Here is a 60,948-nt window from a genome sequence, read left to right as displayed (position 1 = left end):
CTTATGCAGCTTGCACATATTGGATGAACAGCAAGCAGAACATTGCACTATCAACCCCCGTATTCAGTCATATAGTGAAAAATCTTCTGCACCACAGAATAAACAGCACGCTATCGCCTGCACAGTAGTGTGGCTCGGTAGCAGGCAATTTCTCTTGTATTTGCACATCGCAATAATTCTCTCACGATTACATGTATGATACACTGGACTGATTCGGAGGCAAAAAGGGGAAACATGTGCTGTAGATCAAATCTGTGTCGGTCGGGTCAGCTGAACATATACTTTTTTCTCACTCCTTTAAACGGGATAAAAATTAACTCGATCTCAATAGTGTTTTATTTTTTGTTTACGGTATTCTAGATATAATATCGATGCAAAGTGCAGTGAAATGTTAAATATAGTAATTGGAAAATCTTGTAATGTGATTTAATATGCCTGTGATATCACAGACTTTGTTCAAGTCGGTGAATTTTTAAAAAAATATAATCATTTAAAACATTTTCTCTAGTGTCTCTTCCCTTTCATACAAACCTATTTGAGATTTGGCAGCCAAGGTCAGGTTCTGCTGCACAACACTGGGAAACCTGTCATATTACAACAAAACACCTTTCTAGTTACATATTTAAAACAACTCCTTCGAGAGAATAACCAGTGTAAATCCGAGCTCTCTTTCCGAGAAGAAAAAGGGCAACAGGACGGTGCACGTCAAACCAAATAGGACTATTCCGTTAGCTCAGTTGGTAGAGCATCCGAACTGAATTCGGGGGACGTGGGTTCAAGTCCTACACGAGTCGTTTTTCAAGCCCCAAAAATTTGCAGTATAGAGACACTCATATTTATATATATATATATATATATATATATATATATATATATATATATATATATATATATATATATTTATATATAAAAATCTATCCTCCGTAAAGACTTTTTAGTTAAAACCTCACCAAAAGGGGCCGACATATTGCATGGCACCCAACAGGTTCTATGAAAATACTTCATATTAAAACCAGACTTGAACAATAAACCTAAATGAAGATAATAACACTCATTAAAAACAATTTATCAATATTTTCCGTTGAAAAAATGTTCTAGTTGAATTCTACAATCTCTAACTTTGGGGGCGTCATTCATGTTGAAGACTTTCCGGTGGTGAATTGCAAACCCTGGAAGCACGTATCATTAACAATCTCGGACAAGATTCCGCATGAAACTGATAGACTTGGCCGTTGCCATTTTCTCTAAACAATCGATCCGGAGGTCAGCAGTGAAGTAAAAAAAGACATACAGGGCATACAACAGTCACTGATAAATAGTTAAATGGCTAGGGCCAATGTGAGCCATAAAAATATGACATTCGTGAAGGTTACGTCGTAAGGAAGCCGTCATTATTTATGGCCTGGGGGGGGGGTCGGAGGAAGCTGAGGGGGGTCACTCAAAAATCGAAAGCTACAAGGGGGGTTGTTCAAAAATGGAGAACAAGAGAGGGGGGGCCTACTCAATTTTTTAGATATGTACTGAGGCATTTAGTGGAGTTACAACAATAATAGTAAAGATATGTATATTCATACCCGGTATTTGTGTACACACACACACACACACACACATACACACATAATGTGTGTATATATATATATATATATATATATATATATATATATATATATATATATATATATATATATATATATATATATATATATAATATATAATATAGGTTGTATATATATATATATATATATATATATATATATATATATATATATATATATATATATATATATATATATCATAATACGGGTGGTTTCAAGTAGAAACTAAAATCTCATTACACTATGTGTTTCACGTTATTGTGATCTTCAGACGAGAATGATCAGCTGTTCGACGTGGCAAGCCTTATGTTAGAGGCTAGTACTGAGTACATTTTTCAGTATTTCCTGATTAAAGATTGATATACTTGCCTGATCATTAATGAGAAACGTCTGCTTTCTATATTCTACATTGTATAGGTTGCCGATAGGGAATAAAGCAAGCTAATTCTGATTCTATAAAGTTTAAAACAGTGGAATGCCTTGACAACAAACCATCTTTTATTGCAGGAAAATAATAATAAATAATAAATGTGAATAAATGTATGTCTGTCGCTATTTTTTTCGTTTTCAAAAAATGTAATTGAAATCAGTGAACTGGTTTTGGAATGCTGTCTCAGATTTCTGTTCCTTTGAGTTTTTATACGAAAAAAATCTGAAAAAAATACCCCAAGTGCCACCAAACATCTCCATTTTAATCTCTATTTTTCAAAAGATCCAATAGCAGGAGAGGGACACCCCCTCCTGACCTCCCCCCGCGACCGCTTACGCTTACGATATGCAATCGCTTGTGGTGCTTTCGCACAACATCTTCCCCACTCTTGTAAAAAAATCCTACGAAGAACACTGCATGTCATCAGAGCACTGGATACAGACCTGTACATCAGCCCCTGTCACAGCAATGGAACCTCTTTCCGACGCAGACCTGTACCACAGGGTTTAATTACCCTGTACCACAGGGTTTAATTACCCTGTACCACAGGGTTTAATTTCACAGGGTCTGTGAAATCGAGAAAAAGGGGTACTTGTCCAAAAACCTGGCCAAAGAGAGGTTTGAAATATCCCGAGAAATATCTATCAGACACTCAAACTTTCACCGAAAGTTTCATCGTGCGTTTCCTATGCCTTTATCTGGTCTAAAACTGTGATTCGAAATCCCGTTCGGGACTCACCCTTCGATTACGATCGCTGGTCCCCCTAAGTAGGTTGGTTTGTTCTGGCTATTTAATCTGTTGTGTATGTTTAAAATTTTATAAGTCTGACACTCCTGTTCCTAAGTTAATAGTTTTTTTCAGACTCTGATGTGTTAATATATGTGAAAACAATATCATAATTCAGCATTGACCTGACTCTAATATTACGTCTCCCTCTCCTGGATTTTGTAAGTAAGGGGGTATTTTTGGTGGTATTTTCTCACATATTTCTCAAAATAAGGGGGTCTTTTTTGTTGAACAATCCCAGATTAGGGGTATCTTGAAATTTTGTGGAACGAGCATGGATGCCCATGCTCTCTGAGAGTGTCACCACCGGGGCCCCCAGTCGCTTGGTTTGTCTCGCCAGAGCACTTACTTCCCGGCCAATTGGGAGCAGTTTCATGCATTTACCTTATATGGTGAGAGAAAGTAGGTCTCCATTTGTTAAATATGACCAAAAAAGTACGGTGACGTTTGGCTGAACTCATGATATTTGTGACTTCTTGTTCGCCATCATTATATGACACTCGGAATGGGCGGCACTATATCTCTCAAGTCCCGTTTTCAGTGCAACGGTATTTTCAAATCCCCCAATGTCCCCTCACGGTTTGAGCCCCTCTCCCGCTTAAAATCCCCCTCCAGAGGCGTGTGAACACAGCCTATAAAGATCTTACTTCTGTTACTTGTAAAGGTTCTCGCTCCTGTGAAGTCTATCGTTCTTGTCCGAAGCCCCTGCTCGTGTATGAGCCCCTCCACTGATTTCAGAGGATTTTTGAACATACAGTAATCCGTACCTACCCTAGTTTAACTCAAACACCAAAGGTTACATATAGGAGAATATCAGTGATGGGTCGTGACAGAAATGGTAGACAGAATATTAATTAATTGTGTTTCCATGCCAATGGGAGCAGTTCACCAATCATCGGCGAGTTAACTTGTCCCTTAGACTGTCCGAGACCCATCCCAGAAATGCTACAGCGGGCATGAACTGACCCACTCCGCCACACCATACGTGAGGATATGGAGGAGCTAGAAACGAAGGGCGGTTTTCTCGCTCCGGTGGCCGTCACATTGCTGTAAGCTCACAAACCAACCCCCGCCACCCCAACCGAACAGAGGAGTCGCAATTAATACAGAATACGTTTCACCATGTGAATTTTTAGGCAATTATGGTCAACACCAACGTAATGATCTGCATACCCGAAAAATTCATGAGTCAGCATTATAATGCCATGTCATCGATGTTTGTAATAGGCGGGAATAGTCTATACACCATGCATTGAAGTTGTTCAGTTGCTACACAACTTCCGCGCAGTATCTAGGAAGCGCCTACCGTGTTTGGGAGGGCGCAAAGCATTCGTTGGTATTAATTTAAATTTAAAAAAAAAGTGTTTCCCCCAAGAATTTAGGTCTGATACCGTAAACACTATAGTTTTACAGCCAGATGGGTTTAAATTATTGAAATCGCGGGGTTCAACTCCTTCACACAAGCTTTATTTCATGCTCTCTCCCTCTGTTTGTTCAAACCTAACACCCCCACTGTCGAAATGGAACAGTAAAACCGATATATATATATAACAGACCGGGATTCAAAGGGTCATCCATGTCTACAGCAAGGAGTAAGAGGAGGTTCGGCGTTTGGCAAAGCAAGCGGTAATTTATCTAACCAACTTGCAGGAATCAGCTTGACACCCCCCATATGTCAGGTAAGGTCGAGAGACAATTTTGCTGACTTGTCTAAAAAAAAACTACTTCCTGTCTAGATTTTTCGCAATGAGTTTGTGCACTACTACACCTGTGTTGTACTAAAGAATGATAACATAGGGACAAGGGCAGTGTCATTGTGAACATATATTAACCTTAATGTACACCTTGCTAAACTGGCAGCAGTTACTGGCTGCCCTAGCAACGCGTTCACCCCAAGATGGAGGCCTACGCGACAGTCTGCTCCGGTGCTCCATTTACTCTGTATATACCCACGGTGGTTGGAGCAAGGCTTACACCTCGCACGCACGTCTGCTACACAATTAACGGCTACGCCTCTCACCACCGCGTAGCCGCTGGCAACATTTCAACGCACACACCTGCACCGTGGAGGTAGATGGGGGTACGTCTGCACGTATAGCTATGACCCTGGCTGGTCATGAGCTCGAGATCTACAGCTCCTAATTCTCTGTTTATTACCCCGACGGTCCGGCCGGACAATGTGGTTCTACACACACAGACAAGGAATATCTTTGGTTTCCGGTACTGAGGTATAACGACGATAGTGATAAAGAGTGTACCATAGCCCGGATAAAGATCAAATAATAGGTGGTCACCGGTGTAACATTCTGCATATTTGCACTGATTCGTTTGATCTTAGCTACAACATTACACTGTAATCACCACGGTGACAGATTTGACAGATATCAGTTTATTTATGAAAGGAGCAACAAAACGACCATCCCACAGAACCTGAATCTCAGATGTTGATGGACTCTTCACAGTTCTGCGCCGATAGAATGCTAAATTTTTAACGTCTGTTTTTTGGTTGGTTGTTGGGGGGGCGCCTGGCTAATCACCTGCCATTACTGTTTCAAAGCTGAGGACGACTCGAGACCGGCTATTCTTCATAAACCACGATCACTCCACTAGTTGCATAGGAAAATAGAACTAGAGAAATAACATTCTTAAAAATTGCTTGCGGAAAACGTCACATTTTTTTCGAGCTGTCATTGTTTTTGTGGGTTTTTTGGGTTTTTTGTTGTTTGGGTTTTTTTTGCTCGGGTCACAGTCTCTCCAGCCAGTCTGATCTGTACACTGGCAAACTGCGGTACTAATTAGCAGCAGAAGAAAGGGCTTGTGGTGAGCTATATAAAGTTGCCTGTGGCATTGAGGGGTCTCTTGATGACGTCAGACTTTTATTATTGATATGCAAAGGTAAATATTTGTCTGCAAATTTCGACGAGACTTTAGGAAAATAAACCTCACAGGGTTGCATGAATATGGAATTTTGATAACAGTGATGATCTGAATGAAACTATAAAAACTATATGCCAAATGATGCGATGACAAGCAGCGGCGATAAAGACATTTTAACCAAGAGAAAAAGCCAAGGTCCGGATGTCCGTCGACAACAGCAAATGTCGAGCGAGCGTTGCTACATGGCAAACCATTCGCAATCAGCGCTGTTGCCACAGAATTTTAAAACTGCATGTCCCTATACCCCTGGTATAGATACACCTCGTTGACATTCGAAAGGTTTACGCAATTATTTTATTTGTATGGTGTAAAACTTCTCCTTTTTTCACATCATCTCTATTTTTGTTTCGTTTTCGGTTTGTACAGGCTTCCCTCTCCTGTACAAGAAGCTCCGTCTGAAAGCGTGGACAACCCAGCGAAGGTTTCTCGGAAAAGTTGGCTCAACAGCTGAAATTTCCTTCAACCAGAAATCTGGTCATACTCTGTTCTCATTTACCCCAGAGAAGTACTACAGTAACTGGTAAGCATTTCACGATGTTGCACGCCTCGATGTGTGCAATGATTGAATAGAAACATCCGGGGAGTTAGTGAGCCGTGTGAACGATGTACTGACCGGTTTCCACTGTCACCCGGTCCGGTGAAGCCATTCGACGTTTACGACCTCAAAGTATATTTAAAATATCCATGCAATGCGCACACTGCTATTTTTACTTTCGGTAAAATTTGTTTAATGCTTGTCGCATACTTAAATGCTAAAATGCTAATTACCATATAGTGTGAACTTCTGAGAGGCATGTAATAAAAATATTATTGCCTGAATATATGGATTTATGTGCCCCTGCAGCAGGAGACAATTTGCCCTCCTCTCGTCAGGCAAATTGTCACCTGCTCTCTTGCACATAAACCCATGCATTCAGGCAATAATACATAGTGGCATCTAGTGCAATGAAACCTGTGACCATGGCAACAGTGAACATAACTGGTAGAGCAATTCTTTATTGCCAGTGACCACAATGCCCAGGTTCCATCTTTCCAACCAGCTACCGTGAATCAATTGTCAAATGTTTAATTATCCAATGCTTATCAAAATGCTTACATCTACATGAAACAATGTTTTGTTATCTCTCCAAGGTGAGGTGTAAACTGACTCCACATGATTACTGTATATAAAGGGCAGAGTGCATGTCTGTCTTGGTATTATACAATATTCCTTGTAGAACAATGTGTCAGATATCTGGCTACGGTGATGCATTGCCAGATATCTTCCTGAGGACACAAATTTCTAGACTTCATTTTTGTGTGTGTGTTACATGCAGTGAAGGTCTGGCTGCTACTAACATCATGCTGTACATTTATGTTCATTTGCACCTACTCTTGAGAGGACAAATGAATACAGACGGCAAAACAATTGGTTAAATAGAGATCACTTCCCTCAGGGAATACATACCCATGATAGCATGTTATTAAAAGAATTTTACAATTATCTTAATTGAACAATAATATTATTATTATGTTATTATAATTACTATTGTTATTATGCAGAACTATTGAAACCAAGGGTCTTATCCAATCAGCGGTCTTGCTGCCTAAGATAATCATACCTGGCATTGTGGTGCTATTTTTATCTCCAGTATGGACCAATCCAAATGTGGGGGCAGTGTCAGGGTTCGTGATCACCACAAAGCGTACAAGCAATGGCAGTATAAGGCAACTTAAAGAAAATTCTTGTTTGCCGTCCTTGGATTTTTGAAAATCCTACCAGCCAGCCAGGGAAAAAAACAACAGACAAAAAATACAAGTGTATCAACATAAGTCTAATTTTAATTTGGTTTCTTTTAGAAAAACAATATTTTATTTGGAATAGTGTTCACATTGTGTTTGTTTTCTTACCGTAATTTTCTCTGAAAACCTATGAGCACGCAGACGGCAAGCAAAGAATTTTATTTGAAAACCTAGTTGTCAAAAATTGAACATTCAAAAACACAAAGGTCGCCATTGCTGCATGGTGGAGTTCATTGTAGTCATTGTAATCAGCTGCCCAGCTTGCTTCTTTGTACTTAAGATATATAATATATATAATATATATATATATATATATATATATATATATATACTGTAGTCATTCTGTCACACACACACACACACACACATATATAATATATATATATATATAATATATATATATATATATATATATATATATATATATATATATATATATTCAGAGGCGGCTCTGAAGCCTATACGAAACAAATTTGTAGTGGAAATGTAATTTTTAGATTAATCATTATCTTGATCAATTCAGTTGTATTATATATATATATATATATTATATATATATATATATATATATATATATATATATATATATATATATATATATATATATATATATAATATATCTGCCTACTAGTTTCTAATGTGACAAAATGACTACGGTATCACGTTACAGTATCCAATGACAGCAGTGAACAACCCAGAGACTATGCAAGACCCCCCAGACTTCTGTTGTTTTTTTCATTGAACATTAATATTTTAGCAGAAGTTGAATGAAATGCCGTTTTTGGCACATCAATGAAGTTATATTCATTCATTAATTCATTCATGCATTGAACTAGTAGTCCTTTGTAGAATGTTGACTGTGTATGTTGTTGAATGAATGAATGTTCATGGGGAGACCGGTCCTGGTAAAGAAGTTTACTCCCAAGTCTATTTGGGGGATATACAGTACTGTTACTCAGGTCATGGCAATCATATTAATACAGTTTTGCTTTGATCAAAAGTGTTTTTTCAAAGCTTTCATTCAACAGGTTGTGTATGTCTTTCCTTACTGAAGACATTTCAGCCATAGTCTTCATCAAGAGTGATGATAAACGTATTATCTTTTGTTCGAGTTCCATTTTTAGATTTTAATTTCCACATATTTTGATACGGCTTTGACGCAAAGTAATAAGCCCTCTATGGGCAGTGGCCTGTGACAGTAAATTCATCAGTTCATAATGAGATTAATCTAGAGTGGGCAGATAATTAATGGTCTCAAGAAAGAGATGAATTTTTTGTGAGACTCACGGTGACGGAGAATATGTTATTTACACGACTTTCTAGCGTGTTCATTTCTACCCGCAGGCCAAATTGACTGGCTGTCAGTTAAATTTCAGGGAAATTACTTTTAAATTACTTAGCTGTAATATTCTGTCTTAGAATGTAGCTGGCATTTTCAGGTTCTGCAAACCTCATCACTTACAGTCAGACTGAATATAGGCAATACAAAAAGGTATACAGGGCCTATGGACTGAAGTGCTTCACCCTTTGAGTGCCAAAGTCAATTTTTTGTCACCTTTAGAAAATATGCTCCAGTCAATTTTTTTCAGATTTTTGTCAAAATTTTGATAACAAACTGTAGCCAATGAAATGTGATGTCTGTTTGGTCCAAAATTATCAAAAAATCACAGAAAAATTCATAAAAATTGGTAAAAATGTTGCACTAAAATTTTGTTCGGAACATTTACAGCACTCAAAGGGTTAAACATGCCATATTTTATGTCAAGTGTTCTGTATTTTATATTCCTGCGGCCCTTTATGAAAATCTGCTATTTAGTTTATTGTCATGTCCTGTGACGTGTTCCCTCTCCTACCTGCCACTCCAATACCGCTGTTTTTGTCATCATATGCAAACAAAGCTTCAAGTCTTCAATATATGTTTAAGGTAATTAATTATGCTCAAAAATGTGGTAAATTTTGAAAAATTTTCCCTCTCACGGAGGGGATAATCACTCCCTGTGACTCTCACAAGCTGGCAAACCAAACTCATTTTGTCTCTTTTTTGCTGCCACGTTATCGTAGAAAACCCTGCATTTCAATTATACCACTCATTAGGCAAAAAAAATTGTTTCTGGTCCTTGATATTAAGCGAAAGTGATACGGGTATGCAGATTTTTTCTTTTGGCACTATTGATGCAACAGTTATTGTCTTTTATCACTGGCTGCATAATACTTCCATTTTCTTTTTAGCATTTTTGGATATGCAAACAGGGATATCAAGGATGGCTGTACTGATGAGTATGTAACCGAAAAAAAAAGACATGACGCGCAGGTTAAATCTGAAATGACATGTGCGATGACCAGAAACAATCTTTTTTCTGGCCTTATGTACAGTTCTTTTGGTGAGCAGAGCTCACATAAGTCTACGTTATTTCTAGTGGTCGTGTACTTCTGCTTTTTTACAAGAAAAGGTGATGAGCAAGTTGCTAGCCGGGCTGCCCCATCTTCAGATAGAAGATATAATCTATATCTAGGATGAGGGACTTCTAAGTTTAATGATTGATCAAGGTTGTTGGGTTGGGGGGTGAAGAAATCAGAGTGAATTTCCCAGATATCGAGCTCGGCCCTTCCCTCCCTTAACAGAGGGACAGCTTTGGTGGCCCCAATGACCTAGTACATGTGTTTTGTATGGTAAAGACAAATCAAAAAAACATTACCAGAAGGTCAAGGGTCAAACCTTTAGCATACTTTTTTCTGGGGAATAATGATAAGTTATCAGTTATGGGTATGTTATATATTATTGTAAATATTGTATCCATGGTCCTTAGCCTGGCCCCTCCCCCCCCCCCCCCTTTCATTTCATGGTCACCCTTCAGGTGTGCAAGAGAATGGGATGAAGGTGTTTGCAGAAATTGGGCTGCTTTGGCAATAAGCTCTTGCTAACTAATCCATGAAACAAAAGCATTTCAACTGTTAAAAAAAAAAAAATAAATATTGACTGCTGTATTTGCTGCTAAGCACTTCGTAAGAGGATTTATGAAGTCCAAGTCCAGACTTGTTTGATCAAAGAGGTCAACTATCAATTGATTATTGGATTTGAATCCAGGGTAAAGCATGACACAGCTCTTCTTTGCCAGGGTAATTGCCAAAGGTCAATCGCTCTTCTACAGTGCTCTTTAACTGTATGAATGCTTTGATTTTTCCCACCAAAATTTTAGTGCAACACTTCACTCAATTTTTCTGAATTTTTCTGTAATTTTTTGATGATTTTGGACCAAATGGACATAATTTTCCATTGGCTACAGTTTTTGATCAAAATTTTGGGAAAAAATCTGAACAAAAATTGTCTGGATCTGAAGGATTGTCTCGGTTATATTTTGTATAGGCAGCAAAAATTGGCACTCTAAGGGAGAAGTATTTGTATATTGGTAATGCACAATTAAATGGTTCGCCTTGTAGCAAGTAGTTATCACTTTCAATGGAAATTCTACGGTTCATGAGTTGGATCGACTCGACTGATAAAAAATGATGCGGGCCAATCAATTATATTAAAAGTTCCATTCGATGTAACAATTATTTAGTTTCCATTACTTTCGTTCTGTGTGTGAAATACACTCTGCAGCTCTCAAGATAACACCAAAACGCTCAGTGTTCAACTCATCAATTTCTCAAAACAACTTCCACATATGGAGTTCACCAATGTTATTGTTGGAAACTAAGCTTTTAATCCAGACTAGAATTGATTAGTCAACAACAATTGTATATTCTATATGGCGTAAATTGTGTTTGTAATATCGACACTTTTTATCAAAACATACATCGGGAAAAAGAATAATAGTATGTATTTTGTTTTAAGGCATAAAAAAATGAAAATAGTTTCAAAAGTATAGCTATTGACCCCATCATGTGAGGAAACATCTTAAATGTTCTATAGGAATGACATAAGAGGACTGGAAGTGAGACATTTTCTATTATCGAAGTTCTGTTCAAGTCATCAAATTTGCACTTTCACTTCCCACATTCTGTTTCTCAGCATTTACTTCCGAAATTCTGTCATCATAGCACGTCATCTCATATCGTGAATAAGTTGCAGTTTTTAATTTGAAAATGATATGTTATAAGCATTGTGGGTGGAAACAGATCAGCTGGAGTAATTTGAAATTTTGAATAATTAATTATTCTTCAGTAATCATCATTTAATTTCCCTTATTGTTTTTTTTTTCCCCCACACTTGATTGATCCCATTCAAGGAAAGATCACAATTGCTGAAATACATACCTGTACCTGGACTCATGAATATGCAAATGAGGGCAAAGGTCATGGAAAAATTGATAATATGGAAGGAGTGGAAGCTGTGTAGGAGTTATAAATAGCACAGAAATTTTATTAAGAAATGAATTATATGAACAAGACTGACTTACACGTATACAATTGTTTAGGTTTCTAGTCTAGTGTGTAATTTTACACATATCTATTCAATTTTTATTTTCTGTTTCAAGACAAAATGGAAGAACTCCTGTTGACTGGCAATTACTGCTTGAAGTCTATGAAGCCACCAGATTTGTCCAAAACCAGCAAGACGTTAGTATCATTTTTTCTTTGTCTGTCTATATGTGTCTGCATGTGTTTATTCTGATTATACGGTAGACCTTCGAGAAAAATGAGGGTCTATGTTCTGATCAAGTCACTAAAAATGAAACCACAAACATTTTTGAGCTTTGTATTCTTTCCAGCTGCAGCATCCAGTTCAGGTGTAAAATAAAATGTTGTGTGTTTAATTTAACATGCCGTCAGGAAATAGGGTATGTCGGTCAGGAATTTTTTCTTATTTTGTATTTTTTTTAATTTGGGTATATATCCCGTCATGCAACAGCAAAATTTGGCAAAATTATGCATATTTTCAAAATCAAGGAAAAAAGAAGTTTAAGTGTCAGAGGATATTATATAGGGTAGATCAGGTTACTGGAAACACATATTTTTTTTTATTTGGCCTAACATTAAAAGCACAAATGAGAAAAGACAATTTAGAATTTATTTAATATTGTATTTAAGTGACACATTTTTACCTATAAAACTATAGGTACATAGTGGTAAACTGTTTACAATGTACAAAAATTAACTAGTGTGAAATCCCAGCAAAGTAACTGGCCTTGATGTTAGTCACTAATGTACTGAAATGTAACTTCCGGTGTGCTCTTGAACATGAAAATGAGAAAGCAGAATTAAGAAGGGGCTATACATGCAAGTGAGGGGGAAAAAATGGACTACAGCTAAACACAAAATACAACAGTCTGCTCCTGCACAAAATAGCTCGGCCACTTGCAGCATAAATTTTGTCTGTCTGCAGTTATCCATCATGCAACGTCTTGAGACACTGTGAGAACGCAAAATACGCGCTCTGCATCTTATCTTTATATCGGAGACTTTTTAGTCAAGGACCTAAATCCTTGGTTATGGTGTATGCTATATGCTTCCTCCCAGTTTCGAAGGAAGCATAGTGTACACTTTTACCGAGGTAAGGTCCTAGACAAGAGATACTTTTATGTAAGTAGGCAAAATTTAATGGTACATTTATTGAAGTTCCTTTGTCAGATACATGCATAATACAGACCTGCATGACGACCTACATGTACCTCTTTCAGGGAGCTCAGAGCGTACTTTGAAAACTCCTTTGAAATCAACGAGAGTTTATTTACCGGACTGAAAGGTGAGTGTGACATATTTGACCGTCACTGCACTCGAATGACCTTCACATGACCCTACATGTATGTCTACCTGGTGGCAGCACACCAATATTAGGTGAACCATAGCGGCAACAATTTTGAGTGTTTCTACGATTCAAGTATGCTAAGTCAGAAATATGGGACAATATGGCCTTTTCGCCAGGGTAAAATACATGTAACATCGATGCATAAAGCTAGACCTGGTCTACATTATGGCACTTTCTGGCCGAAATCATTGAAAAAGGACAACCCAGACCAATGGCCATTGAAAATGGTTGTTATGTTGGACCAGGCCTCAGCTGTCCTGGCTTGCCAGTATAGCTGTCACTTCTAAAACGTATATCTAGGGAATTGTCATCTCTGCATGATAAACAACGCTGTCAAGTAAACAAGGAATGTTTTAATAAGCATTCTGGCAAAGTAAATCTCCAAATGGTGACACAAACACAAGTTTTGCCGTGTGAATTTTCAACCAACCTACAGCAAAAAAAAAAATTGCGTGATTGATACAAGGCATATTCATAGAATTACTGAAAATAAATTCCATGTGATTTCTTTTGCATCCGGAAACCCAGTCATCCTGAGTACTTCATGACATGTTCTCATGTATTACTGCAATGCAATTCTTCATTGATGATAAAAATAACAACAACGATGATAATAATAAGAAAAGCAATTATTAAACCAGTATTAGTAGTATTTATTTCTTTAACAAAAACACTTTCCACAGAAAAGGCATTTTGAGGTCTTAGCAACACAATTAAAATCATAAGTTAATGAAAAATACCAATGAAAAGTCACAATACTTATTAGAACAACCCAGTGTTTGACACTGAGAAATAAGATTACATTTTGTTCAGTAATGAGCAAAATCAGATTGCTTGAAAAGAAAGATGTTGGAAAACGAAAGAGTTATTTGGTTTGCAAGAAACTAAACTGAAATGAAATTGTAATCCAGATTGATATTGTAAAGGTGAAAATGAAAGTGGGATTCTGTAAAATATTGTCAAAATTGAAGTCCTCGGTAATGTCTTACGTGCAAAGTCACAATATTTATGAGAATTATAATAACATATTTTTGACAGAAATAAAGAACATTTTGTTCAGTAATCCAGATTGATATTGTAAAGGTGAAAGTGAAAGTGAGATTTTGTAAAATATATTGTCAAAATTGAAGTCGTCAGTAATATCTTACATGCAAAGTCATAATATTTATTAGAACTATAGAACACATTTTTGACAGAAATAAGATAACATTTGTTCAGTAATGAGCAAAATAAGATCGCTTGAAAAGAAAGATGTTGGAAAACGAAAGAGAAACTTGGTTTGCAAGAAACTAAACCGAAATGAAATTGTAATCTAGATTGATATTGTAAAGATGAAAATGAAAGTGAAATTCTGAAAAAATTGTCAAAAGTGAAATCGTTGGTAACATCTTACATGCAAGTCAATCACACACAAATTGTATCATACAAGTCGATATTGTTTGCCAATTTAAGGTAGAATGCGCCTCGGGGTCAGATATTCAGACTGTTAAACTTCACAATATTCTATTAGGCTACCACATGTTGGGGCTCATTTGGAGCTTATGGAGTAAATAAAGTTTTCACTGGCTTTAAGTTTTGTGAAAATAGGGAATTTTATTTTCCCCATAGAGATAACACAGGGGCAGCCATTTTGAATTTAAAATATCGTTAAATTATTGGGTACTTTCTTTCCCTACTGTCAAAAATTGCATGGTGACTCCTGATTTTTATTGATGATTTTGAAAGAGAAAAGTTGAAAGTTTAGTTGAGGAAAGTTTGAGCTGAAGTTTAAATCTTTCATTTTCGAGGGGTCAGATAGTTGGACTCTCAAATTTCTACAATTCTTTTCTGATCATACCACTTGCTTGGACTCATTTCAAAGGCCTTGGAGAATGAAATACTTTCACCGGCTTAGTTTTTCAAAAATCCAAAATATAATTTTTCCCCCATAGAGTTACAACGGAAATGGCAGCCACTTTGAATATCAAATATCGCAAAATGTTGAGTAACTTGTTTCTCTAGTTCAAATTTTGCACGGTGACCCCCTATTTTTATTGATGATTGATAAGAGAATGGTTGAAAGTTTCATTTAGGAAAGTTTGAGCAAAAGTTTTAAGTCTTTCACTTTTGAGACACATACTTGAAATTGGTGTTGTTTATTGATTTCTCAGTAATAAAGAAATCCAGCGACTGTTGTCTCCATGTATGCAAATATCTGTGATATAAATTATGTTGTACTTGTTTTATTAACAATTCCAAGAATGCAGCTATATGAGCTATCGCCTTTTTAACCTTCAACTTTCTCCACCAGATGAGTCAGTGTTCAACAAATGTCCGGACAGACTGCGTCTGCCGTTGATCTTCTACTATGCTCATACAGCCACTGTTTACGTCAACAAGCTGCTATTGGCTGAGCTTATTAAGGTAAAGATCAGTATTCATGATAAATTAGAAACAAAAGAGGGAAACAAAGTTCAAATGCACATGCGTAATTTATGTACATTAACTGTAGCAATGTGTCCCATTGATACTATACACTATACAGGCACACACATCACACACACACACATATATATACACACACACAAGTATTATGAACAGACATCCTTGTGGGAGTTCACAGGGGTCTTAATTGCCAGAAGAGAAACAATTACAGATAATAACATAAATTACTTCAAGTAACAAGAAATAATGTCTATTGCTCATATATATATATTATATATATATTATATATATATATATAGTATCCTTCGTTATTCCTTCGTTATATGGATACAATTGTTGATTTTTACAGTATTTTCCTACTTGTTTCTATAGGAACGGGTGAACTTTGAATTTGAAACCCTCTTTGAGACTGGTGTTGATGAGATGTCCTGGGATGATACAGTGAGTAAACTGATAATGAACTCAAGTAGTTTAGACAACTTATATTCATAGGCACACCAACCACCTGACATAAACATAATAAGGCCTTCAAAGTAACGTTAAGCAATAGATTGCCTCAAAGAAAGGGTATACTACAATATTTTGAATGGCGTATGTGGACTGAACTTGTCAAAATCAAGTGGTATACTTGTCCCAAAAGGTGATTTGGCGATAAGTTGATATGGTAACCCATAATCATGTTCGATCAGAATGCACAGTGTCTTTGTCACATGGTATCAATCAGATGTCTGGTTGAGTAGAAAAGGCAATCCATACAGCAAATAAACACTGCTCTGCGAGCGTTTACAGTTATCATAATATGTGCTGCATTTTCTTTGATTTTCTCAAAGGTTTCTGTTAAATTAAGTGAATGATCTCATGAAGGGTAACTGTAAAGTTGCTAGCATCTATCCCAATGATTTTGCTGAGTTTGTGCCAGCGCAAGAACCTGCTATATACTTTCCTAAAAATTCCACTACCTGGCAGATGTGGTGGAAAACTTAATTTTGTCATAAATGCAGCTGGCAAATCAATATGAACAGATTGGATTTGTCAGCATTGCGCTACAGTGACCTTTGGTGGTTCATGTTCATATGTGATAATTTTCATCTTTTTAACATAAAACATTGAATTGCTCAAAGTTTGTTCCAACAAAGAATATCTTGAACATATTTTCATTCTACTGTTAGATGAAGATCTTTATCTTAATTTATTCTTCCCATAATCTGCCGTGATGTTTCAACTATTCATCCATTTTTCACAAAGGAAAATTATCGTATGGGTGGTAGTTTCAAGTGGCCATCTGTCAAGGAGGTGACTGATTATCGTCAAAAAGTGAGAAATCTTATCCTGAAAGTGATCGAAGACACTCCACTGGAGCTGCCAATCAACCAAGATAGTCCCTGGGTAGGTAGACTGTAAATGATGCATGATGGGAAGGTAAACCATGACTGATGTATGATGGGTTGGTAGACTATGACTGATGCATGATGGGAATGTAAATCATGACTGATGAATGATGGGTAGGTAGACTAAATGATGCATGATTGGAAGGTAAATCATGACTGATGCGTTACGGGAAGGTAAACCATGACTGATGCATGATTGGTTGGTAGACTATCAATGATGCATGATGGGAAGGTAAACCATAATTGTACACAATAATGATTGCCTGCATGCTGCAAACACCAAATTTAAAGATATTCATTTATGCAAAGATAAATATTTTCTTCTTAAGTTTCCAATGCTTTTTTGCACAGTTAAAGTACTTTAAAGAAACCCTGAGTTTACCTTTTTTGAATCTATCTCCAAACAGTCCTTTGATTTTTCGATTGAAGTGACAACTATGATAAGAATGTATTCTAACAGTTTGAAGTCTCACAACTTGTATTTTTGTTCAACTGTAGTGGGCTTTACTGATGGGAATTGAGCACGAGAGAATCCACATAGAGACTTCTTCAGTGCTAATTCGTCAACTGCCACTGGAGCTTGTCCAGCTTCCCAGAGACTGGAAATACGGACCAATGTCCTCAGGTAAAAGCCACTTCAATAAGTTTTCTTCATATGCTTTCAGCCCCATGATGATAGTTACATGTGCCCAGCTCCAAAGTCACTGTTGTAATTAACCGAGTTGGGCCATATCCATGATGGTGAAAGCCTCACATGACAATTAACAGAATGACATACAAATTAACACTCTACTTGACCAAACGTTACATACCTTTGAGGGGTCAATCCACATGAACCCAGTATTTTCTGAAATTTTGACATTGTAAAAATTATAGACAGTCAAGAAACAGACTTTGCAAAATCCTAATTAGCTGACTGTTCAAGTCCAGCTAAGATAAGCTAAGAAGTTACATGGTTGTTACTATTTATTATTAACCCTTTGAGCGTCAAAGTCAATTTTTGTCGCCTATATCAAAATATAAACCAGTCAACTTTTTTCTAAATTTTGCTAAAATTTTGATAAAAATCTGAAGCCAATAAAAAGTGATGTTCATTTGATCCAAAATTGTCAAAAAAATTACAGAAAAATTCACAAAATTGGTAAAATGTTGCGCACGATAATTTTGGTGGGAAAAATTGCAGCACTGAAAGGGTTAAATGTATCCTGAAGTGACAAATTTTACATTATCTGCTCTAAAACAGTTAGATTATGGTTTAAGGCAAAATGTACCACAGGGACAGATATTCAGATTCTCAAACTTTTACAATATTCTGTTGGCCTACCACTTATTGGGGCTCAATCCGAGTAAAGCAAGTTTTCACTCACTTAGTTTTGTGAAAATTTGGAATTTCACTTTCCCCATAGAGATAACACAGGGATATGGTGGTCTGAATTTTGAATTTCAAATATTCATAAATATTTGGTAATTTGTTTCTCAATTTACCAACATTTGCACAGTAACCCCCTTCCCCTTTTTTATTCTTAATTTTGAAAGAGAAAGGTTGCAAAAGCCTACTTGAGGAAAGTTTATGAGCAAAAGCAAAAGTTTAAGCCTTTCATTTTGGAGGCATGAACTTAGAAATGAAAAGTCTGACACAGTTTGCTCCAAGTTTGATTGATATTTTGATATTCATCTGTAGGGTACACACAACTAACAGTGTAGTACAAGTATGCTGTTTGAATGGTATAATATTGCCAGGATGGTGATAACGGCTGACATTTATTAACCCCAATTGGTAGATCATTACTTGTACAATTTAACAGTTGTATGTTGACAATATGATAACACCATCTCATTAAAGTAGTTGAAGTTTAGAATTCATTCAAGCACAGTGGAGGAACCATGAATCAAGTAGCCGTGAGTTCTATACACATGTATACAGCGATGATTGTAAAAATGATATTCAGTGTTTGTGATCAAATTTGTATTTCATTTTACGGTATATCTGCCACCTCATATGGGTGTACTCTGGAATAAAAAGGACACGTGGCGGACTCCTACAGACCGAGTACGCGCCAAAGAGATCATGTGATGTTCCAGTAAAAACAAGCCCAAGTGTACAAACATGTCTTGAAATACATGTATTTCTGTGTACATGGGCTTTCTTTTACCTTACATCAATTCAAATTCTATGCTTCACCCCATTGGACATCTCTTGTAGAGCAAGTTTGTAGAGCAATCCTGAATTATAAAAATCACGAAGAAGGTTTTTTGGAAATGCCCTGTATCATATCCAATCCATCAGCCATCATGAGGACTACATTGACAACAAAGCCAACTGAAGATGAAAATAGTATTTGTGCCTTGTTCAGCAAAAGTCTTTCTTAATGAAAATTTTAATAATGAAGATGATTTACTACTTTCATTTATCTTCATCAACAGTGCCTGGGCATACAGACACTAACACTAGTAACAGACAAATTGAATCATAAATTGAGATGGTAAACAAAATATGTAGTCATTGGAAAGACATCAAGAATGTTGTTAAAACCTTGACAAAAGAAGCTGATATAAATGTGTGGTTACAGAAGAGAAGACAACTCCTAAATGTTTTTCGTTTCACTTTGAATGTTCAGGTCATGCCAAACTTTTAACTGTGATATTATCTGATGGACTTTGAACAGAGTTTTATTTGGTTGTCTGATTAGACCAGTATCCCATTTGTCGTATCTGTCAGCTTGCTGAAGGGGTCAGTTTGTGTTCATGGTGTCCCAAAGAAGTCAATGTTTACCCATTCCACCAGTGCCACTTGACCTAAACCAATATGTATTTATCTACATTGACAGCATAAGAACATATTGTGTAAGTATAGGAAATACCAACGAGTTGGAGTGGGTTTACAATGGAAACCGTACAGTTTCGGTCAGAAGCGTGTAAACGTCACGAGGCCGTAGGCCGAGTGACGTTTACAGGCTTCTGACCGAAACTGTACGGTTTCCATTGAAACCCACAACAACGAGTGGTATTTCCGACTTATACCACGAAATATAACGAATTTTGAAATAAAATTGATCCTTATCATGCGAGTACTGAACGGCCATGAAGTAAACGATGATCGATACCTATTTACATATGAATCAGCGGTGGTTTGATGAGAAACCATGTGCGTTCTAGGCAATGATGTGCTCTGATTGGCCCATTTTGAAACATTCACACCTGGTTGAATTAATTATTTGTACACGTGGAAGTTCATTGTGTCAAGCCCTCGTGGAGGATGGACGTGACGGACAGCTTCTCTGACATTTCAGAAGGCGAATATGATAGCGACATCGAGCGGTACGTTTCCCAATTTGACCTTTTCAAGTTTGATACCGCCACTGCCTCTGTTGAACAAGACTTGCAGGAAGATTTCAAACTTACGAAAGCGCAAGAGCTGTCACGTTTTGCCGAGCCTGTGGGTGCAGAGGAATTAGCTGAAATACAGCGTTCACGTGTACCAAGAAATACAAACCAAGTCTACTAATTGGGGCGTCAACGTATGGGATTCCTGGGGTCGAAACGGAAACCAACGCATTACAAATTCAGGAGTGAAAAGCTGTGAAATGTATACACTCGTGCCTGCTCTTACCAGAGATATTGAGGCAAGTGAGTTATGTTTTTGGTTGTGCCGTTTTGTTGTTGAAGTTCGCCAACAATGCGGCTCACAATATCCTTCCCAAAGCCTGAGAGTGTTGTGCAGTGGTATACAACGGTATTTGCGAGATGAATGTCGCCGTCCAGATCTGGCTTTCATGGATACCAATCGTGGAGAGTTCCAAGACTTCCACCATACAATAGACGGCGTCATGAAAAAGACAGACAGGAGTGGCATAGGTGTGGAAAAAAGACAGGCCCAACCGTTTACTAGGGAGGATGAAGGACAATTATGGGACAAGGTTTTCTCCATCGACAACGCCCAGAACTTGAGTTATGCTGTGTATTTTTACGTCTCAAAGGTTTTCGCTTTGAGAGCATCGGACGAGCACAACAATTTACAGGCAGAACAGTTTGTGTTTGGAACGGATAAAGAAGGAGAATTTGTCGAATTCCATGGACGACCATGCAAAAATAATCAAGGTGGTTTTTACAATTCCCGCAAAGTACCATACAAGAATATCCGCCAATATAGTGATCCATCGAATCCACGCTGTGTAGTGAAGCTGCTAAAGAATTACTTGGGATTAATTCCAAGTAAAGGTGCATTCTACCGTCGGCCACTACCAAAGAAGACAACTACCAATGCCATAAAGTTCTCTTCCCAGAAGATTGGGATTAACACAATCCGACAGTATACAAAGAAAATGTGTGAGATTGCTGGCATAGATGGATACCACACTGGGCATTCTGGCAAGGTAAATTTCTGCATTTTTATTGCAAGTGTTTCTGCAAATTTTTAAATGTTTCATTCAACAATTCTCAACATATGATAGTCATAAATTGATTTCTCTATTTAAGGTTTGCCTATATATGCTTATACACTGAGACATCCCTTTCATTATATTCTTCAGGTTACAGCAGCAACTTCTCTATACAAGCAGGGGTTTGATGAACAACTGATAAAAGAAAGAACTGGTCATAGATCAGACGACGGTCTCCGCGCTTACAAACGCACTTGCAGCTCCCTACAGAAGAATGTATCTGATGCATTACAACCACCAAAGCCCCCCGACCCCAACGCCGATGACGAAGATGCTGCCTTCGCCTTCGCCGCCGCCTCCGCCACAAATGTGGCCGTAATATCTCGCCAACCTACAGACACAGCCTCAGTAGAAGCTCAAGTATCGGGAGACGGTGACAAATGTGCATCCGATGATATTTGTATATCAATACAGAAAGGTTCAAAAACAGTGACCATAACTATGTGATAGTTGAATGTTACATTATATAAAATTGCAATTTGCACAATATATTTTGGTGTATTGTCAGAGTTATTTGGGCGAGGGATGTAATGTATGCAAATTAGTAAACCGCCACACTTTTTATTCATATGTAAATTAGTAAACCCAACACTTCTATTCAGAAAAGTGTTGGGTTTACTAATTTACATATGAATTAAAGTGTGGCGGTTTACTATTTGCATGAGAACAAAAGGGCTGCAGTTGGTTTTCACAATTATATGCACGTCCAGGACAAAGGGTCACATGGCCATTCGTGGTATAAATACGCGTATGAAATTTGCTGTCCTACCCTCCTCTGTGTGCTGGCACTCCTCCCCCAATCACACATGCAACACCCGCATGATCTTTTGGGGGAAAATGACACAACATGCATGGTTTTGATACTTGAAAGCATTTCATTTCTCTGCGTAAATTACAGTGCGTTTCACCAAGGTACTGCAACTCAGCGTATGAGACGCACACATTTTACGTACAGCACAAACGATAAGCTTGGGTATCACGACACATTTGAAAGTCACCGACTCACTCATTAATTACAGTAAACCAGCATGGGGCAGCCGCTCTGTCTAGACAGAGAGATACACTTGATCTACAATGTGTGGCTTTTTAGTTAGTTTCTGTTGAGAATACCTTCACCTCTTGAACTCTTAGGTGAAATTGTAAAAGACACAGTTACATTGTAGATCAAGTCTAGTCAAACTGTGGGCACACAGTCCATGTAGCCGACATGATATGCGGTTAAGGTCTCCTCAACTAACTTTCAGCTGGTTGCTCACTTTCTACTATTTTTATAGTATTTTATACAAAGGCACAGACTTATTCTACCTTCAACTGATAGTGAAACTGTATTGTAGCTCATTCTTTACTATTTTTCATAGTTTTTGGTAGCCAGTAACAGACACTTCGTGTTCGTGTCGGCTACATGGACGATCTGCCCAACTGTGTATCTCTCAGTCTAGACAGCGGCTGCCCCATGCTGGTTTACTGTAATTAATCGATGAATCGGTGGCTTTGAAATGTGTTGTGATACCCAAGCTAATCGTGTGTTTTGTACGTGGCTTGTGTCCGTCTCATACGCTGAGTTGCGGTACCTAGGTGAAACACACTGTAGAAAAAAAGCGCAAAGATATGATGGATGTAAAATCTATGATTATGTATCAAACTCTCTGGTCTGATGCCAAATTCAAAGACTCTTCCATACCCTACAAACCCGTAATATTGCAACTTTACTTTTATCGTACATTGTTCTTCTGATGCATTTTGATGAACAATGCACAACGTGAAACTATAACAAAAAGTAGTTCCATGGTCAAAGTGTTTTACACGGTACCAGAGAGAAAAACGGAACCGCTCCTGAGAAATATTTTTCCTATGATAGATGTGACAAGCTAAAGGATTATTTTTTCATGCATCGTTTACAAACCCATAAATATCCTCAGTATTTTTTGACATGCAATGACTAAGCACATTGCACATGGCATGTCCCAGAATATATCAGGTGATAGATAAGCTTTAAAGATTGGTGTCCAACATTCTGTACAAAAATATTTCCTGCTAAATTTTGAGGTCAGAGTGGTGCTTTTAAAAGGGAATATTTCAAAATAGGCAGGTGATGATTGAGAAGCCTCGGAATGTCCATTTTATTTTACCCAGTGGTGATTCCAAGAAATAGTTCCTTAATAGTTAATTTTACCTGGCCCTGTGATCTGTTTATAAAGCAGACAGGCTACATATCTTGATCCCGAGTTGTGAACCCCAAGTATGAAATCATTCACTAACCATTACCCCTTTGAGTGATGTAATTTTTCCCTTCAAAATTTTCGTGCAACATTTTAACACTTTTTATGAATTTTTCTGTAATTTTTTTATTATTTCAGACCAAACGGACATCACATTTCATTAGCTACAGGTTTTCATCAAAATTTTGGCAAAAATCTGAAAAAATTTGACTGGGGTACATTTTGTAAAGGTGACAAAAGTCATTAAGGTGCGGAATTGTGTTTTTATCGTTTTTAGAAAGTTTAGCTGGAAGTTAAGAAGGCTAAATTAGAATTGTCTAAATCTAAATCTAAACTTAGAAAGTTTAGCCAGAAGCGATAATTATCGCTTTCTAAATAGCGTTCTAAATTTAGAAATTAGCTGTAGTTTAGAAAGTCGGGCCTTGAGTGAAAAAATTTGTTCGAGGATATATCGGATAAAAACGATAATTATCACTTTCTAAATAGCGTTCTAAGTTTAGAAATTAGCTGTAGTTTAGAAATCGGGCCTTGGGTGAAAAAATTTGTTCTAGGATATATCGGATAAAAACGATAATTATCACTTTCTAAATAGCGTTCTAAATTTAGAAATTAGCTGAAGTTTAGAAAGTCGGGCCTTGGCTGAAAAAATTGTTCTAGGATATATCGGATAGAAACGATAATTATCACTTTCTAAATAGCGTTCTAAGTTTAGAAATTAGCTGAAGTTTAGAAAATCGGCCTTGGGTGAAAAAATTTGTTCGAGGATATGTCGGATAGAATCAGGAAAATACTGTATCAGTTTTGCCAAGCGGCAAATCCAAAGCTCAAATGTGATTTTTCCATAAACCCGCGAGAAAAGCACCCCTTATTGAATTGACCATTTCAACGGGCAAGAATTGAATGTCATGAAGTAGAGAAATGTGGCTCTGAGTGAGCGATGACGAAAAATTGTGAATGTTTATTCTTTGACCGTCAAAACAAAGACTGTCAAATAGCCACCGCTAGTGTTAATGACAAATAAAACCAGATGTGTGACGTGAAGACGAATGTAAATAATCAAGCATGACCAAGGTGTGTTCAGACACAGACAAGAAGAGGGTCAGATAGTTCCCGACAATCGTGTCCATTGTGGTGCAAATTAATGCTAATAGCCTTATCATGCCTCATTAACATTAACTTGAAGCACAAATTGACGCGCGCGATCGTAATTGAACACACCTTGGTCATTAGAACTGTGGTAGTATTGTTCCATTTTTGGTATAAATTTGAGCTTTGGATTTTAAAACTTACTTCTGGGGGAAACTGATAGTATTTTCCTGGTTTTACAAGAAAACTCCTACATACTCACACTTTTTACTTTAATAAAAACACTTGGGAATATACAGATTACAACAGAAACGTTGTATCAGCCTTTTTTCCGACATATTCTTGGAAAAGTTTGCGGGACTTCATCTCACGCACTCCACATTTCACTGTGAGCACGCAGCCTGGAGATGGCAGCCTGGCCGGCAACACTTTTGATAGGGCCAATGCATTAATTTGGAGGTACTATCTCGTCGGTCTATTGAACAAGTCACATTTCAGCTTTGGCTTTTAGAACTTGCTTCTGGGGAAAACTGATAGTATTTTCCAGGTTCTACAAGACTGCTCCTACAAGCTCACACTTTTCCCCTTGAAACACTAGGGAATATACAGATGACAACAGAAATGGTGTACCAACGTTTTTATCCTTGGAAAATTTTTTCCACTGACTCCGACTTTCTAAACTACAGCTAATTTCTAAACTTAGAACGCTATTTAGAAAGCGATAATTATCGTTTTTATCCGATATATCCTTGCAAAACTTTTTCCACTCCAACCCCGACTCTCTAAACTACAGCTATTTTCTAAACTTAGAACGCTATTTAGAAAGCGATAATTATCGTTTTTATCCGATATATCAAGGAAAAATTGTTTTCACTTCAGGCCCCATTTTCTGAATGATTCAATCTCTTACTGTGAGCACGCAGCTGGAAGATGGCGGCCTGGCCGGCAACACATTTGATAAGACCATTAGCATAAATTTGCATTAATCAGCACAAATGGACGCGATCGTTGTGGACAAATCTCAACACACCTTGGCAACCACAGGGGCAACACGTTTAATAAGGCCCTTAGCATTAATTTGCACCATTACTTAATCTGCACAAATGGACGCGATCAAGATAATCTCAACACACCTTGGTCATTTGAAATGTGGCAGTATGGTTACTTTTATGTACATTCGTCTCCACGTCAAATATCTGGTTTATTTTTCATAACACGTAGTCTAGCCGGGTGGTTATTTGACAGACTTTGTTTTTGACGGACAAAACAAATATTTACAATTTCTCTTCACAAATTGTGTTTATCTGATTCACTGTCAATTTCTCTACTTCGTAACATTCAACTTCTTGCCAAACGCAATGGTCAATTTTATAGGAAGTATGCTCTCTCGGGGTCTATTGGCCAAGTCATATTTGAGCTTTGGATTTTAAAACTTACTTCTTGGGGAAACTAATAGTATTTTCCTGGTTCTACAAGACTACTCCTACAAACTACACATTTTCCCTTGAAACACTGGAAAACATTACAATAAAAATGCTGTACCATCGTTTTTATCCGACATATCCGGTGAGTTGTTTCTCAACGTAAAGTTCAACTTTCTAAACTACAGCTAATTTCTAAACTTAGAACGCTATTTAGAAAGTGATAATTATCGTTTTTATCCGATATATCCTTGGGAAACTTTTTTCACTCCAAGCCCGACTTTCTAAACTACAGCTAATTTCTAAACTTAGAACGCTATTTAGAAAGTGATAATTATCGTTTTTATCCGATATATCCTTGGAAAAAAATTTCAACCTAAGTCCCGACTTTCTAAACTTTCTAAACTTCAGCTATTTTCTAAACTTAGAACGCTATTTAGAAAGTGATAATTATCGTTTTTATCCGATATATCCTTGGAAAAAAATTTCAACCTAAGGCCCGACTTTCTAAACTTCAGCTAAACTTCAGCTAATTTCTAAACTTAGAACGCTATTTAGAAAGTGATAATTATCGTTTTTATCCGATATATCCTTGGGAAACTTTTTTCACTCCAAGCCCGACTTTCTAAACTACAGCTAATTTCTAAACTTAGAATGCTATTTAGAAAGTGATAATTATCGTTTTTATCCGATATATCCTTGGAAAAAAATTTTCAACCTAAGTCCCGACTTTCTAAACTTCAGCTAAACTTCAGCTATTTTCTAAACTTAGAACGATATTTAGAAAGTGATAATTATCGTTTTTATCCGATATATCCTTGGAAAAAAATTTTCAACCTAAGTCCCGACTTTCTAAACTTTCTAAACTTCAGCTATTTTCTAAACTTAGAACGCTATTTAGAAAGTGATAATTATCGTTTTTATCCGATATATCCTTGGAAAAAATTTCAACCTAAGGCCCGACTTTCTAAACTTCAGCTAAACTTCAGCTAATTTCTAAACTTACAACGATATTTAGAAAGTGATAATTATCGTTTTTATCCGATATATCCTTGGGAAACTTTTTTCACTCCAAGCCCGACTTTCTAAACTACAGCTAATTTCTAAACTTAGAACGCTATTTAGAAAGTGATAATTATCGTTTTTATCCGATATATCCTTGGAAAAACATTTTCAACCTAAGTCCCGACTTTCTAAACTTTCTAAACTTCAGCTATTTTCTAAACTTAGAACGATATTTAGAAAGTGATAATTATCGTTTTTATCCGATATATCCTTGGAAAAAAATTTTCAACCTAAGTCCCGACTTTCTAAACTTTCTAAACTTCAGCTATTTTCTAAACTTAGAACGCTATTTAGAAAGTGATAATTATCGTTTTTATCCGATATATCCTTGGAAAAAAATTTTCAACCTAAGGCCCGACTTTCTAAACTACAGCTAATTTCTAAACTTAGAACGCTATTTAGAAAGTGATAATTATCGTTTTTATCCGATATATCCTTGGAAAAAAATTTTCAACTTAAGTCCCGACTTTCTAAACTTTCTAAACTTCAGCTATTTTCTAAACTTAGAAAGCTATTTAGAAAGTGATAATTATCGTTTTTATCCGATATATCCTTGGAAAAAAATTTCAACCTAGGCCCGACATTCTAACTTTCTAAACTTCAGCTATTTTCTAAACTTAGAAAGCTATTTAGAAAGTGATAATTATCGTTTTTATCCGATATATCCTTGGGAAAAAATTTCAACCTAAGGCCCGACTTTCTAAACTACAGCTAATTTCTAAACTTAGAACGCTACTTAGAAAGTGATAATTATCGCTTTTATCCGATATATCCTTGGGAAAAAATTTTCAACCTGAGGTCCGACTTTCTAAACTTCAGCTAAACTTCAGCTAATTTCTAAACTTAGAACGCTATTTAGAAAGTGATAATTATCGTTTTTATCCGATATATCCTTGGAAAAAATTCAACCAAGACCCGACTTTCTAAACTACAGCTAATTTCTAAAATTAGAACGCTATTTAGAAAGTGATAATTATCGTTTTTATCTGATATATCCTTGGAACAAAATTTTCAACTTAAGTCCCGACTTTCTAAACTTTCTAAACTTCAGCTATTTTCTAAACTTAGAAAGCTATTTAGAAAGTGATAATTATCGTTTTTATCCGATATATCCTTGGAAAAAAATTTCAACCTAAGGCCCGACATTCTAAACTTTCTAAACTTCAGCTATTTTCTAAACTTAGAAAGCTATTTAGAAAGTGATAATTATCGTTTTTATCCGATATATCCTGGGAAAAAATTTCAACCTAAGGCCCAACTTTCTAAACTTCAGCTAAACTTCAGCTAATTTCTAAACTTAGAACGCTATTTAGAAAGTGATAATTATCGTTTTTATCCGATATATCCTTGGGAAACTTTTTTCACTCCAAGCCCGACTTTCTAAACTACAGCTAATTTCTAAACTTAGAACGCTATTTAGAAAGTGATAATTATCGTTTTTATCCGATATATCCTTGGGAAACTTTTTCACTCCAAGCCCGACTTTCTAAACTACAGCTAATTTCTAAACTTAGAACGCTATTTAGAAAGTGATAATTATCGTTTTTATCCGATATATCCTTGGAAAAAAATTTTCAACCTAAGTCCCGACTTTCTAAACTTCAGCTAAACTTCAGCTATTTTCTAAACTTAGAACGCTATTTAGAAAGTGATAATTATCGTTTTTATCCGATATATCCTTGGAAAAAAATTTCAACCTAAGGCCCGACTTTCTAAACTTCAGCTAAACTTCAGCTAATTTCTAAACTTAGAACGATATTTAGAAAGTGATAATTATCGTTTTTATCCGATATATCCTTGGGAAAAAATTTCAACCTAAGGCCCGACTTTCTAAACTTCAGCTAAACTTCAGCTAATTTCTAAACTTAGAACGCTATTTAGAAAGTGATAATTATCGTTTTTATCCGATATATCCTTGGAAAAAAATTTTCAACCTAAGTCCCGACTTTCTAAACTTCAGCTAAACTTCAGCTATTTTCTAAACTTAGAACGATATTTAGAAAGTGATAATTATCGTTTTTATCCGATATATCCTCGGAAAAAAATTTTCAACCTAAGTCCCGACTTTCTAAACTTTCTAAACTTCAGCTATTTTCTAAACTTAGAACGCTATTTAGAAAGTGATAATTATCGTTTTTATCCGATATATCCTTGGAAAAAAATTTCAACCTAAGGCCCGACTTTCTAAACTTCAGCTAAACTTCAGCTAATTTCTAAACTTAGAACGCTATTTAGAAAGTGATAATTATCGTTTTTATCCGATATATCCTTGGAAACTTTTTCACTCCAAGCCCGACTTTCTAAACTACAGCTAATTTCTAAACTTAGAACGCTATTTAGAAAGTGATAATTATCGTTTTTATCCGATATATCCTTGGAAAAAAATTTTCAACCTAAGTCCCGACTTTCTAAACTTCAGCTAAACTTTAGCTATTTCTAAACTTAGAACGCTATTTAGAAAGTGATAATTATTGTTTTTATCCCATATATCCTTGGAAAAAATTCAACCTAAGGCCCGACTTTCTAAACTACAGCTAATTTCTAAACTTAGAACGCTATTTAGAAAGTGATAATTATCGTTTTTATCTGATATATCCTTGGAAAAAAATTTTCAACTTAAGTCCCGACTTTCTAAACTTTCTAAACTTCAGCTATTTTCTAAACTTAGAAAGCTATTTAGAAAGTGATAATTATCGTTTTTATCCGATATATCCTTGGAAAAAAATTTCAACCTAAGGCCCGACATTCTAAACTTTCTAAACTTCAGCTATTTTCTAAACTTAGAAAGCTATTTAGAAAGTGATAATTATCGTTTTTATCCGATATATCCTTGGAAAAAAATTTCAACCTAAGGCCCGACTTTCTAAACTTCAGCTAAACTTCAGCTAATTTCTAAACTTAGAACGCTATTTAGAAAGTGATAATTATCGTTTTTATCCGATATATCCTTGGGAAACTTTTTTCACTCCAAGCCCGACTTTCTAAACTACAGCTAATTTCTAAACTTAGAACGCTATTTAGAAAGTGATAATTATCGTTTTTATCCGATATATCCTTGGGAAACTTTTTTCACTCCAAGCCCGACTTTCTAAACTACAGCTAATTTCTAAACTTAGAACGCTATTTAGAAAGTGATAATTATCGTTTTTATCAGATATATCCTTGGAAAAAATTTTCAACCTAAGTCCCGACTTTCTAAACTTCAGCTAAACTTCAGCTAATTTCTAAACTTAGAACGATATTTAGAAAGTGATAATTATCGTTTTTATCCGATATATCCTTGGAAAAAAATTCAACCTAAGGCCCGACTTTCTAAACTACAGCTAATTTCTAAACTTAGAACGCTATTTAGAAAGTGATAATTATCGTTTTTATCTGATATATCGTTGGAAAAAAATTTTCAACTTAAGTCCCGACTTTCTAAACTTTCTAAACTTCAGCTATTTTCCAAACTTAGAAAGCTATTTAGAAAGTGATAATTATCGTTTTTATCTGATATATCCTTGGAAAAAAATTTCAACCTAAGGCCCGACTTCCTAAAGTTTCTAAACTTCAGCTATTTTCTAAACTTAGAAAGCTATTTAGAAAGTGATAATTATCGTTTTTATCCTATATATCCTTGGGAAAAAATTTCAACCTAAGGCCCGACTTTCTAAACTTCAGCTAAACTTCAGCTAATTTCTAAACTTAGAACGCTTTTTAGAAAGTGATAATTATCGTTTTTATCCGATATATCCTTGGGAAACTTTTTTCACTCCAAGCCCGACTTTCTAAACTACAGCTATTTCTAAACTTAGAACGCTATTTAGAAAGTGATAATTATCGTTTTTATCCGATATATCCTTGGGAAACTTTTTTCCACTCCAAGCCCGACTTTCTAAACTACAGCTAATTTCTAAACTTAGAACGCTATTTAGAAAGTGATAATTATCGTTTTTATCCGATATATCCTTGGAAAAAAATTTTGAACCTAAGTCCCGACTTTCTAAACTTCAGCTAAACTTCAGCTATTTTCTAAACTTAGAACGATATTTAGAAAGTGATAATTATCGTTTTTATCCGATGTATCCTTGGAAAAAAAGTTCAACCTAAGGCCCGACTTTCTAAACTTCAGCTAAACTTCGGCTATTTTCTAAACTTAGAAAGCTATTTAGAAAGTGATAATTATCGTTTTTATCCGATATATCCTTGGAAAAAAATTTCAACCTAAGGCCCGACTTTCTAAACTTTCTAAACTTCAGCTATTTCCTAAACTTAGAAAGCTATTTAGAAAGTGATAATTATCGTTTTTATCCGATATATCCTTGGGAAAAAATTTCAACCTAAGGCCCGACTTTCTAACTTCAGCTAAACTTCAGCTAATTTCTAAACTTAGAACGACTATTTAGAAAGTGATAATTATCGTTTTTATCCGATATATCCTTGGAAAAAAATTTTCAACCTAAGTCCCGACTTTCTAAACTTCTAAACTTCAGCTATTTTCTAAACTTAGAACGCTATTTAGAAAGTGATAATTATCGTTTTTATTTGATATATCCTTGGAAAAAAATTTCAACCTAAGGCCCGACTTTCTAAACTTCAGCTAAACTTCAGCTAATTTCTAAACTTAGAACGATATTTAGAAAGTGATAATTATCGTTTTTATCCGATATATCCTTGGGAAAAAATTTCAACCTAAGGCCCGACTTTCTAAACTTCAGCTAAACTTCAGCTAATTTCTAAACTTAGAACGATATTTAGAAAGTGATAATTATCGTTTTTATCCGATATATCCTTGGGAAACTTTTTTCACTCCAAGCCGACTTTCTAAACTACAGCTAATTTCTAAACTTAGAACGCTATTTAGAAAGTGATAATTATCGTTTTTATCCGATATATCCTTGGAAAAAAATTTCAACCTAAGTCCCGACTTTCTAAACTTCAGCTAAACTTCAGCTATTTTCTAAACTTAGAACGATATTTAGAAAGTGATATTATCGTTTTTATCTGATATATCCTTGGAAAAAATTCAACCTAAGGCCCGACTTTCTAAACTACAGCTAATTTCTAAACTTAGAACGCTATTTAGAAAGTGATAATTATCGTTTTTATCTGATATATCCTTGGAAAAAAATTTTCAACTTAAGTCCCGACTTTCTAAACTTTCTAAACTTCAGCTATTTTCCAACTTAGAAACGCTATTTAGAAAGTGATAATTATCGTTTTTATCTGATATATCCTTGGAAAAAATTTCAACCTAAGGCCCGACTTCCTAAACTTTCTAAACTTCAGCTATTTTCTAAACTTAGAACGCTATTTAGAAAGTGATAATTATCGTTTTTATCCGATATATCCTTGGAAAAAATTTCAACCTAAGGCCCGACTTTCTAAACTTCAGCTAAACTTCAGCTAATTTCTAAACTTAGAACGATATTTAGAAAGTGATAATTATCGTTTTTATCCGATATATCCTTGGGAAACTTTTTCACTCCAAGCCCGACTTTCTAAACTACAGCTAATTTCTAAACTTAGAACGCTATTTAGAAAGTGATAATTATCGTTTTTATCCGATATATCCTTGGAAAAACCTTTTTCAACTCCAAGCCCGACTTTCTAAACTACAGCTAATTTCTAAACTTAGAACGCTATTTAGAAAGTGATAATTATCGTTTTTATCCGATATATCCTTGGAAAAAAATTTCAACCTAAGTCCCGACTTTCTAAACTTTCTAAACTTCAGCTATTTTCTAAACTTAGAACGATATTTAGAAAGTGATAATTATCGTTTTTATCCGATGTATCCTTGGAAAAAAAGTTCAACCTAAGGCCCGACTTTCTAAACTTACTAAACTTCGGCTATTTTCTAAACTTAGAAAGCTATTTAGAAAGTGATAATTATCGTTTTTATCCGATATATCTTGAAAAAAAATTTCAACCTAAGGCCCGACTTTCTAAACTTTCTAAACTTCAGCTATTTCTAAACTTAGAAAGCTATTTAGAAAGTGATAATTATCGTTTTTATCCGATATATCCTTGGAAAAAAATTTCAACCTAAGGCCCGACTTTCTAAACTTCAGCTAAACTTCAGCTAATTTCTAAACTTAGAACGCTATTTAGAAAGTGATAATTATCGTTTTTATCCGATATATCCTTGGAAAAAAATTTTCAACCTAAGTCCCGACTTTCTAAACTTTCTAAACTTCAGCTATTTTCTAAACTTAGAACGCTATTTAGAAAGTGATAATTATCGTTTTTATCCGATATATCCTTGGAAAAAAATTTCAACCTAAGGCCCGACTTTCTAAACTTCAGCTAAACTTCAGCTAATTTCTAAACTTAGAACGCTATTTAGAAAGTGATAATTATCGTTTTTATCCGATATATCCTTGGGAAAAAAATTTCAACCTAAGGCCCGACTTTCTAAACTTCAGCTAAACTTCAGCTAATTTCTAAACTTAGAACGATATTTAGAAAGTGATAATTATCGTTTTTATCCGATATATCCTTGGGAAACTTTTTTCACTCCAAGCCCGACTTTCTAAACTACAGCTAATTTCTAAACTTAGAACGCTATTTAGAAAGTGATAATTATCGTTTTTATCCGATATATCCTTGGAAAAAAATTTCAACCTAAGTCCCGACTTTCTAAACTTTCTAAACTTCAGCTATTTTCTAAACTTAGAACGCTATTTAGAAAGTGATAATTATCGTTTTATTTCGATATATCCTTGGAAAAAAATTTCAACCTAAGGCCCGACTTTCTAAACTTGCTAAACTTCAGCTAATTTCTAAACTTAGAACGTATTTAGAAAGTGATAATTATCGTTTTTATCCGATATATCCTTGGGAACTTTTTCACTCCAAGCCCGACTTTCTAAACTACAGCTAATTTCTAAACTTAGAACGCTATTTAGAAAGTGATAATTATCGTTTTTATCCGATATATCCTTAGAAAAAATTTTTCAACCAAGGCCCGACTTTTAAACTTTCTAAACTACAGCTAATTTCTAAACTTAGATTGCTATTTAGAAAGTGATAATTATCGTTTTTTTTTTGCCGTGTTTATCGTTTTTAGCTAGTTTAGCCCCCATAGGGAATACATGTAGTTTAGAAATGGCTTTCAGGAAAAGACACAATTCCGCACCTAACTCACAAAAGTTGACTTTGGCGCTCAAAGGGTTAAAGGGGCAAGTTATTTATCAGCTTTATTGACACATAGACAGACTTGATAAAAGTTTTAATGGAAAACATACTTTATATCAACTTGGAGCTGGAAACTGATCCATTTCTAGCTACATGATGTCCACAAGAACTATTGCCGAGAACCAATGATTGAGGACTGCCTGGATGCAGAGAGAAAGTTCATAATGGGACCATGTTATGTCTATTTACAAATTACATTCAGGCATTGTCAAGGCCCATTAGTGTGACTAACAAAACCTGACCCTTCCAAACTTGTTGAAAGTGTAACCACCATCAGCGGAGGTGGAAAGAGTCCAAATATTGATTTTGGTTCAACTGAATTTTGAAACCGCTGACAGAACCATATAGTCAGAAAAGAAATTATGCTGATCTGGAACACCCAATGCTTTGTCTGTTTTCTTTTGTGCTTCAACCTTTATTGTTATTGACTCAGTCTAGTTCTGTTAATGAGTTTTAAAAGAAACACAGCCATAGTGCAAAGGTAAAATGCGCCTTGAGAACAGATATTCAGACTCTCAAACTTTTAGAATTTTCTTTTGGCCTACCACTATTTGGGGGGTTTATTTTGAAGCTTAATGAAGTAAAAAAAGTTTCCAGTCCAGCTTAGTTTTGTGAAAACCAGGAATTTTATTTTCCCCCATAGAGATTAAACTAGAGATGGCAGCCATTTTCAATTTCAAAATTTTGGGGTAATTTGTTTCTCTTGTACCAAAATTTACATGGTGAGCCCTGATTTTTTTTATTCTTGATTTTGAAAGAGTTAATGGTTGAAAAGTTTGCTTGAGGAACGTTTGAGTAACTATTTTCCACTTGACAACTTTTGGATTTTTAAAATGATCAAATTACATGTTTTACATACAGGAAATCTGGGTTTTTTTTAATTTATGGATTAAAAAATTGGAAGACCACATAAAAGTGATTATATATATCAATCAACCATTCAATGATGAAAAATGTCCTATTTTTTGACAGATTTTCGTCTTAACATGGAAATAAAGCGTATAACTGCCATTAACCTAAATATTTGTACTTGAAAATTATCTAAGAGAAGCATGTAATGAAAACATAGCCCAAACAAGGGACTATGTGCCCTTGGAGCACAAGATGTACCATTCGCTCCCTCCTGATGTCCTGAAGCAAATGGTCACCTGCCCTCAGACACATGGTATCTGCATGAACACACAGTGAGCAGACCCCAACTTGGCCAGCAGTTTTTGGCTAGTTTTGCCATAGACCTGTTTAGGGTCTATGGTTTGGCTATCTAGTTTCAAATCCTTAGGTGTAACTCCCTGGGGGGGGTTACAAAAATCTAGGCTCCTCTGCTTCATTTTGAAGGTCATAAAGGTCATTTCTGCATTGAAGTTCATAAAGGTTATATTTGCATAACAATACTTGGCTCATCTGTGGCAGCCTGAACTTTGATCCCTTGAGGGGTCATCTTGGAAAAATCACATTTCCATTTTAAACTTCAGAAGGTTAAGCTATTTTGCCAGCCAATAAGAAACTCAGCATGCATAAACAAATATGCATCTACGCAAAAATTACATTCAGATTCTATAAACCAGAGCTTTTTCATAAGTAATTCAGCCAGCTATTAGTGCCAGTAGCAGCAGGGAAGGCACAGGTGTTATACAGCAGCAGCCCTGCTCAAGGATTTGAAGTGTACAACCGTAAAGTTGGCAATAACTGACTGTTTCTGTGATATTCTTACTCTTTTGTTCTCATTGAAAGTTGTGTGGAATCAATCAATTTGTTCAGAGGTAAAACCAATAAGCAAACTGGATTGAGACAAGCGACAAAAAAAAATTGCAATAGATATTAATGATGAAGGAAGTTTGGACTAAAGCAGCCAAGTTTGATGTTTACAGAGAAATTTAAGGTATAAACGAAATCACAACTCGGTCAGTGGGTTACTGGGCATCTGACACGTGATGAGGGCCGTATGTTTATACAGTGCAGTGGTTCTGAAGGGAGTCGAAACAAAACGACAAAAACTTTGAGAAACATAATCTGCATATATTGTACTTTGGTTTCAATTAATCATGAAAAGGAGTTTTGTGTTCATTTTGTCAACGAAGAGACTGCACAGAGGTCAGTTCATTGATGCAAAAACTATGCCTGACACAATCTGCTATGTCACGGTCTAGATACCATTTCACTGTCACTCAAATTGTATATGCTCATTTGTTGATTGATTTACACTTGTGTTTTTTCACCGTTTTCAACACGATTCAGGTGCAGCAAACTGTGAATTCAGTCAATTTTTACAAATTCATCTCTAAAACATGTTTTCGACCTTGGCCTTACAATTTGAAGGAGAAAATGAACAATTATATATGTTTCGAAGATTAGCATATAATTTCTATCTATTCGTTACATAAGAGAATTCCTTTGATTGACGCTTGTGTCACCAGGTGTTGAATGCATATTGGTGTAAATGTCTTTTGTCTTCAGAGTCGGTTGAAACTCCACAATGTTGACACTGTGAAGTAAATTTTAATGAAAGCTTGTATATTCTCTAAATCTTGTAATGCAGTTCTCTAGGTCTTGTAAGTCCAGTCTTTTGACAATACGTTTTAAGGGGTAATGTCGTAAACCAGGTGAGTTTTTCAAGGGTACATAGTACCCTTGCATGATTTGATGACCACTGCATACTGCATGTTATCTGTTGTGTATCATTGATTTCTCATTTCTCGAAGTTCAGTATAGATTGAAGCTGTTCGTACGTAGCCCTCCCACCAAAACATGCCTTACTGCCCACTGCCCTCAAGTACCTGTGGTCCGCCCACTCTCCACAACAGTTCAAGCTCCCCACTTAGACCCCACTACCGACACCGCTTAATCTTCCCAGAAGTTCTATCAACCAAGGCATTGCTACAAACTTTAAGAAATATCCAGTGTGACTATCTCTGATTAAATCTTCTGAATGACAGGATTTTTTCAAAGAACAGTGGTTGGGCATTGCTCTTGAAAAGTAATAAGTCATGTGCGTGAAAAATGAAAATTGGAATTCAATGAAAAAAAACCCCCAAAAAAACACCGGAATATTTGTCTATAAATAGGTATCTATGTAATATTTCTGTATGACAGGCAGTGGTGTTGTCAAGAATACACTGATCCGTGTTGATAAGTGTGACGTGACTGTTGGAAAACCATTCGATTTTCCGTCTTATGGATGGGACAATGAGTATCCAGAATTGAAAGTCAGGTAATGTTTTTTATTGAAAAAAAGAAACTAAAATAAAATCTTAAGCCAAGGAAATATTTCCAAGGCTTCTGCAAAATAGATTCATCAAGTAGAGAGACTGCAACATTTGCTCTCCAGGGAGTGCATTATTAATCCATTGAGTGCTGTAATTTTTCCCACCAAAATTTCAGTGCAACATTTTACCAATTTTTTATGATTTTTTATTTTAATTTTTTTTGATAATTTTGGATCAAATGGATATTACATTTCAATGGCTATAGTTTTTCACAAAAATTTTGGCAAAAAATCAGAAAAAAATTTGACTGGGGCACATTTTATAAAGGTGACAAAAATTGACTTTGGCGCTCAAAGGTTCACTGTATTGAAAATCGACTTTGAAAATAGGTACACATCTGGTATACCAAAAGTATAGTAGAAGCGATTTGTTATACCTTTGGTATACCAAAAATATACCTAAGCTATACCTTTTGTGGCAAGAATTTGGTAAGGGTAGGATTTCTGTAGGCCACATACTGAGAATTATCACAGATTCGTGAGATCTGTGTACAGCTAGCTAGTACACTGCCCTCTATAGTCGGTTTTCAGATTATACTGAAGTCAAAGGTCACACAATATGCCTTACACACAGATGTTCTCCAATACGTTAGCAGGATTGGGTTTCTGGACCTGAATCCATAGATTTGTTGTGTTGCAAGTCATTCAGTGCACACAGTTGCTATACCTTAAAATGATATTTTCATTCACAATCATTAGGAATCAGCAAGAGTTCCTGTTATGGGTGTGTTAATATTGTTAATATTGCAATTTCTTGCCATGTGAATCAGGAACAACTCAGAACCTATAGCACATGCAGAGGTTAAAAACTTCACCTCGAGTTGATCCAAGTCTGACCAGGGGCACTACTTGCTCTCCTTTACCTTACAAAATACCATTGGCTGTCCACTAATGAGAACTATTCCTTCTCCATTCATGTTGAACTTGTAAACAGTGTCCCTCCGTTTGAAGCCACCAAATATCTGATCACCAACCGGGAATTCTATGAGTTCGTCAAAGCTGGTGGGTACACCAACCAGGAGTACTGGACAGAAGAGGCCTGGAAATGGAAGGAGTTTAGGCAGGCCAACCATCCTACCTTCTGGGTTTGTACAAAAGGTAAGACAGTACGACGAGTACGAGTGTGGCATATGCCTTCACTATAGTATGACAGAAGCCTGCTGTGCAGCGCCCTCTATAGCTCAAAATATATGCCATTGTTTTTATCCATAGGTTGTGTCAGTCTGGTTTTCCTATCATAGTATCAAGATTTGCAATTTTCTTTCTGGTGATGAAAATAAATTTCTTGCTTTTCAATATTATCTTTCATTTTCATGCAGAAAGGTTTAGAAAATATTATCACGCAATAAAAGTAGGCATTGATTGGTACACCTTCCTGTATATTGACTTATGTTTTGATATATTGCTTTGCTGTTCATAGCAGTAGTGGAGACAGTTTGCAGGCTTGTTTGCTGGTAGTAGGCAAGCCTGCACACTGCCAAAACCTGTATGTTCATATATGGCACTTGTCTATAGCTCCATTCTGTCATGTTGCTTGATGCAGAATGTAAAGGTGGTTGCGGCGGTGTTCTTGGCGGTTACTCACCATGTAGACCGGAAGTCTTCTACGGTGGCGACAACTCGACGAATCAGCGTTCTGTGAATGGCAGCAATGGTGTGAATAATGGGACTGAAAATGCTGAGTACAGGTAAGTGTTCCTTTACACTCTAGAAGGAACGGGTTCCTCACATCACAACGCAGCCATGAAAAAATCAGTAAGAAAGACCAGTTACTTGTAAAAGTTTTTTGCCAAACATTTCAATACTAATCATTTTGAGGCAGAGAGATAGACTGTATAAGTTCTACAGTATTACCTCACAATCAACTCAATATGAAAATTGCCCCATACAAAGTTTTTACCTGAACATTTTTTCCAGCTGACGTGGGTGATTTCTTTCACAATTATGACATATATTTTGTTTCTAGTTACATAGTGTAGATGTAAGCCAAAATGTTGTGTCCACATGTAAGTCTTACAGAATCTGGACTTCAGATCACAAAATTAAATAGTTTAAAATAATTTCTCAGCCATAAAGCTTAATTTCAATCTTTACCTTATAGACAGGAATGAAATGAATAAATAAATAAATAAATAAAATCAATAGATAATATAGATAAGTGAATCAATATTGTTTTGTGAAAGGGCTAAACTCATTCACTTCCAGATTTTGCCCTTTCTTGTTGTCTGTAGAATAGTTTGACCATGCAGTGTGTATATATACAGTCAAACCTGTCTTAGTCACCAAATGTGTCCCACTTTCCCCCATTAGATACCGCACTATCTTCAGTGTGATTGACATGCCCTGGGACTGGCCCGTGGACGTCAACTACCACGAAGCCAGGGCATACTGCGCATGGAAGGGACCCGAGTTTCGACTGCCGACGGAAGCGGAACATCACGCCATGAGAGACACCGAGGTAACAATAAATATTTGAAATGTCAGTTTTGATGCAGCGTGAACACAAAGACCTCTGCCCTTAGCTGAGGAATAGAACATAGTCTGTCAAAGAGACCATTTCTAATGATGAGATGTATAAGTTATATTTTCCTTGTACAACTTTATCACAAACCATTATATGTACTTGACCTTGAGATTATCAGAGTAAAATAAAAGAATGCTGTATGGGAACAACTCCCTCATAATCTGATGTTTCACAACTATTCTTAACGACAAATTGCACTCTTACGATTTCCCATAATGCAGATTGACACTATTCTAGGGGGTCCACAGGAAAAATGGCACTATGGTATAATAAGCCCACAGATTGTTTTAATGGGTTGATACTCCCTAGCTCAATGAACCAAGAGTGTTGGTGACATGCATCTTGGTCTGTAGAAGTAAAAATTTGCTTGGCATTGAACTTCAGTGAAAAATCTTGTTTTTGTCTCTGTAGACAGATTCAAGTCTTGGCACTGCAGCTGACATCATCTATGAAGATGAAATAGAAGCCAACGTGAATCTTGTGTACGGATCATCAACTGTGAGTATCATAGTTGTTCAAGATATCCGTGACAATTCTAACAAAATAGATGCCAACACACTTTCTGTAAGTGTACATTTGCTTCTGCGATCTTCAAACTTCAGCACATTTGCGCTCTCTTTAAAAACAAAGAATTCATATTACACACTCTGAGACGATGCCTCAAGCCAGGTAGAAAATTCACACATCCTTTGAGGAGGATAATTTGCTGAAAAAAGTCCAGTTTTAATATGTGTCAGACTTTCATCCTCACACTCAAGAGCCGTGGCAGCTTCAATTTAACATTTATCTTACATGACTGTCAGAGTTGAAAGAGCTTATTGAAGCAGTAATAGGAAGTGGATTTGTTTGCCAGGTCAGAAGAGTATTTGTCCGTCAGACATCCATGTTTTCCAGCCACCAATAGTGGCCAAAAAAATTTTAACCTCTTGGGTTCAAATAGTTTGTACAAAACTGCAACAATCCAAGACTTCTTTTATAAAACTGTTTTCATTCTTTGTGTGAATGAAAGGCAACCATTTAATCTCTCAGGATCATTATATTGATAAACTGACAAAAATTCTGTGTTTTTATGTTTTGTCCACTTTGTCTTTCCGCAGCCTGTGAATATGTACAAACCGACTGAAAAGGGATTCCATGATGTTCACGGAAATGTGTGGGAATGGGTTGAGGACAGTTTCAATGGATTGCCGGGATCAGAAACCCATTACTTGTATGACGATTTCTCCAGCCCATGTTATGATGGCAAACATACCATGATGCAGGCAAGTATTACCTTAATTTGCATGATCGATCAACATTTTGACGACCTAAACTGTGCTCTGGGTCAGTTAATTACTGTCTATATCATCGTCACATAAGAACCAATGGCCACTGTCTATACTTAATAAGTAATGCGGCGCTGTGGTCAAATTTTATTTCTGGTTGTTTCCATATGGCGTGTAAGGAGATATGCTAACTAATTGCTATTGAAATTTGGCTGACCAATTAGAAAACAATGATATGCACACCTGGTTTTATACTATGTACCAATGCCCTTTGACCTGAAGAGTTGAATACAAGGAAATACAGAATCAGATTTACACTGGATTATGAGACTACGAATTGTCACAAGAGCGGTAATTGTCGAAAGCTGAATAAAGTTTGCGAAAACGTTTAATTTTTTTATACTTCCAGGGTGGTTCATGGGTCTCTACCGGAGACGAAGCCTCTCGTTTTGCCAGATTTTCATTCCGTCGGCATTTCTTTCAACACTTGGTTTCCATATGGTCAGATCAGTTAATACGGATGAGCCACTTCCATTACGCCTGTCAGTACTCCAGTGTTTGTACTTGGACTTGGCTTGACCAGTAAGTATACGTACTTCTCCCAAGCCGTTTGTATCAACCTCTCAGCTGTCAGCATCAAATACCAATTTGTGATCATGAATTTGCCAAAGTAACTCATGTATATATTTAAGGCATGAGAAAAATTTCTTTTCATTGCGAAATAGGGTAATTAAAGCCAATTTGGTTAGGACTTCAGTCCTTTGAAGGAAAGTCAAGTGTTATATTTTATTTTTCAAGTGTGCCTATTTTCCATCTTTTACCTAATAACTGGTTCAGCTTATCCTTTGAACTTTTCCAAACCTGAAGTTGAAACCTTGCCGGTAAAGATCAGCTCTCTGACCGTTTGAATGTTGTTCAGAATTGAAAAAAAAACTCCGTTTCATATAGTGTCATTTGCATTATGCAACATATCTTCAAATGTCAGACTCCTCCGTTAGTCCACATGGAGTTCTTTCAAACCCTGGAAAACATTTATTTCTTCCAATGCGCCTCGAAAGTGGAAGGCTTAAACTTTTGCTCAAACTTTCCTCAATGAAACTTTCAACCATTTTCTTACCAAATCAACAATAATGATCAGATGTCACCATGTAAAGTACTAATTACAGATATTTGAAATTAAAAATGGTTGCCATCCTTGTGTTCACTTTATGGGGGAAAAATAACATTTTGATTTTTGATTTTGATTTTGACAAGATGGTAAAAAATTTTCATACTCTAAGAGCTTTAAAATAAACCAACACAAGTGATAGATCAGAAAGATCTGTAGTAACTTTAATTTGAGTCTCAATATCTGTCCTGAGGCGCGTTCACCTTAAAGCCCCAACTCCCGTATAAAAGCGCGAGAACCTACGAGAGTGGTCATAATGGTGGGATATTCAAACGTACTCGGTACGCTCTGGACGCCGTCCATAAAAACCGTTAATTAAGAAATCTACGATTAATTTTTTCTTGGAAATTGAGGGATATGTGTATAAGTATTTGGGGCACAATATACTTGGTTTCTGACGAAATTAAATTTGAAATGACGTCTGGAACCAGAAAAAGGATAAAATATTTGCCGGTAATATCGCCGGTATAACGTTCGATGTTCAGTTTGAATCTGCATGATTGACATGATATGCAAATTGCAAATGAGTCATTAGCGATACGTTGTTTACTTTTTCCGTACGTAGCGTTGATTGTTCAAGGCGGGAAAAACACCAAATACTCGGAGCGTACCGAAAGATACAAACGCACACACACTGTGTATAACAAATACATGCAAACACATTTGATTCGGTAGTTCTCTTTTTGGAAAATTTGTTGGTCCTGAAAAGGACCGTTTTCATTTGTGTTGGCCTACCTGAGCCGTACATTTTACAGACAGGAAGGCCTATACTGTCATTCATGCCCGGCATAAAGTACGTCTGGTATGTTCGGGTTGAGACCACGGACAAGTACCAGCACAAATTCTGGCATGATCTTTCACTTTGTCTACACTGTCTGTATATCTTCTATCTTCTTTTCAAATGTCAAGTTTTACCCTCTAGTCAACGTACTGTTGAAAGCGCAATCATCGCAATGCGATATGCGTAACTATCGCTTCTTTATAGCTGTTTCCAAAAGTGATATACATTTTTTTTCCCGATCTAAAGCCGTGCATGCCTATGCAACACAAAGCGAACAAAGTCAAAATTCAAAAAACAAGTAGCCTCCAATGTGCTGACAAAACCGGGATTTTTTTGACGCCTGCAATCGCCTTCGGCATATTCGGTCGTCACTGTGCTGGGTCACTTATACTGATCTCAGTGATCACACGTCGAGTTGACAAACGTCGCCGGCGGCAGCTGAGGTCACCGTACTAATCAGTCCCATAAGTTGCACTCAAATGTCCGCGCTCGATCCCCATCACAGTTAGCTCCAATTCATTCCTGGCAAAGAAAATTCCCGTGGCTACCTCTAGTGCTCATCAGTGACCGCTATCTTCATAAAGCCAGCTGACATAGTGTGATTAGCAGTCTGACTCTGACTACCACGCGTTTGTAATGAATAGTATCGCGACTGCGTGGAGAGTGTAGAAGTGCAGTGCACTCGATTTTGGCGGGATCGTTCAAAGTAGCGAAATACTAGAACTCACCATTTTATAAGGAGGGATGAACATTGAAACGAATGCTCGGAGAATTTATGAAATCACTTTATTCTGATTTTATTTTTGGTGATTAAATATTAACAGGTTTGATTTCTAAAATAAGTATTTTTCAGAAGCTTTTTGAAATAATCATAAGACAACAAATCGACACCACATTTCATTTCGGTCACCATAAAACTTGTAATCGAAGCCGGGGAATAGTCGTCGGTACCCTCCCATCCGACAGCGCCGAGTTCATGAGACAACGAAAGTTTTGAAAAGGAAACTACAACTACCATCCAAGAACTGTGGAAAACTACGTTTTATAATGGAGACACAGCCCTGCCTCGCTGAACTAAGGTCGAACGAGGAAAGGATTGTTTGTAAGACAAAAGCTCTACAAAATTTGGTAGACGACTTGGCCGTTGAGCATTGTGGTAAATGTCCGTCGTCCATTGAAATAACCACACTCGATAAATTTGGACATCTAGTAGGCGAATTTGCTGTTCTTTCAGAACTGTTTTGATTTTTTCCCGTTCTTTCCTGAAATGCGGCATTTCTAGGACGGCGTTTGGACAAAACGGTGCTTCATTATTATCTTCAATCAAGACTCCCTGCAAGAGTGATGTACACTATATATACTATGACTGAGCCGAGGAAAACCCCGATAATAGATCCCGTGGCAGAAAACTACATTTTCTACGATTTCTGCATCGTTTACCCGTATACAAAGATGCGGATAGCTATTGCCACTGTCATGATATGCATTATGTTGAATCATTCAAAAAGGCGCTGAATACAATGACAAACGCTTCGTTTTCGGACGAGAAACGTATACCATGACGCATGAGAACTAAGGAGTGTCGATCGATCGCCTGGCAACGTCATCACGGTTTGTACAAATCCGAGGCGACGCCGCGCCGAACCTCTGCTCCAGTAAGACTTCGAAAAAGTCTATGTTCAAGAAAAACCTATTGGGGAAATGAGTGGATGTAACGTATGGAAAGTAACCGTAAAATTGGGTGAAAATAGTATACGTAAAGTCACCGTGCAGTCAATGTTTACAGTATGTGGCGTGCACGTTCTATTTTTGGAGGTGTTCAACAGCTGTTTTAATTTGCTACTTTTTGTTCACAAAGAAACCATATTATTATGTTTTGCTCCGCCCATTTTCATCGATTTTTCTCGGTAGGGCCCTACCGAGAGTTACCGGTTTAATACATGAATTTAACTATTGGTATATTTTTATGGAAGTGATTTAGTCATATTGTTTCACAAATGACAATTTCCACACAGAGCACCAGCTCAACATCAAGTCTGCGGAAATTGAGAAGGTATTTGTGTCGAGCACAAACATCCAGTACCACTACGATACCGAACAACATCTGCACGAGATCACTGGAATGCAGTTTGCTGTAACTGACCACAACTACGTCACCCAGCTGAAGGAGATCTGTCTGAACTCCATGGCCAAATACAACACTGGAAGGAAGACGGCCATTCATTTTGGATGTGGGCCAGGTCGACTGGCTTTTGACCTGACTGCTGCCTTTGATGAGGTACAGAAACACCAAGACTTAATGCTAGCTATTCTGCCTGATACAAGCTTTCCAAACCCAGGGATTTTCATAATGCAGTCGTTGTGACGAAAAGCCACTCCATGCTGTCAGTTGATGTGAATGTGTTCATGACCATGGCAAGATTATGTAAAATGAGCAAAAAAAATTCTTTCACATCAAAGTAAATTGAATCACCAAATGATATCAAAAGATGAACTTTTATCAATATTCATTGGAGCTCATAAGTGTCAAGGTCAAAGCAAATTGAAATTGTACCAATAGCAAAGAGTGTCCATTTTTTTCAAAACGATGAACTACCATTTTTTTTTTTCTAACAACAGGTGATTGGTGTGGATTACAGTGGTTGTTTTATCGATGCTGCCATGAAACTGCAAGCCAAAGGATCTCTGACATATGACAATCAGCTGCCTTTACAGAACGGGGCAAAGAAAGCGAAAACCGAAATGTCAGTAGAAGTGAAACTGGATGACAAAATCAACCGAGAGAAAGTCACCTTCAAACAGGTATTGTACACCGTAGATAAAAAATCTTTTTTCCTTTGTCAGAGTGCAATTCCCCGATTACTTTTGTGACAAAAATGCAAAGTCACTGCAAAGTTTATATCAAAGGATGGAAACGAATTACTAGATGTTGTTTTCAACGTTGTGTGCATGATTATATGATAAAACACTGTGCAGATTAAGGTAGTTTATGGCTCTATGAGAGATTTGAACTTTAGCTCAAATTTTCCTAAACGGAAAACCTAAGTCTAGCGACATTGACCGTTTATCCTTCCAAATCACCCTTGAAGAAAATGCAGCTCAAATTTGCAACATAATTGCACGCGCTGACGACTACGGCGCGACGAAAAGAGAAGTTGAAGTAGACGACATTTATGAAAATGAGCTCGGAATCCCATGGGCGCGAAAGGGCTCATGGGAGAAGCGTGCGTGACGTCATCGGCGATACAGACGATTGCAGCTTGCAGCTGGAGGAGTACCGTGAATAGTTGCGGTAAAACGACTCTGGAGAGTTCGGACAGCGATATTTCTGACATCGAGTATTACTTTTCCCCGACTGAAATCAAACCATACTAATTTGAACCAAGATATGTAATAATGGATAAGCATTTCCACACATCGTTCATAATTCCGCGGAGGGAGTCACTGTGCTTGTACTGACCCCGAACTGGATTGGAGACAGTGAGTGACTCTGCGATCCTTCAACGCTACGTTTCTAAAACAGAGTTTTCTTTATCAGTCGCTTTAAATTAATTTTTGGTTCGTGAATGATACGTAAATCGAGCTTGGCCAGATATATATCGGAAAATATTTATTCGCAATTTAACAAATGTATAGTGTCGTCTTTTTTTCGAAGTTGGTGTCGAAGTCAGATCTACAAAGTGATGAAATCTCCGATATAATGGATATTTGCCCGCTATTTAAAACAAAAGTATCGTCTATATTGTTGTAAAGAATGTATTTCATACAAGACCAGCCAAACTCTCGATGATGTCCGATATGTCCTCTGTTCAAGTCCCGATCGCTTAGTAAAAATGTATAACATGTAAAGAATGTAAGTCGTGCAATGCGCTCCCCAACTCACGGTGATATCCGATCGGCCCTCTCGACGAAGTTCCGATTGTAGTGTATGAAAGTTCGTGTGGAAATTTAATGAAAAAAATCCTTTACATGTAAAAAATGTATTTCGTGCATGAATAATTCTAATAATGTAAAACATACAGTATTCTTGACTATCGGCCACGGATGCTATGAACTAAGAGTCGGACAGAGGTGGTCGGGTGGTCAGAACTGTTAGGCACGTGGTGAAATCTCCGATATACATCGGATATTTACCCACATTTTGACAAAGTAGCGTCTAGTATCAGAGTTAATGTCCAAAGTCGCCGATATTTATCGGATAAATATCCGTGATTTCGCAGACCAGCGTGCCGACACCACACAGTGCACGTAAATCTAGTATCGTCTGGTATCGATTCGATATTAGCCTAGGAGTCCCGGCGCAATTGATATTTATTGGGTAAATATAATATCGGCGATTTCTCAGACCCGGCGTGCCGATCGAGACACATCATTCTCGACCGCGGGCCATCCGGGTACTTGCGGATTCTTACGTCATTTTTGCGTCATAGCGCCGTTGGAAGTTCGAATTTTTCAACCACCAAAGAAATATTCAAAGTTTCAATATACATAAATGACATAACTTTTAGTTCTGCTTTTTTCCACACAATTTCTGTATCATTCGCTCTTCTGTATCGTCTGATCTCTCATTCACCTCGCTCGTATGTGTTTCACCTACTGACGTCACTCCGCGGTCGAGAATAGGCAAGAAGTCATCTGTTGTAATATCTTGTTGTAGTATCTTGTTGTAATATCATCAATATTACCAGGTATAGTCACGAAATTGCCTATATTTATCAGGTATATAAGGGCGATTTCGCAGATCCGGGCTGTCGACGATGAGCGACGCTTTGTGTAGTTTCGTCTTCGGATTTTAGAGTCCCGAAATCGCCAATATTAACATTTATCTGGTTAAAACCGGCGATAGTAGGCTGACTCAGCATGTCAAGATGACCGCATTGTGTAGTATCGTCTTGTATCGGTATCAGAATCCCGAAATCCCTTATAAAACAATCACCCTGAAAGAAGTAGAACATAACTTTGTATCTTTTGAGATTTTAAAACTCGCCCGACTTTCTTTAGCCACTGTCTTCGAAAAAGCAGTTCTGTGGGACGACGATAAAAGCTGACTCCGTTTGTTCTTCCTTGAGTGATTTTTGCACTCAACTGAACAACAGTTAATATTTTTATGCTACTGAGCATTAAAGAGTCGTAACGTGCAGAACTGCACCACTGCAGTCATAGACTCCAATGCTTTGGTAAGCGGTCACACACGTTCGTGTATCACCGATGACGTCACGCACGCTTCTCCCATGAGCCCTTTCGCGCCCATGGGATTCCGAGCTCATTTCCATAAATGTCGTCTACTTCAATGTCTCTTTTCGTCGCTCCGTAGTCGTCGGCGCGTGCAATTATGTTGCAAATTTGAGCTGCATTTTATCAAGGGTGATTTGGAAGGGATAAACGGTCAGTCGCTGACTTGTTTCCCTTTAAAACAAACATTTAAACCATTCTCTGTCAAATGAAAGTAAGGGGGGGGGAGCACCGTGCTAAATTGGTACTAGATTACCGAATATTTACCAATGTTTGAAATTCAAAATGGCCGCCATCCCTGTGTTATCTCTATAGGGAAAAATAAAATTCTTAATTTTCTAAGCTAATCAGAACTTTATTTACACCATAAGCTTCAAAATGAGCTGCCACAAGTGGTAGGCCAAAGGAATATTTTTGAAATTTTTGACAGTCTGAATATCTGTCCCCAAGGCACATTCTCCCATAAAAATTTAAGAAAATCAAGCCTTTGAAATATATCTGCAGTAAATTTAAGTAATTTCAAAACTTTCATGAAATAATTAAAAAAGAAGCAGTGCCTAACAGCCCTTTAGGATTACCTCCTAGAGTTTTTGAAGTTGTTATTCTACATAGTCTAAATTGGATGTTTTTCTAAATGTACTTCAAAGATTGAACCAATGCAAATGTCAGGAAATTCAGGTTCTACCTGGTTGTTCTTCGACTGTTACAAGGCAAGATGTATTGCGTGAATAAGGCTTCATGCTCCACCAAACACAACCCATTCAGTATGTTCCAAAATTGGTTTTGGCTTATTGTCAAAAGTACCAGTTGACCAAGGCATTTGACAATTTCGGGGGTGGGGGTGAGGGGGTGGATCAATGGCATCAAATTCAGCAACTTTCAATGAACATCATGTCTGGCACAGATTGTCCAGTGTAGAGTTCAAAACGTCTGTGAAATCTGAATAAATGTGAAAAGGTTTTGATATAGAGTGATGTTTGTAACGATGGAAACAAACGTACCCATGTTAACGTCCGTACTATTCTTTGGCAGTTGACATGGATTCCAAATGAGTTGTTTGGATATGATTTGACTGTCATCGATATGACAGACAGGTTTCCAATGCTAAAGGTAGGTAACACTGTCTATAGTCAGATAATATTAATGAACATCAACCAAGCTGAAAACAGTTGTCAAATATCTTTTGGTGATCCATTTTACATTAATACCAGGCAGCTAATGTATGCCTAGGGCCAGAGAAAAAAAATCTTGTTTATCAGATTTTTGGACCAAGGTTCAGGTGCGGCAAGCAAAAAAATTTTTTTTTTTTTAGGCCAAAGGTAAACGCGGTCCCTCGGACTTTTTTGCCCGGATGCAGTCAAGGCAAAATAATCTTTTCCCCTTTTAGGCTAACCAGAAATATCACGGACAAGATACACTGATACTGGTTATTGAATTCAAAACTACTTTTCTCAACAATAACATAGGAATTACACATACAGTCGGTTTTGCACAACTAAGTCTCATTTAGATCCCACATGCCTGCGAAAACCTGACAAAGTGTAGGGTGCCACCAGCGGCAGCACTAAAGTATGTGCAGTGCAGAAGTATAAATTTGCTGAAATCAAAAACATTGGGCAAAGTAGCAGTGGCAACTCTGATAAACAATTTATTTTTTCTTTCTGGCCTAATTTACCTATTCTTGAAGTGGACCCCCTAAGTTGATGACATTTGACAGCTGTTTACCTGTACAGACCATAATTATCCCTAATGCATGCCATCATACCATCTCCTTTCTTGAAGACCATGATGCAATGTTTATCACCATGGCAATGTGACTTTTCATTGGAGTTCAATTTCAAAAAAGGAGCAAGTACCACAGTAAATGTATGATCACAATTTCCTACTTAGAGAGGTCCCTGCACAGTGTAAAAGCTTTATGAATAAAATTACATAGACGCCATGGTAATTTATTTATTCTGTATATGTTCACAATTTGACATGCCTACAACAATTAAAAATTCACGTGATGACATGCACAACTAAAGGATCACCTTGACCTTTGTGATTTGTCAGTTGTTCAGTCAGGATCTATGTGTTTCTTTCAAAAAAGGAAAACAGTATTAATGCTTTGAACTGTCGGCTTTTCTGAATTAATACCAGTTGAGACCAAATTTTACAAAGCTTCCTATCAGCTTGCTCTCTGGAGCCACAGTTGTTTGTTTGCTTTAGTAAGGTTTCTGTACTCCACTTCAAACACGTTCCAACACTTAAATATGCATATTGGAAAGACTGTTGAAGATCAACAACATTCAAAGTCTTGACGAACACTGACAAAGAATCATGATGTATTTTGCATGGCATTCTATTAGATAGAAGGCACCATTTCAGAACAAGGACTGGAATCAATGAGAATTTCGTTTTGTGATAAACGATTCATCCAGGGTTGTGTCATCATTGCAAGAACATATGACGTCAGTTTTATAATGATCATGTGCTTGGGTCAAAGGTGATTTGAATAACCTTTCTGTGACCTCAAGTAACATCTAGAGCTTAAGTTTCTTCAAAACAAACAAGGGTCTATGATTCCAAGCAGGAACACTGTATTTCTTGTTGTGATCAAAGTGCACACGGTTTGTTTTTCTAGTTGATGCCTTTTTGATGTCAAAACTGAATGGAAAGGAAAATTCAAATTTAAATATGAAATTAATACGTACATGGAACAAGTCAGTATCGTTTTGTGTGACTATGCAATGACAGTGTCTGATGCAGTGTTTGCCCAATGATGACCAGCCTACTCTCGTATCCGTGGTGATTCCATCTCTTTTATGAACGCTTTGATACATCCACTTCTAGTTGAGTCTCTCGTCAGACGACACCGATACAATCTGTCTCATTATCATTGTACATTTCATCTTTCTTGTCTTCTTTACAGGAAGATAATCATGTGTTAACTGAAAAAAGTCAAATCTTCCCTGCAAGTTTAAACCTATTAGCAAGCTCTAACTTCTTTTTGTCCCCCCTATCTGCGTAAAGCTTGCCTAAAAGCAGTGCTTCTGATGCAGGTAACAGAGAATAAACAGCTGAATGAACAAGTCAGTCAAGAATGATATGCAAATGCTTGACACGTCATTTGCATACTCTAGTTTGCTGTGCTTTGCAATTTCCTGGTTTTACGTCAAAGTGTAGCTGTAACTTTTCATGGTTTTTTTTCCATTTTTCACTTTGTCAACTACAGTTTTAGTTCTTGGTCTACTATCTGAAGAAGTGTTGAGATACGCAGTATTCAGCTTGTCAACTTGGCCTTTACATGTGCAGACCAAATTGTTATTGTTGACAAGTGAATTCTGGTCCGGACTAGAATTCAAATGTAAACAATAACAGTGCATTCTACACAAGCTAAATATTGGGTATTTTAACATGCTTTTAGGAGTAGGACAAGATCTTGTATTAATGGACGTAAAAAAAGAGAAATAGTTAAGAAATCATTGGAAGTCTAAAGCTACCGGCCCTTTCATATCAAAAGCAATGCAAACATGTGTAATGGCCCCTGGATATCTGTAAATATGAAAATGGTTTTCGGAACTACTATATTAGTACAAATACAAAGAGGGATTTTCTCGAGAAAGTGCAGCTTTCATTCATTGAATTCTGTTCAGAATAGCAAATTTTTGACGTAAAGCTGTGTATTGTTGTATTGTTATATGGTTTCATTGCATGAAAAGCAGATTTTTAGCTGCTAGAATCTCACACCCAGAGATATTTGATCTCATAAGCTGAAGATTTGATTTTGACACTTTGAAAATATTTCCTTCACCGGATCTGACGCAAACCGATTGCCGCGTAAGATAAATTGGGATTATCATGAAATTTGTTGTCACCTAAAGTCGTTATACATGTTGCACTGACTTTCCATTTGGCCATGATGGGTACTTTTGCTCGGTGCTAAAGAACGTTGCATGATGGGTAAATTTGTGACAGGAAAATGCAAAAGGGAAAGAAAATAAAAGGTTTAAAAGGACATTGCAAAGCTGAAGCAAAAGCAATAAAGCATGCTGTTCTTAGACTACTTAAAATGTGTCTAGAGGTGTGCTGTGCCGAGCTGTGCTGTCCCTCCCTCTTATCTTTTTTACCAATTTTTTGATAGTTAGGATCCTAGGAATGGCAAGAAGTTCCATCTACCCTGCAAGTTTAAACTATCGTGGAGTAAACTCTCTGTAGCAAGCAAGTCAGTGTAACTGTCAGGTGCTGACCAGTTTAAAGAATTACTGTGCATTCAGCAAGAATAGGTAGCAATCAGTCGTCGTATTCTGATCTGGTTATCGTTGTTGAACTTGGCTTTCCCATATCAGTGATTAGATATGCGTTAATGCATGCAGAGCATATTTTGTACTGGTTGTGGGTAGATGAAAAACTCTCTCTCTCCTTTCCGCATCAATGGGTGTGCAGGTTTTTGCATTCTAACCTACAAATGGAACCATTAATTTAAGCCCCATTAGCCATATCTTTTTGAACTTTTTTCCGATCAAAGATGGTTTCAAATCAAAAGCAGGTTTTCATGTAAAAAAGCTTACAGTGTGACAGCCAAACATTTCTTTTCAAACATTGGTGATAAACATAGCACTCGGATTTGAACTAGACAACTAAGTAAATTTTAGCTTGCAAGTGGTATACAACTGCCACAAGTGAGTATACAACAGCTGTGAACAGTTGACTGAAACCGTCGCCAAGGATTTGAGTGATATTTTTAAAAACCAGCTTAATAACAGAACATCTCTCCGAAGATTTGGTGGTATTTTTTTGGTAAGCAGCATTCAAAAAGACAACAGCTAATGGGGCTTTAACCAAAATAATGAAACACACGCAAGTTCATGTTCAACAAATTCAGAAACTCCATGTCCAGTCTTAGTATCGAGAGGTTTAAGGGCCATAATTTTCATACATGGGAGCATTTTTCAGTAAATTCCACATTAAAGAGAAGCCAGTCAGTTAGCAATAAATAGACTTTATGAAACTAAACAATAATCTTTATGATAATAATTCTGTATGACGTTTGGTAGGTATTGACGGGTATGTTAATTTTATCTTTATTCTTTTCAGCTTTTAACTTTTCTCAAGGTCATGGTCACTGTTCATTCAACTCACGCAATGTTTTTTCCTTTTTAGGGCAAAACAAGAGTGTTTCGTTGCTCACTCGTAAAAGTGAATTTTTGACGTGGGGTTTTTCGCAAGTATTTGAATGCCAATGAGTAGACCCTGGACGTACATTGCATCTGCATGTACGTCTCTGCCAAGAGTTTTATGTGATTGTACCGTAGTGAACAGAAAAAAAATATGCTATCCACTGTACAGCATAGATATTCAAAGACAGTGACTCCAGAACAGGTTCTATCAAATACATGGTGAAAGTCAGTAAATTTTCCGGGTCAAGATCACTACTGGGAATGTTTAATCGATCAAAAATTCCTAGTTGCAATAAGTGTTTACTGTTGTCAAGGGCGAGGAAGAGAAGGATAAGAACACGTCCAGAGCTCTCAGAAATGATGTAGCTGTCTTCATAGTGTATATAGTGGTAACAGAGTTAGTCTAGTGTCTCGATGGATATTTTGCCTTTGGAGATTTTTGGCCTTCGCCCACCCACTGTTGAGCCGCGAGATCAATGATGAAGCCATCCATAGAATGCAAAACTGCACATTTTAATGTGAATGTGATATCACCGATGTCCATTTCAAAGTCAGTCAGTTAACATGGTCCTCTCATGATTGGCCTATGGTTAAATGGGTGTTGCTCATTAATATTCATTGTGCCCAATGACGGCACACATTCTCTGGCTAGTTTTTCTCAAAGTAATTACATTATAGCTACGACACCTCGAACAATTCACATGAGAGTATCATTTTGAGTGATTATCATTGAAAGGGATGCAAGTGACATTACAGTCTCTGTTGGCGACCATTCACATTAAAATGAGCAGTTTTGCATACTATAGCTTGATCATCAGTCTCAGGGCTAGACGGAGTAGGGGCAAAGGCCAAAAAAAACTCTCCGAAGGCAAAAATACTCCAGCGAGAGACTAGGCTACTACAGAGTGCACAGAAGATAATTTCTACTGTATGTTGTTGCTTCAGCTTGGCTGGTACGTCTGTGGGAAATCACCGAGCCAACTGGAGTGATTGCTGTTGTCTCCAGTACTGACTGGAACAAGGACAAAGTGGAACCCATCGTTGGAAGAAGGTGACCTTGAAATATTCTAATAAGTCATTCCCTGTTAATGCAGGTCTATCTCTCTCTCTCTCTCTCTCTCTCTCTCTCTCTCTCTCTCTCTCTCTCTCTCTCTCTCTGAAATAAGTAGCTTTTACCACCAGCATTTACTCACATCTGTCCACATGTGTACGTCCATTTGCTCAACGTAGGCACCCCCTCCCAGGAGGGGTGATATCAGTATCTTCCAGACTTAATACAGATGAATATTAGATGCTAATGAAAAAACGAAAATAAATTTAAAACATCTCCTCTTAGTTTGACTTGATGATCCCACAAAAATCGTGTTGATCCCCAATCATTGCCAAACATTTGCCAACCATCAGTATTCACGAGATATCAAATGTGTGAAATCAGAATACATCACTGAAGTGTGGGCCAATTCATATATAATGTTTACATGTGTTCTGGTTTTGTGACCTTCCCCCTCACAGATTGGCCTATCTTGAGACGGTGGTCTTCCACTACTTGGACGGAAAAGGAGCCGAGAAAGAGGCAACGGTAACTCTGTGGAAAAGAAGACCGTGATATGTCGACTGAAGATGCGAAAGACAAAGCAAATCATTTTAATTCTATGTGCTGAACTCAAAAAAGCAAACATTGCTGCACCTAGACATAGCTTTCAAAAAGTTTTCAAAGCATTAAAGTTCTTTTATGTACCATTAATTATGTATTCTCTCTTTACACAGTTGTTCAATCGTTCAGTTCTTTTGAAAGATGACTAGAATATATCTGTGCTCTTGACTATACTGATGTCATCTTGTTTATGATTTTCAAAGTCTACAAAGATTTTAAATCAGTGTTCAAGTTTCATTTCAGTTTTCTGTCTGAGAAAGATAATTTCAAGTTTTAAAGATTATTGAATATTGATTATTGTTCAATAGCAGCAGCTGCGTGCATGTCCCTCATGTTGTATGTCTGATAAAGTACAGTAATGTCTCTGTGATGGGTTTCAGTTAGAGCGCCCTCATGCGAACCATGTTTGTGTTCCACAGGGTAGCTGTCTGCAGTGTGTCAGCGCAGCCACAGGGAGTGTTTGAAAGTGAAGCATTCTAGAAAAGTACATACTGCCAGGGAAATGTCAGAGGGACTGGGGCTAGCACAATCATGATAGTAGTTACAGATATCTGCTGACACAAATCTAATGTGTGAATAGTGTGATAATAGTGTGAATATAAGTGGTGGGTTTTTTCAACCTAATATATACTGAAATGAAGTAAAATATATGCCCGGTACTCTTTTTACATTTTATTCAAGATTTTAGATCAAAATTGTGCCAATTACTGTATTTTTCTAACTGAGCTGTTTGTATCATGTGTATGTGTACTTTTACTGCTGCAAGATGGAGAAAGAAAGGTGCTTTCCTAATCGGAGAACAACAACTTATCAGAGTTCGAGAAAAATATTTGTGCAACAGTCACTTTACAATACTAAGCAAATAAAAGCAAAGGAAATACCAATAAACATCGTCTGTTTCTGTTGTGTCAGCGAATGATTTTCATATACATATACACGGTTGCATATACATGTTCTGAAATGTTTTTGTTTGTTTGTTTGTTTGTTTTTATGTGCGTGGCTGTCACAGTGTTCAGTGCGAGAGATTTATTTGACTCCTGTAGAGGCTATCAGTATGGTGACTTCCATGGTAATAGTTTGTGACCATGGTTACTACGTACTGCTCGGTTGCTATAGATATGGACTCGCTGTGCCTATTTCAAGTGCAGACTTATTGACTGCAGGAGGCGACAATTGACTGAGAGATAGCCCATACCGTAGATTTGTTTTTATTTTATATCGGTGTTCAAAATGTTCAGGAATACTCCTACCGAGTGTGAATCATTTGGACAGTCTCAGTAACACTGAAATATATTCTGAGAAAATGGTTGAAAAATCTCTCAAGATAAATACTCACGTTCTAAGGGACGATTCAGAATTTACTTCCAGGGGGGTGGAGGATTTTCAGGGGGGGCCACCCATTTTTCCCAAGAAAATTTAGGGGGGGCAGACAAAAATACCACAATCTTTTAGGGGGGGCCAAGGAAAAAAAACATCAATTCAATATTCGCCCAGAATTTCTGATCTCTACAAAAGAGCACCGTAGACGCTACCTGGGTGACAGATAAACTCAACATGTTTAGTTAAACTCCTTTAGCTGCCAAATTCGGTAATATTCACAGTGATTTGTTTTATGCATCTACTGCAGTATCTTGTTCTCCTCCCTGAAGCGTTATGAAATGTCCAGTATTTAGCGTGTCAATACAAACCATACAGTGAACAGTCAGGGTTGTTTTTGTTGAAAAGAGATCTCAGATCAAGTCCAGACTAGAATTCATTTATCAACAATAACAATGGTCATTTATGTTCACACTGGTATGTTGCTAAATACAGCATTGGGTGTTCTATGTAGTGATAGAATAACAAACAAATGCTGATATACAGAGATGAACATTGAACAAATGCTAAAAATTACAGCAAATGTCTTTTTAAGGTTGGGTTTACCTTGTAGCTTGTAAAGCAGTTGAAAGTTGCATGATAAAGAAGTGTTAATTTATGATGCCGTATGTTGTGGGTTCGAATCCGATTGAAAACTATCCGTATTATGCAAATGTATGCAAATCACCTGATTTCTTGGCTTCTTTAGGCATAAGGACTATAGCTGACTATAGCTGAATTACCGTACAATAACTTTGTCACACTAGTTCAATCTTGACGGGTGTAGCATGCTAGCAGGGTACGCTTACCCATTCCGGACACCTGGTACCACCACTTATATAGTGGTTCAAGATTGTACTACCGATTTTGTCAGTGATCTTATGTTTCTTTGTGTGTTTGTTTTTACTGTTTATTGGACCTGGTAATTTATTTGCCTTGAATGATAATGATTGCTGGAATCGATTTGATGTCATTTTGCCTCCCAATTTCAAAATTTCCAACGAATTTAACTCCACTCCGGCTGGGTCAATTTTCTGAAATTTCACATTATGTTTTTTAAATGCTATATTACACAACAACTATCAATTGGTTTTGTTTGGCAATAAAGCTCTTACATTTTTAATAAGAGGCATTTTGAATAAGAGGCATTTTAATTTTGCTGATCATGATTTTAATCAATTATTAGAGTGTCAGTCTTTAAACCCCTACAATTTTAAAATGAAGATGGATAATGCCAAGTAAAATAGTTGTTTTTTTCTACATGAATACTATCCTTTCAAGTGAAATATTACATTTCAGAAAATACTGTCTAGTTTTCGACTTAAATTAATTTTTATCATTAATACAAAAATTGAGGTTTTTTACCCCAAATATACACCCACTTCATCCTTTGAGTAAACTACTGCTACTCTACTCTTCTTTTCTGCTCCTTTTTCTTTTTTCTATGTTTCATTCTCATCAATTTTACCCTTTCTAAATTTTTTAAATGTTCTACATAACTTTTTACAGTGCTTACATCTACTATAAACTTTTTGAAAATAAATTTATGGCCGTCTCATCTTCAAGGTGCTTTTCAACGAATAGGTTTTAATGTTGAAAATAAAATATTATGTATTACTGTCAAAATATATGGTGAAAAATTTACAAAAGGGTTGATTTTCCAATAATCCTGTATGTGCATCCAGAAGATCATGTGGCACTGCACCAATGCTATGGTGTCGGATTGTTGAAATATTGTGTACACAAGAAATTTGCTGTAGTCCAAGAAGTGATCTCAGTGTGTATGAGGCTAGGAGAAATGTGGATAGGCTTACACATTGTGTATTGATGCTAATACTTTTGTGTCCCATTCATTCTGATATGTATAATCAAAGATTTCACAGTGGCGGCTGGCAGAAAAGGCACAAAAACAAATTAACATGTATTGTTTCGTGTCATCTGAAAACATGCACATCATGACTATTCTAAAATTAAAGTTTGTTAAAAAAATTTGAAATATGAATGCTCTGTCAATTTTGAAAAATACTGCTGACAAAATGTGAATTTTGACTTACACAGGGTTATCTGCATTTTAATATGAACATTGGATTGTGAATGGAATGAGCAGAATAACATGTGAATTCATGTTTTGATTAAGGTGTTTTGTTCAAGAAATGTTCTAAAATATTCCTCAGCATTGTTGCTTTCAGTGGCAGCAACTTGGTTTTATGACAACCAAATTAGAAAAAAGAGAAATTAAAAACAAGTTGGCTTTCACCGATTTTAATTCCTAATGTTTAAAACTTTCACCGTGAGTCTGCAAATATTCAGCATCATCAAATGAAAATGTATGCTGAACGTGTGCATGTACATGTACATCTCACTTTCCAGAAATATCTGGATATCTGCAAATGAGATGTACCATTAAACTTCAAGATATATATCACTTTGCCAATTATCTGCTTCTCTGATTTTCTGTTCACCATTTCTAACTGACATCTTTGCTTGTCTTTGTGTGCATCATATGTATCAGTGAGACATAACGAAAAAAGTATTCATATTTAGTAATTAACTTTTCTTCAGAAATTTACAACCAGATATGTTTATTGCTACCCTTTCCAAAGTGTGCCACTTGCAGTCCCTGCAAATCATTATTTTTATAGTCACATAACCCTGAAATGATTTGTTATATCATCGATTAATGTCCACTAGGCCCTACAGTTCCTGCAACTTGTTAGACTAGATATGTCTATAATGTACCGTATAAGCATGCATGTATATATTAGGGGGGGCCATGGAAAAAAAACAGGAAAGATGAGGGGGGGCCATAGATTTTTTCTATAATTTACTAGGGGGGCCATGGAAAAAAATCACCGAGAAAATAGAAAATCCTCCACCCTCCCCCTGGAAGTAAATTCTGAATCGTCCCTAACACAAAAGTGGTGGGAAAAATTCCTGGCGTCTGACAGCAAAACGTGCGGTCGAGATCAGATTATCATGCAGTTAGTGTGTAGGGACACTCACAATGATACTCGATTTTTTAATGATGTTTGTTTTGTTTTGGTTTGTCTTTTCTTACCATACCCATGATCGTCAATCAATTATGCCTGAATGAGCTATGACAGTGTTCGACGATTTTCTGCAAGTGCGCCCTCTGCAGTCCACACATTGAAGTAATGGTGTCTCCACCCCTGCCGTGTGCATCACGTGATGTAAATAGGACAAAGGGATTTGAACAAAATAATTGTGGAACCTAAACTTGAAATTCAGTTGCAACTCTCGAAGGTGAACACTTCCGTTAACTTCAAAACTGATGCTGGTCGAACAACGCTGACAGTATAAAGTAGGGTAACCACCAACAATTACATCATCAAGGTAGTTCACGCTTCCGAGTCGAAAATGAAAGAAACTTTTTAACTATTTCCGCAAGCAAACTCACAAACATTCCGTTTAAAATCCCGACTAAAAATTGGGGATAATCCTGCAAATTTTTCTACCAGAGAAACAAATAACGCACAATTTACCGATATTTGATATTCAAAATGGCCGCCATCCCTGTGTTTTCTCTTATTCAGGGAAAATAACATTCCCGATTTTCACAAAACAAGTTCACGAAACTAAGCCGATGAAAAGTTTATTTACTCCATAAGCTTCGAAATGAAGTGATAGGTTAAAAGAATCGAGTTTGAGAGTCCGAAAACCTGTCCCCGAGGCGCGTTCTACCTTTGATGCAACAGAATTGAAATTTCCTACTCCGAATCAGATTTGCCATATTTAGAGAAGCCTTTGTCTGACTCTGAACCCTTTCCACTATCTGAGCACGTTAAGGCGTTACTGTCACTGTGCAGACTTTCATAGTCCGTTCTCACTCTGTATGAATATATATATATATATATATATATATATATATATATATATATATATATATATATATATATATATATATATATATATATATATATATATTATATTGGTTCAGTCTCTCCAGTACATCATTGGTTGCACACCCATCTGCCGCTGCTCTCTCTCTCTCTCTCTCTCTCTCTCTCTCTCTCTCTCTC

The 60,948-nt window shown here is 36.8% G+C and overlaps 1 protein-coding gene and 1 pseudogene across 1 annotated transcript; both read left to right on the top strand.

The window, feature by feature from the left end:
- The first annotated feature begins 16,068 nt into the window (after positions 1-16,068).
- Positions 16,069-56,440, top strand: LOC139138843 (uncharacterized; annotated as a pseudogene).
- LOC139137926 (uncharacterized) lies at positions 20,678-22,020 on the top strand. Its single transcript, XM_070706171.1, has 2 exons — positions 20,678-21,465; positions 21,622-22,020. The coding sequence occupies exons 1-2, from the start codon at positions 20,866-20,868 to the stop codon at positions 21,976-21,978; spliced, it is 957 nt and encodes a 318-aa protein (XP_070562272.1). The 5' UTR covers positions 20,678-20,865; the 3' UTR covers positions 21,979-22,020.
- Positions 56,441-60,948: the final 4,508 nt, after the last annotated feature.

Source organism: Ptychodera flava, chromosome 8, assembly GCF_041260155.1.
Source record: "Ptychodera flava strain L36383 chromosome 8, AS_Pfla_20210202, whole genome shotgun sequence".
Lineage (NCBI taxonomy): Eukaryota > Metazoa > Hemichordata > Enteropneusta > Ptychoderidae > Ptychodera > Ptychodera flava.
Note: the sequence above shows the minus strand (reverse complement) of the source record. Positions and strands in the feature narration are given on the sequence as shown.

What these genes read in the sequence shown, in the direction of transcription:
- LOC139137926 (XM_070706171.1), top strand. Translation starts at nt 20,866, where the DNA reads ATGGATACCAATCGTGGAGAGTTCCAAGACTTCCACCATACAATAGAC. An exon ending in ACACTGGGCATTCTGGCAAG is followed by an intron (nt 21,466 to 21,621) that starts GTAAATTTCTGC and finishes TATATTCTTCAG; the next exon opens with GTTACAGCAGCAACTTCTCT.